Source organism: Lasioglossum baleicum, chromosome 13 (genome assembly GCF_051020765.1).
Source record: "Lasioglossum baleicum chromosome 13, iyLasBale1, whole genome shotgun sequence".
Lineage (NCBI taxonomy): Eukaryota > Metazoa > Arthropoda > Insecta > Hymenoptera > Halictidae > Lasioglossum > Lasioglossum baleicum.
The window spans coordinates 12,698,377-12,756,014 of record NC_134941.1 but is presented as its reverse complement, the minus strand read 5'-3'; the positions used below and the strand labels follow the sequence as shown (position 1 = coordinate 12,756,014).

Genomic DNA, 57,638 nt, shown 5'->3' with positions numbered 1-57,638 from the left:
ATCGAGAAGGCGGGAGAGGACGGCAAAGGGTGGCAGATGAGACAGAAAGAAAGAGATAGAGAGAGAGAGATAGCCGTGGAAACAGACGAAAAGTACTATATGGTCGCGAGCGGTGCGGTAATCGGTCTGCTAAAGTTAAGGGGATGGTCACGTGGTGTGTTGGTCGTCGTTGTGCGCACGTTCGGTTGAGTGAAAGAGGAAGGGGGTTCGGGGGGCAGCGGGAGGAGGACGAGGGGACAAGGGGGTGACGCGTTGCATCGGAAAGCCGGAGGTGCACCCGTCAGCAGTCTTACGATGCACTTTGCCCTGCGCGTCTCTGATGCGGTGGCGCACGTGCGACGCGACACGACACGACACGACACGATACAACGAAAACCGACTCGACACGACGAGACGACGCCGAACGACATCGAGTTTCGTCGCGACGCGCGATCCAGACCACGGGGAACCACGATACAATAGCTCGTCCACGATAGTGTTTCCAACACGAGAGGGAGAAAGAGAGAGAGAGGGAAATTCGCTTCCGGTTTCTGTGGTTTGCGCACACCGATCCGGAATCGGAACCGTTCGTCGCTCCGCCGTATCAGTCTTTCTTCCTGTACCTAGATAACGTTGCGCTTCTTTCCCCCATTCGAAACTCGTGTCTGGATTTTCACCGTTTCCTCTCGGTTCGTAAAACGTCGCATGTTCTCGCGTGTCGTTTCTTAGCTGGTTTCGAAACGTGCGGTGCATCGTTTGCGCGCTGTTACGTAACAGTCGCAGCATCGTGTGCCTGTTAGGATCCCGTTTAGACCGAGTCCCCTTCCGGTCGTGCGTTTCCCACTGACGTTCCGCATTGTTTCCCTGTTCCGTTTTCATTTGCTCCTTCGGCCACGTGTCGGAAACGGCGCTGACTACAAACGTCTCGAAAGATCGTTAGAACCGATGTTAGAGCGACCGCACGACCGCACGATGGCTTTAAATTTGCAAAATCCTGCTTCTCTCTCGGTAGAAAAGGATTTTTCTGTGCCACGATTTACTTCGTCGCGGTCGACCTTTCCACTCCGGCTATGTCCTCCCACCATTCCCACGTGCCAACGAACTTTCGACGAAACGTAATCGTCGACCTCCAGCTATAGTGTGCCGGAAGTCATAGGAACACGTCAATTTCTACGGCGTTATCTCTTGCAACGAACCTTTGCCAAATATACGGATAGAGCGTGGTGACAGGTGCACAGTTTCCCGTCGAATATCGCCGAACGATCCGCCACCACGCTCGCTAGAAAGTTTTTTCGAGGAAGACGTTCTTAGGATGGGAAACCAAGGATATCCAGCAGCACATCCTTCGCCGGAAGCCTCTGGGTGAGTATCATTATCTTCGTTACCTTCTAACTCTTCGCACTCGGCTGTCACTGTCGAGAGAACGCGAAAATACCGCAGTCAATTCTGGTGCTTCCAGTTCGATCCACGTAAAGTTCGATTTCGTACTAAAATACGACAAATGATAAATTTAAAATTGCTGATCCGAAGAGAGCCGAATGCGAAGAGAGCCGAATGCGAAGAGTTAGTCCCGTTGAGAATCGCGACGATCAGCCACTTGATTTCGTTATCGAAGAGGAAATAGCAATTGTCAGTGCTCCTTCTCGTACACGGACGTCCGGAAACGGATTTTGGAAATCCGTGTCTCGCAGATGATCTCCCACGGGTCTGTTCGAGACGGATTTCCACAGTTTCGAAATTGGGAAAGAGGTTCCGCTCGATCGCAACCGATCGGAGACTACGGTGGAGCTGTACGGCGAACGTTCGCGTTAAGTGGGTTAATGAATAATCGTTCCGTGCAACGACAAAGTCCCCCTCCACACAGGGGCCGGGGACATTTGGCAGTGGCATATAGGCGCGTTTCAGCTGTAGGTGTACGCCAACAAAAGCGTGTGGGTTTATATATAGAAATAGCAGCGACGGAACAGCACCGGAAGCGAAGGAGTTCCGCCCAAGCCTGAAGGGTCACCGCACTTTGAAAACCGAGATCCAAGACTGCACGTATTACGTTCGCTTGCCGGAATTCTATCGGGTCACCCCTCCCGTCGATTTCGCACTTCTCCCTTTAATCATTCTCTTTAAATCTCGTTTGGAGCTTTCGATGGATCACGTTATATCTTTACGGTTTGATAATTTACCGTCCAATCGTACTGTTCTTTCCTATTTGGAACACGCAGGATTCTCGCGATTCTTTCTTCCATTCGGTTGGGTACCGTTGTAATATTCTTCCCCGAAGTCAGCCACCGAATCGAGCGTGTCTCGAACGACGGGAAACGCCGCGAAGGAGGATGTCGAAGAGTATCCGAAGTAATCCACCGGCGGAAACAAGGCAGCCGTTCCGGGGGCAAGTTTTAAGGTCTCCACGGCGCGCGAAGCGTTTCCCTCGTTAACGCGGCCGAAGAACGTTTCCTCCGCTAAACGCGTGACTTTATGAATGAAACCACTACCCGTCGCAGGCAGTTTGTACACGATGCCAGTAGTACTCGCGTTTACTCGCTCGTTCCACGTAGGAAGGAAGTCGCGGGCGAGTTAGTATTGTCCGTTGCAGCAGTGGAGAGCGCCAACCGCGACTGGTCAATTACCTAGCCAATAGTTGCCCGGCAGGATGCCGCATTCAAGGAAGTAACTACGTCTGCAGGCCATCTACAGGGTGCTTTTAATCGCGTCGATGTCTAATGTATTATTCATCGTTTAATTAGATACCTTCGAATTCCCGTAACGAGCTCGCTGGCGTCGCGAAAATCATCGAACGTACGAACCGGGGCGTTCTTCTGCGCGTGCGAATTTTTTCTCCCTCGTTCGACAGAGTAATACGACAAAATGGCACCTTAAACTTCGAGGGCAGCTCACCCCTTCTATACGAACAATGGATAGCCAAAAATATATTTCAGCAACGACGTCACTCCGGGATGTTCTCCTGTCGGAGAAATATTTGATCGTGCGAGGGGGTGCGGCGCGGGGGTTCGTCGAGACGAGAAGCGTTCCAAGTGGCTCGAAACAGTGTCGCGATGGGCCGCGTCCGATCGAATTCTAGGCCGACGACTGGCGAATCTATTTCTAAACTCGTTTCTATTTTCTATTTGCATGCGCCAGCGTCGTCACGACAATTTTATACGTCTGCGATATTTCGAGGAGTCGGCGTTACCCTGTCGACTTCTCCCAGCCCTCGCTCTCGAAATCCATCGATTCGGTATAATTTCGGCTCCGATCGAACCCGCGCTTCGATCTCGTATCTGTCTCCGTTCCTTTTTATTCCTGGACAGCGAATGACGTCAATGAATACGAAAGGAAATACGTCATCGATGGAAAACAGCACTCTCGAAAAGACCTTTGATGACTTGAAGAATTTGTTCCTCGAATCGTTTCTCGCGGTTCTGCGAGGAGTCTGACGATTCCGCAGGGAGTTGACGACAACAAAGAATCGACCGGAAGATCCGGAGGCTCCCACTTCCGGTGGAAGCTGGCCCGTGATCGAGCAATTACCAGCGCAGCGCGCGGACCGGCGATTAAGCATGCGGTATTGCTATTCTCTGGGCTCGTGCGTTACTGGACCGATATATATAGGCGCACTCGCTTTTTATCTCGCGCACGTACCGATTCCGATCGATTCGTCACCGGAATCCTCGTTGCGTAATTCTCCAACGATTCTTTGACGCAGCTCCGGAAAAATGCGAGACGCTTCTTCTTTTTTTCTTTCGTTCGACGACGAAACGCGCGCTTCATCCTCGACGGTGACGCGCGTTTGCTCGCTAGGAAAACACACACGGCATCGCTTCGAAAACGCCTCGTTCATAATGCATGAGATCTTTATGGGCTGCGTATAAAACTAAATTCACCTCGACATTGACTTTACGCAAATCGCAGCCGCATTTCGTTGACCCAGCACGCCGTAACGTTGTTTCGCGACGACCGCTGGCCTAAAGCCGCGTTTTCAAGCGTACGCGTTGTACATCGTCCCTGGGAATCTTCCTCCCATTCGCTGGCTAACGAATCTTCAGCCTTGGATTCGTGGAAACTTTGAATAGATCGATTTCAGATACGAACTTGATAGGGGAACCACCTAGTGATGCAAACGATGTCAAACGTAAAAAGAAGTTTAGAACAGTGATATCTCTGGAAAAATCACGCGAGGAAAATGATTTTTCTCGCGGTAACAGGCGGTTTGGTTGCGTGGATCACGAGACAGCTGAGGCGGCTGTTGCTCGGCGTCGAGCAGGGCGTTCTATCGAATGGATTTTTACTGCATGCGCGCTAGGCGTGACGCTCGCCGGCTAGAGCAGCCAAATAGAGGCAAAGTCTAAGACAAGGAACAAGGGAGTCAGCCATTTCATGACACGGCTGAGCCGTCTCGTCTCGCTGCCATTAGAGCGCGCCACGTTCAGGAGTTTTGATGAAAAATCCTACGCCACGGTTTTATAGTCGCGGAGTCGCCGTGCTAGTCTCGTCGAAGTAGTCGCTACCGAGCGGTTGCGAACCGGAGGAACCGGAGCAGGGAACTCTACGATACCAGCACAACATGCGGCACGGTGGATCGAAATCTTATTTTCCTGAAAAATTTTCTTGGGTGTCGGAGGGTCGTCAATCCTGCAGCCGCTGGCGTCGTTGCCGCCATCGATCATCGGATCATCTTCATCCTCGAGAGTGAGTTTCCAGTCGCATGTTCGATCCACTTACGCTCGATAATGCCCCATCTTTTCAGCCCGTAATTTCCGTGTTTTCCGACCTCGTGGCTTCCCCTTCCATTCGGCCCGGTCGCGCACGCTTCACGATGTCGCGAAGGCGGTAGACAGATGAAAAGAGAAGCCGACGGTAGGAGAAGGGCGGGTCGAACAGAGACAGAGCCGGATTCGGCCACGGAGTAAAGAAAGAAAGAAAAAGGGGGAGGGAGAGGGAGATGACATGTTACGCGCGGGGTAGAGAAAGAAAGAAAAACGATCGAGCCGGTATTGGAGCGAGACAGACTAGAAAGAAGGGAGCCACGGGACGACGGAACGGGGGGTGGGAGGTCGGAGAGGACTGGGAAGGGGGAGAAAGAGAGAGATAGAACAGGGAATCCACGAGCGATCGGCTGCCCTACTCAGTCCTCCTCCGTCTGCCAGTCGGTCATCTACGGTTGTAAGTTTGACAGCTCGCGAGCCCTTACGTCATTCGATTCCGCGATACGACGGGCTCCTTCCGCGAGAGTCGACAGTGTGTCCCCTTACAGTGTGCCTCTCGTCGTAGTCAGTGGATCCTCGTAGTCGCTCAGCCATCGACCCGATTCGATTCGTTTCGTTTCGAAATTCGCTCGTCCATCGATCAACTCCTCGCCTGTTCAATTGAGTGTCGTTCGAATCTCGTGAGTCTGCTCGGGAACCGCTTGGGAACACCAAAGGAAAAAGGTACGTGCCAGTAAGCAGAACGTTTTAGAACACCTCCACCAGACAGACTGCTACGCGACGACATACTCGCGAATGTGCGACGTTACTGTCGCCGGAGCAAAGGTAACCGTCAGCGAGTAAGCGAGAATGCGTCGCACGATAAACCTAAACTCAGCTCGCTCGGTATGCCGTCGTTGCGACGAGCGCGGCTCGTTTCGCCGAGTCGTTGCTGCGTAAACAACATATTACGAAACGATGTGTGCTTCTCGATAACACCGGAATGCACACCGGACTCTCGCCGCGTTTTGGATTTCCCGCGCTCGCCCCGCATTGGCCGCGCGAAACCGTGACCCCGCGTCGCACGATTTTCGCGATCGAAATCGCGCTCCGGATCCACCGGATTCCTACGGAGACACGCGAGACCCCGAAACGATCGAGACCGACGCAAAATCTGTTCGATCTCTCGAATCGTGGGAACTATTTAACGCTGGTCTCATCTTTTTTACTTGACTGTTATCGAAGCCACGTAAAGACATTGTAAAGGCGTTTCCGTGGGAAATGACTCAGGACGTCTCTTTGTTCGAGCAGGAAATGTCGCGAGGACGGAAATCAAGAGCACAGAATCGAAGTCCCATTTTTGTGGAGCGATGTATGTATCAGTCAGTTTGATTACTTGGTATATTCGATGTGAAAAACATTTTCTCGCGAATTTCGTTCAAGTAGAAAGATGCGATTGCATCCGCGCGCGACGATCGTGGCATCGATTAGCGTTAATGAAGTTTGAGTGACGCATACGTGAGCGCATCATCGATGATTAAAGCGTTAATCTCGGACACGCTGCTGTTCGCGAGGAAAAGCCAGTGGAACGATTTAGAATGAAAGTACTCGTTTCACAGGTTGATCGACTTTATTTCGCACGTCGGTGAACGAACTATAATATCTTCATCCTGGGATCTACTTAGAATTTTCGTCGATGCCTGAATGAACGCGATTGTTGGATCGCGGAAAATGGAAACCGCGGAGTGATGCGAGCACAGTTGCATTCGCACGGTATAGTGCACGTGCGCGGCCGTGCACGCGCCTCGGTTCCGCGCGCGTGAGCGAGCGAGCAAGCTTACCCGTTTGATCTCGGCAAATGGCGCAAGTATGTCCGCGTATTATTAAATAGATAACGACCATAAATTCGGACAAGTTACATAAAGGCGCAAAAGTGCGCGTTAAGGTCCGACCGTGTTCTATTTATGTAGCCGGCGGCGACCGGCGATCTAGAGTTCTTCTCTTCCGTGGTTCTCAATCTCGATCCGCGGCCTCTGATCGCGCGGGATCGGCTCGCCTCGAATAGCACGGCGGAGAATGCGGATTCCCCGGCATCCGTGGGATTCTCTATGTCCTTTGTACTTTCCCGAAATAGTCTGCGGATGTTCGCTCGGTCCGTGATGGAAGTGAATTTTGAAACGACGCGTTCGAATATCGTCGAACGAACGAGAGCCAGCCAGCGCGATAAACCGTCGAGCATCGCTGGCCCGAGGAAGTCATCGAAACCGCTGTTTCCGTTTATCGTCGCCCGTATGTCTATTTGCCTTTTATCAATTCCAGAAGCGATAATTCCTCTTCCAAATTGCGAGACCGTATGGAATAGAGCCGACTGAACGCGCGAGCGTACACGATCGAAAACCGTTCTCTCTCGCCAGTAGGTTTTTTTCCATCCGATAGGGCAATAGTCGCGGGTTCACAAGGTGTCGAATTCTTTTTTTCGACTCGCACGGAGACCTTCAGAGTTGCGCAGTAGATAGGTCCGCTTATGATCAGACGTGCAGAGAACCTCGCGCGCGCGAGAAAATTGAGGATCGAGAACTTCGATGCGAGAGAGAACCTCTGCTTCGATTTTAACGAGCTTCTGCACGACGTCAGCACGCGAATCCGTAAAGATAACTGTAAAATATTAGACGTGGGTTGTTGGTAGTTTCAAAGATATGTGTGAACAATTAACCCTCGTCCGTCCCTCGTTCCACGAACTGAATCTGTCCCTCGATGTCAAATTGACACAGTGATTAAAAAATGTTTTTATTCAAATTGATGAGTTAACATTTACATCTTAGGTTTCTCGGTTATGTGTTTCGCATTAGAAAAATAAAAGTCGCGAATTTTCGGGCCAAATTTACCTACAAATGACGGAACAGTATAACTTATTTCGAGAAAACTGTGTCGAATTGACACGAGACGAGGAATGAGGGTTAAAGATACATACTTTCTCGTGTGAATCGATGCAGTAACAGTCCTGGGATCGATTTAGTAATGTTTCCCTTAGATATTTTATTGCTACGCATTCAATGCAAAATATAAATGAGTCATACTGCATCACGTATGTTATCACAGCATAACTGTCCAGAAGACGACCATTAAATGGGAATCGATCCTGGGACTTTAAATTAACAATCCACGAGTGCAATTCCTGAAGCAACATCGAGCAACATTTTATCGCCTGTTACTTCTTTTATTCGGTGAAAAGACACCCAGGGGTAGTTCCCTTGTCAATGACCATTCGGTCCGCGACGATTCCGCCGCGGCGTAGAAATTTTTCCGTGGCGCCGCGTCGCAACATTGGCGCGTTTCCAAACGAGCCAGAGCTCTCCTAGCTTCGTCTATTTTCGTTGATACCGATCTTTGTCGGAAGACAGCGGCTGCACTTGCCGTCGTCGTTTCTGTCGGCGGAAAATCGTTTCCAATTACTCGTTCCTTTTCGGAGCACGCCGCGTCGCGTCGCGGGGAAACGTTGCCCGTTGCGGGGGCGGCGGGAAACAGGCTCGAAAGAGGGCCAGCAGACACCGTCTGCCCGGTAACCCGACCGAATTCCTCTCTGTAATTTACACACACGTGACTCAAATGTCATCTGTAGACTGCCAGGCTGCGATATAGAGATTCTCTGAGTCGGCCCGCGGAAACTGAAATTGAAACTGCGGTATGTATCGTGCTTCGGTTATTCGTTTTTAATCGTAAGTGGATAAAATATCTAATGATGTACAAATGATGAATTCCTCGTTGGCTGCGCTTTCGACTGATCGCGATTCCCGTTCGATCGTCGCTCGTTGGTTCGTTTCTTCATCGGTTCTATCGCTCGGCGAACGCACCGACGTGACGCGTCTCGCTCTGTAACACGTCGCATGCAACAGGTATCTGGCCTGACGTCACGGCTGCAGGTCGAAGAAAGAAGGAGCGATGCGGCCGCAGTGGGAAAGAGAGGAAAGAGAAACGATGCAGCGGGGGTGGGAGCGCAATGATGGTAGTGGTGGCAGTGGTAGTGGCAGTATCTGTCGGAATCATGCATACACACAAATGCAAGGCGGTCGCGCATGACTTTGGTTGTGCAGCTAGTTCGTCCCTCTCTTTCTTTCTCTCTAGCTTTTTATCTTTCGGTTTTTCTGTCTTTCGCTAGCCCGTCCGTCTCTCGCATTGTCGCCAAAGAGAGACAGAACCGAGCAGCGTTGTGTCACCGCAACGCCCTATTATGCGACTGTCATTCAACGCGCTCGCGGAAATATGCGTCGGAACGACCGATGCAGTTGTTCTGCATAGCCCTTCCGACCAGCCCTTAAACGTCGCGCACCCACCATCGAGTGTGCACAGTTTCTCTCGAGGAGTCGACGCCGACACCAGTGCAGAGCGCCACGTTGAAACCATTCCGGGTATTCGTTGTGAATCATGGCTTGTGCACTGAAAATGTACTAGGCGAGTCTATTTTTATGAGCGAGCGAACGATCATCGTTAAAAGAGCATCCGGTGGGGGAATTCCAGTGACTCGGAAGTAATCAGGAAACTGATTGTGAGCGCTGTCGTCGAAATCGGCTTGCTAGCTGACGAATACATTTTCATCGGTGAAAGTAAACAACATTGAGAGGGCTTTAAATGCTGTTAAAGAACAACCTTTGTGCCTACTGATCGTAACGAGCATTTAAAACGGGAATAATAGCGTAGATTATGGGCGTTCTTCAAAGGGGTTCGGACAAAGCCCACGTGTCCTGCCATGTGATGCCGAGCCGTCAAAGTTTGACACTCCGAATAATTGCAGTGAGGAATATATTTCAAGTTCGCGTAAAAAGATCTGTGTCAATCTAGGACACCCAGTTCGGCCACTGTGCAATATGAACAATCTTGCACATCTCTACGATGCTCTATCTGCCGGTTGGTCGAGTTTGGTTTCCGGCTCGAATTCGGCGGGCGAAATAGCGAGAAACAGAGGGTTAAGGTAGAGGGGAAAGCGTACCTGCCTAGGTGTAACGGGGTGCCGGTAGAGGCGACCGCTGCCACTATGGGAATTCTAATTAGAGATAATGACGTCATTAAGGTCTGAGCCACGACGAGACGAGACGGTCTGCTGCGCTTACTGTACATGCTCTATTCCGAGTGCAGGTGTACTGGTGCGCCGTTTCTCGCACACACGGACAGAACGAGTTTTGTTCGCGTCTGCGTGCTCTATCGTTCTCGATGCACACGCTCCTCTCCCGTGCGGATGCACTCGCAAACTTTAGGCGAGAAGGAACTCGCAAACGCACGGAGCACAGAGAGAATCAGCGGCGTGTTGCGCAGGCTCCCTCTCTCTCTCTCTCTCTCGGGAGAGCGCTGCGCGGTGCAAGGCGTATCGCGCGCAGTAGAATAGACGAGTTTACGCGAAGGAAATTGCGAGAGTCGAGCGCGCGGGGCCCCGGGGCTCGTTTTATCGGCGAGAGAACGGCGTCCCGGCCTATCATCGAATGCGTGACATTAATTTCAATGTTATTGAAGCATACACGGCGTCGTATCGCCACGTCGTCTTCATTCATTCCCTCCCGGGCCTCCCACCGTCGTAAATTGTTCCTTATCCGCGACAACGCTCTGGCACCGGGTGCGTTCGCTCTAGGTTTCGTGAATAAGAGTATTAGCCGAGCGATACCGTCCAGATTTATGTAGGTTTCCTCGTTGCTTTTCTTTTTTTTTTCACTCGACGTTTAGCAACGAGCCGTTTCGGTACAGAGTCCAACGTGATAGCGCTCGCGAAGAAACTATATACCGATCTTTGGAATCCCTAAATCGGGCACAGACCACCGCTGCTCCCTCATAATCAGCATAGCCTTCTGTCCTCGTCAATACTGACCTCGTAAGATCGAGAGCCCCTCCTACTACGTACTGTTGCCCTCTGCAGCAATCTACACCACCCTCGACAATCAGCTTTCGACCAGAAGTGGCACGAAGTGGTACGGTGTCGACAAGAGAAGTATCCAATTCTCTTGTACTCGATGCGATAAATGAAAAACTTGTGGCAACGTTAACATGATCCAACGTGACGTCAACACGCAAGAAATAATTAGGACATTCCTCCATTATCCACTGAAAAACGATCAAGAAAACACTGCTCGGGAAAAACCATTCGACCTAAGAAACGAACGATGTTATTCCATCGCGTTCCTCTTAGCTACAATTAATATGCCATTAGAGCGATGTACACATCGTAATCGAGATCGATATAAATGGAAATCTCGTTTCCCCGTAACTGGAGATTGCATCTTTACGCAAAATAAACGTGTTATAATCCTTCCGATGTTTTCACTGTTTTAAATCGAATATTGTGTCTCGTTTCCGACAACTTTTGCCCTCCGGGGCAACCGAGAGCGCTCCCGGCCCGCGAGAGGACGATGGACTGTTCCGTGGCTCGCTTACGATTCTATTTACGATAACGGCGCCTGTGCAGCGATTTTCCGAATTCCCGGCGTTCCACGGCCGAGAAATTATGCGAGAAATCCGCCGCGGGCGCGAGAAGAAGAATCCATTCGCGTGGCGGCGTGGGTTTTCAGGAAAGCGGCGCATTCCAGCCGATGACCCATCCGTCTCTCCTCTTTATGCCGCGATCGTTCAGCTCTCCGCGGTTCTTCCCGTTTTGTCGCTGTCGCGTTGCTCCTTCGGCAGCGTCACGCGACAACTATGCGCGGTTCCGATTGCAAAATCTCCCAGGACAGTCTTCAGGGCGGATCAGGAACCAGCACAGTTCCTTTTGGATGTTTTTTGGTAACCCTGGAATTGTGACTTCATTCCAGCAAGCTCTGTACACTTGCAATTGTCAAGACCCTTCCAGGTTCAACTAAATGACAAGTGTCTTTGGAGAGATTGAGATTTCTCGAAAGAACAACTCGGCGAAGCTGTGCGGACGAACACCACGCCAGAGTTCGTATGGGATTCGTGGCGAGTCGCTGCTAAACAGGACCTTATATGGCGCAAATATCCCCGTGGCTCCTCGTCCCGTGGCATTCCTTAACCTCCTTCCCGAGCGAGATATTTCATCGGCGACTCGGGAGTTCTCTCGTTTCCTTCGTGCGTCCACCCTATCCGTTCTCCGTTCGTGGGAATCGTTCGGGACGCTGTCGCTCTGCTCGGGGAGCATCGGTTCAACCCTCTGTCCCACGAATTTTTCCAGAACCGCGATGATTAGAACCTCCCTCACAGTCCTCCGAAAATGCAACGAATGCAGAAAATTTTTATTTCGCATAAAGACCCGCAGTCTATTCGTCACTACTCGAACAACGGGAGATTCGAAGAATTCTAATGAAGATGAACAAGGAGGAAACAATTCTCGTGTTTTGCGGTTTTTCCTAGTTTCCTACGAGTTTCACAATGCTTCTATTCTGGCAATGTAGTGTCTAGCTTCGGGTCATGACTTTATTACCGACTTCAGTAAACGTACAAGCACAACTTTCGACAGACTATTGGATAAACTCGAGATGTTGAATGATATTGTTGAACAGTACGAGAGGTTAACACCGTAGCGGAAGAGCATGGTCCGTGTTCGACACGGTATGAGCACCGCTGGCATGCCTAGACGCCGCTGTTGCTCTGCTCGGCACCGCTGTCGCTGTTGGTTGGCTCTTTAAACTTTAAAAGCCAACGCGCTTGCCGCTGCCCGCGAAACTATTGACGATCGGACAGGGCCGTCGATCCAGAAGATCCCCACCATCGTCATCGAGCTCTGTAGCTCCTTTCGAATTTTCTCCCCTCCTGTGTTCCTCTCGGCGCTCTGAACTCTTTCGTTCTCTTGTGTCGGACAAGCGGCGTCTGCTCGATCCGATCCGATCCAATCCGCCGCTCTGGATCGCGATCCAACGACGACGACAACTTCCTTTCTCTGCAAGCTAATTCCCCTCCCCCGCGCGCATACTCTTTCTCTCTCTCTCTCTCTCTCTCTCTCTCTCTCTCTCTCTCTCTGTCTGTCTGTCTTTCTCTGTTCGATGAAAGAGAGGCCCACGAAAAATCGCTCGTCCTCGTGTGCACGGGAACCTACGCCTCGCAACCAACCGCACGGTTATGCAAAACAATTATCAAGGAATGCGGTCAGCTGTTCCGAGACGCGCGCGGGTTGACGTCATGCGGTTAACGCGTGCGCGAATTCTTGCAGGCTCCCACGCACGTGCGTCCCTGCCACACACGCGACCCGCGAAACCGTGCACCCTTTTTCTTTCTCTTTTTCTTTCTTTTTCTCTCCCGAGTCTCTCCCCTGTGTCGAATCTCTCGCGTCCATTTCCCTCACCCCGTTTCCCGAGCGGCCGTCGTCTAATTAGAGAAACGCGGCGACGTCTGCCGCGCGCGGCCACTTCCGTTTTCCGCTTGCGTAACCCGCTCAACGAGACACGCCTCGTCCTTGAAAGTTTTACACGTGCCGGGATCGCACCGACGACGTCGACGTCGACGACGACGACGACGGCTGTGAACTCGTTCGGCGTAAACAGACCCGCCGACGTCCCTCTACGGCTTATCTACCGCGATCGATGTGCTCTCCGTCCCGATCGACGATCGATACCATTATTGTTACAGAATTGATCCTCGGCCACGACAAACCCGGAAAGATCGGACGCTGCACTCCGCCCCAGCCACTCGAGAGAGGGCCGATCATTAATTGCTACACAAACACCCGTATCGCCAGCTCGCGCTGTATTGTACAAATATTTCCTCGTCACACAAAGCACTGGCAGCGCCCAGGCGCCTACTATCCTTATCGAGCCCACCTCCCACCGCATCCCGTCCCGCCTAAGCGGACTTTAATTACACCGATAATCGAACCTATTCCACCGCGCGGTCTTTGTTAATTAATGTTCCGTCCGGTGGACGCGTTAGTCGCGGTTTCCCATTGCTGCCGGTCAAGAAACCTCGCATTTTTTCTATCTACTGTAAAACTACAACGACTTATATTTTCGAGATAAATTCCTCGACTAATGAGCGAAGCTAACTAGGAAACACTGAAACCTTGGTTCCGAAAGTTCGCCAACCAAATAATACAGAGAACGCCCACTGGAGATCGTCCTGTGGGAACGAGAATTGTCGAATCTGTGTGAATCTCTGTCGCCAGTCTTTGTCCGAAGCGTCGGCCAGCGAGCGGGTCGGGTCTTTAAAAAATTAGCAAAGATAGGTCCGCGCGTGGGTTCGTTCAACTTTGGCTGTCTCGAGCGAGCACACGCGGGAATATTTCTCGGCTGCCCCTCTCCTTTCGTACATCCCTCTTCCTTTCCTCTAGTTCTCCTTCCGTCTCCTTCCATTCACATATATGTATGTATAGAGAGAACGTTCCGCCCAAGCGACTCGCTATTCCCACCTCCTTTTTTTCTCTTTCTCTCTCTATCCTATTTTTCCAGGCGCTCGTTATCCACGAGAGATGCCCGAGGCTAGCCTAACGATCGCGTTCGAGCGGTCGGTTCGAGGTACACACGGAAGTTCGTACAGATTTCGCGTAATTTCACCGAAAGGTTACCAGACCACGCGTGCGCCTTTTATTCCATCTCTCCGCGAAACCGGTGATTTCTCTTTCTTTCTTTCGGTTTCTAGAACTGCCAAGGGCCTGCGTGCGGTTATCGTCGCAGTCGTCGCCGCGACAATGGAAACTTCCTAGAAGATTGTTATTACCTTCTTCGTCGCGACGGTCGCTGCCGTATCGCCGCTGTTTAGATAGCACGAGGTTGAGGAACGCGGTGTTCCCACAGGTAGACGCCCATGCGTCGCCCCGTGCGAACGATCGCTTAATTGCGCCGGAGTGCGCCGGATTGCCTGATAAAGGAGTCAAAAATGCAGCCGCGCCCTCGGTGACCCTCCTAAACCTAGTTCCGACCCCTTATCGCCATTTAAAGCTTAACCCCTTGCTCTGCGATTTATTTACGAGCAATAAATTGTCTACGAAATCCAATTCTCGCCAGTTTCACAGTACAGCGATGAACACGGATGTTTACGAAAAAATTTCGTGAATTTTTTCTGATTTTTCAATGGAGAATCTCCGTGATCGGGAATCTCCGCATCGCGTAGATGGTCTCGACCGGCGCGATAAGGGATAATTCGAATACCGGTGGTCAATTAGCAATCAAGATTCACGAATAGATGGATTCGGCGATCGATGGGACGGCGGTTCAGTCTGAACGCGTGTAGCTCGATAGCCGTGTACGCGAGTAGCGTGTTTGTTCCCTCGTAATCGGTTCTCGGATCGGCCAATCAACGTGGTCCTATTGCTTGGACCAGCACCGAGCGTCGGGGACGTATCTAAACGCGATACAGCTATAGTGTGTGACGCGAGGCAGCGTGGGAACTCCTTCGAGGCTCAGGGGTTCTCAGCAGCGAGCCGCCGAACCGGAAACGCGACTCGTACTGTCGTTTTCCGGGTCGCGATCGTTGAAAACAGTGGGGCAAACTTCGGGGGAACGAGTCTGTTTCTGGTAGCATCGAGCGAAAAATCTTTTACAGAGAGAGAGAAAGAAAGGGAGTAGCTAGGGAAGGGTCTGTGAAGGGATGAGAGAAGGTTCCGGAGGCTTAGGGCCCGAAAGCGGAGAAAGAGGATAGGGCGGTAGCCGACCGGACGTGCTTGCGTCTTCGTCTCCTCCGGTTGGTGCTTTATTTGGCGAGTTTTTGCCGTGTTTTACGAGCGCTTTAGCGGCGCTTTTTATTGCTGGGTCACTTCACAATGCGCCATCACTGTGGGCTTTTTACAGACATCCTTTATCTAAGCGGCAGTATCGAGTGTGTGGGTACTTTGCATATGGGCCGTTATATAATGGCCGTGTACACGCGTACAGGCTCTTCCCAATCGCGCGTCCGATGCACCGGCGCGCTGCACTCGCCCGATGCACTCGCTCGCTCGCTCGTTCTATGCCAGTCCCGCTTCCGTCGTTCTTTTTTTCGTTTCTTTTGTCGGCCGGCATTGCGGACTGCGATGCGGCGAAACCAGCCCGCGGTCGCTCCGCATTAATCGATCTCCCGGAGTATTTTCGCTCCGTCCGCTTTTGCACCGGCCGGAAACGCAATGTGAACCGTTCGAGTGCCAAACGACGCGACCGCCGCCGCGTTCACACGTGGCGAAAACCAGCCGCGACGCCTTACCAAGTTCGCCGTTCAATTATAAAACATCACGCTCCTACATGATCGGAGCCTACCTTTTAAATCGAAGTACGATTCCCCTGCGGAACAGAAATTTTCCAGAAGCGAAAGAGAAGAATTTTCCCGAGGAACAAAGAGCCGAGTAACGAGAGAAGAGAGAGGTGAACGACCTGAAAATTTGCGCAGGTGACTCGGCGATGCACGGTGGCTTTTAGCGTTAAGCACAGTGGCCGCGTTGTTTAACATGGTATTCGCGCGATCGTTCGATGGTTCGAGACCGATGCTATTTATTTATGCGGTTGCAGAGCGCCAGCACGAGCGAATAAGCGAACGAGCAAGCGTGCGCGCGCGAGCGCGAACAGAGGCCCGTGTGCTTGTGACTCTGTCGGTGTGCGTATCTCTGCGTACCACGTCCTGTGCATAGATCGTTCCCTCTTTCTCTCGCCATTCAGAGACTCGCCATGAATGAACCGCAGACTCTTCGTTCTCTCCGTAGTAAATACTTTTTCCCACACGTTTACCGCAACAATGGCCACCGTTCAAGGTTCGAGGGTAAACGCGAGCGTCGACAACTTATCTGTCCACCTTTGTTCGATCTCTTTTCACGCGGTTTTTTCTCGGCCGGTGTTTTTCGGTTTCGCTTTTTCCCATAGATCCGGACGAAAAATCGCGACTACGTGTACGTAGCTGGTGTAACGTTAGCAGGTATATATCCTTTCTCTCACTGCGCACGCAGGCAGATCGAGCAGCGCGCGCGAGTGTACGAGCGTGTACACCGAGCTCGCTCGTTCACGGTTTAAGGAGGGTTAACGAACTCCGGTTTCCTCGATAGCGTAACATTCGTGGGTAAATGCTTGACGAGTGCTCGCTGAAACGTTAACTAGACGCCCAATCCTCCCGGTTATCGCCCACAAAGGATAACGGTGTGTCCCGTTGCCAGGAACGTGCGAAAATCGCGACCGATACGCTGTCGTATCGATTCCCTACTCTCTCCATCTCTCTCTCTAGCAAATTATCCACCGACAATCGACTCTCGCCTAATCGAGAGATTAGCCATCTCCCCCCCGGTCCTAGAGCCTCACTGAATTGGGACAACGAGCCGTCTCGTCGCAGTGGAGAATTCGAAAATAAAAAAGCAAAGAACCCACCGACCGACCGACCGGATGATCTCTGCCAGCGTCTTTTTTGGCTGTATTGTAACTGGGTCACGCACTCGTCTCGTCGAATCCTTCGGTGCGGCACATGCGTGCTCCGTTTCCGCTCCTGACGTCACTTCCCCTCTCCTGCTGCGAGCCAGACAGTTACATAGAGCCGCCACGTTGCTTACAAGATAGAGCCACACACCGCACCGGGGCCCACGCTTTTCATCCGATAATTGTCTTCCACGGTGTTTCCCGTGAATCGGAAACGCGGTTAGGGTAATTAACGGTGCGATGGGAAACAACAAGACCTGGGGAACAGTCTGGTTTAGGTCTGGGTTGTAAAAATTTTAACAAGCTGAAACGAATACATTGATACATCTGAAATTCTTCGATTCCGTGTGAAATCTGCATTTCCAGTCTGTTGTACGACCAGCGGTTAACAAAGTAAAAAAAACGTTCGGTGTACAGTTGTTGTGTCAACCGGACAACGTGAAAACAGCCTTATATTCACCGCCTTATTTCAACGTCCGTGTTTCCGATACCGGGCCGAGCGCAAATAACTGATAAAAGGTTTGCGTCATAGCGCCACCTGCGCCAGCAACCAATAGCGCGGTTGTTGCGTAAATCGCTGTACCGTGTACATACGTGCGTTCGCAGGAAATCGTAGTTGGCTCGCGTGTCCACGCGTCGTCGTGCGAAGAAAACCGCGGAACGCGGAATGCGCAACAGGTCTTTACAGATTCTGCGAGCCTCGGAGCCCACACCATAGATGTCCATGGGGCAGCCTCTTTCTTTCTCGAATGTCGTAAAACTCGCGCGGCTCATTCCGATTTCGTAATCCCGCGACTTCTGGTATCGGTATCCGATTCCGGCGGACAGCGTCCCCTGGCCCCTTCGCGCTACTCTTCCCCTCTCCCGTGTTCTCCTCGGCTGAATGGAGGCGTCAGAGTTCTTATCGGCAGTCGGAGGGCGCGTTTACGTCAGAGCTGACCGCACCGGGAATAGTTTAGTCCGCTGTTAACGACCCACGATATCGCGACGGGGCTGACCAATCGTTGTTCCGTCGAGGTTCCGTTTCCTCGTATCGCCGTTATCGCTCGCACGCTCGCATACTCGCATGTACTCGACGAGAGAGAGAGAGAGAGAGAGAGAGAGAGAGCACGAGTGATTGTCACGCGTCCTTTCGCGTCTCTTTAAACTTAAACCCATGCGCTGGCCTCGTGCTCCCATCGAGTTTTCCGGTGGCTCCCGGGGAACCACCGGACGCGTTACGAAACCCGAGAAACTCGATGCACGTTTCGAAAATCGAGCCGGAGCCGAACCATCTCTCTCTCTCTCTCTCTCTCTCTCTCTCTCTCTGTCGACGGAATTTCACGGACCGATTCGAGAGCGGATCGAGGCCCACTATCGCAATCGGGCACGGTGCGTGTCCGCCCACTCGTCTCCGACACACGCATCCTCCCTCTTCCTCTCCCGATCGCAACGAGATTCGCACGATCCGATCGAACGCGTCCAACCATCCGCTCGACGGATTCTAATTCGCTGGATCCGGGAGATCGGCTCCACTGATTGCAGATCGTTCTTGTAATAGCAAATTAGTGCGAATTTTACAATTTTCCTATCATGATTTTCGTCGTAGATGAGATCAGCATGCTTGCAGATCGCTGCGAATTCCCGTTCAGGTTCAGCCACCTCGGGAAGGAGGTGGACGGGTCACCATTAGATGCAGCGATTTAATCGCGCCGGTTTCGAGCTTCCGGTCGGCTCGGCTCCGCTCCGTTTTGCTCCGCTTTGCTCCGAAGCTCGCGCTGGACCCGCGCGTTTCGGCTTTCGCGTGCTCCGGCCCGCGTGGGAGACAGAAAGAGAGAGAGAAAGAGAGCCGGTTCAGTAATGAATGGATTAAACAACATGACGTCACAGGATGGATTATATAAACGGTGTGGTGAGCGTGACATCGGACGTAGGAAGGAAGTTCGCTTCCTTTCGTACCTAGAAGGTATTCGTCCGGCCGTGCGTTCGTACGGCGCGTGCATGCGTATGCATAGTCGGCCGCGCGTATACGCAAACGATTTCGTAGCCGAGAGGGGTCGTTCATTTAAAAGCGGACAAGCTCGGTTAGAATCCCAATGACGACGAGAGACACGGACAGTGTGCCGCCCCTTTTAAAGCTTCCCTACCGTCGACTCGCCCGTCGAGCACTCTCTTTCTCTCTATCCTCTCCTCTCGGTTCTCTTCTCTTCACACTCCTCTCCTCTCACCGGGCCACATCGTCGAATCAATTTTTACCTGAGAACGCTTTGATCGCTTGTGCACGCGCGCTACAGCGGTGCTCTTCTACTCTTTTTGTTGCAGATCGGCTCGAGCAGCGTCGCGCAGCTTCATCGACCGGAGACACGGCGTCTCTAGCCGCCAGGACTAGACGGCAGTTTCGATTTTTCCGCGCGAATACGTGTCACACTGCCTAGAGAAGAGGTATGCCTTGCTGTGGCCAGCAAGCCGTCGGAACTCGCTTTTCGAAAAAGAACAGCTCGATCTTGTAACGTAACTGAAACACCTTAATAGCGTTTTACCTGGTGGTCCTCTGTTTTCTTTCTCTTCTGAGAAAAATTACAATCTCCACCGACATCAGGTCCATGCATTCAATCCCCGAAGTTGCGAGCAGATAATTCAATTATTGCAGCAGCGAAAAATTTTCGATTTCATCCTTAGAACCGAAGATTTCGAAACGAAACTTCCCGACATGCTTCGAGCTCGTGTTTCTCGGAGACGAAGGCCAGCCAGGCGAGACGCGGTTAGGATGTCCGAGTGTGTACAGCAACACGCAAACGCTGTTTTCCGAAAAGCGATGTCCAATACCGCGCGGTCTGCCCGTAAGCTCCCGGCGCGGTATATTTTCGAATCACTCAGCATCTGTTTGACCGATGCAGTGGAAACAGAGTGTCGTGGTCAGACGCGACACGCACTGGACGACCCAGTTCTCGCGGAGCTTGTACGTAAAGATCCGAGAGAGCACGTGTGTTTACGGCTCGAGACAAACGCGCGTGTCCCTCTCCGGGTCTCGATCCCACCCTGATCCTCCGGCCGAGGTCCTCTCGCGCGGTTATTAGCGTGTAGTCTGGGAGCCGTCTGCGGGTCGACGTCCGAGGATCAGAAATAGAAGCGCCGCGACGCTTGTTACATTCCGTCACCTACGATCCGCTGACCATCCCCGTGCGGATCCCCAGCTACCTAGCCAAGCTAGCTTGCCTAAGCTCTACCAGCTTGCTCGCTCTTTCGCTCGCCTAGCTAGGCTTGCACCAGCTCTCTCGCTCTTTCTTATTCTCGGTGACCGATCCGTCGTTTCCGAGACGCTCGTGCACGCGTGCTGGATTTAAAACGGTCACGCGCGTGCAGTTTTAGCCCGCCGAGAGACGGGTTACCGCACCGATCTTCTTCCGGCCTAGACGATCGTCGATTGGAACGCGCGCGCGCATGAGTCTTTCTCACCGGGACCAGTTTTCCTAGGATCTTGTCTGAAATTCCGGGCCCGTTTCTCGCGCAACGGGGCGAGTACACCTACCGGTAGTCGTGGATCAGTGACCCTCCAGGAGAGATCGGTTTTTCCGAAACGTCGACGGGGATTACCGCGAGGCTGGTTAACGGTCACCCTCTTAACTCGAAGGGCAGGTGCGGTAGTCCGGTTCACAAGGGAAAAGGGCGGCGGGCAGCTGCTCGTCTTAGAGACGGTTCTGTCCCGAAGCCCAGAGAGGGGAACGAAGACGTGGAGAGAGACCGTGGAAGGAAGGGATGCGGTTCGCTGGCAAGGTAAACGATATAATGGGGACGTAACAGTGGGTCCTTTTCAGAGGCAGATGTCCTGGCCGAGACACGTGCCCATCCCGAGCCCCCTTTTTCGGGCTCCCGGTCCTCCTTTCTTCGACGCGATTAGACCGAGCACACTGCTGTTGGAACGCGAGCTGAAAATTCCTGCGAAAGGGGCTTCTGTAGACCTCGCGTTCTACTCGCTCTCACTCTCTCCCTCCCTCTCACTCTCTCCTCTCTCTCTCTCTCTCTCTGTCTATCGCGAGAGCTTCCGTCTTTTCTTCCTTCCTTCCTCTCTCGCTCTCTTTTTTCTTCTCCGCTCCCGTTCCTTCCTTTTTTCTCTCACCTGGAGGGGGGGACACACCAGCTGCTGCTCTCGTTGTAGCAAGGATCGCACCGGTGCAACCACGACTGTGAAACCGTCTATTGTGCCACCGCGGAAACTTGTCTAACCTTAGGACATATCCAAGTTCCCTCGGATCCGTTCAAGACACCGTTCTCCTCGTCCGGAGGAACGACGAGCCACTCTGTCGGCAACGGAATCGAAAGTTTGCGGAGCCGGTTTTCTGCTCTCTCGGTCGCCGCGAGTTCGATGGATCGAAGATAGAAGACGCGCGAAGCCAGCCCAGGCAAATTCCTTCAAACGGTCGACGCGCTCGCGCGGTTGAAAGGTGCATTCAGGATTTCGTGGAAGCAGCCGGCTCGCCGACTCGCCGCTCCCCAGAGCTCGCTTGTTCGCAAGTCCGAGCGATCTCGTTGTCCGAGAGTCGTCGTGTGACTTTTCGGAGCGGTTTGCTCTCACGCCGAGTGACTACGCCTCGTCAAGAACGGATATAAGCGCGTACTGGCTCCGGAAAGTATCTGTACTATAATTACCCATCATTTTTCAGCTGCGAACCATCAGAGTAGTCTTGTTTTACCTCAGGTAAGAGAAGGATTTTTTACAAAATTGATCGAATGAATGTCTGGAAGAAATATGTGTGTTGGAAACTTTGTTAAATGGACTCTTCGGAAAAGCTCGAAGGTATTCACGATTAAATATTGAACACTGTATTATTGATCTCCGCCAGGACGACGAGTGCAAGCTTTATTATTGCTCGGTGTACGTCTGTCGATCGACGGCCGCCTCGTAAAAACAGAACGGTAGCTGCTGCTGCTATTATTGCTCGGCAAATCCGTGCCAAGGTCTCGCTTTCCGTTTTATTCTCGGATCTAGACACACCGCCACGTGGTTCTATCCCCATGATTTTGCCGGATTTTCGAGAATCTCCCGGCGAGCCTAATCCAGGATCGATCTGGAGAGAAGAGAGACAGTCTGTCTGTCTCTTGAGCAAACGAGCGACGTCCCTCGACGTTTGAGAACCGCTGCGACCGCTTCGATTCTTCTGCAACTTCGTTCGACCCGGACGCAGTGACCCGTGCCAACGATGATCGATCTTCGCGATCGAAGTACCGTCCGACAGTCGAACAGTCTGCAATCCTTTTCATGCAAGTCTGTTGCACCCGAAGACGTGTCTCGTTTTTCTGGTTCGCTTCTATCGGTCGACGGAGAGAAACTATTTGCCTTTCAACGAAGAAGAAACCCAGCGCGAGAAAATGCCCGTTCGATATCGAGCTGTTCTGATCATCATTGACTCGCAAAACCGCGCGGAGACTCTCTAGACCACGGAGAACAGATTCTCTCCTTGCGAGATCAACGGGAGAATCGATCGCGTTTCTTGCTCGATTTCTCTCGCCGATTATCTTGGTCGCTCGGTGAAAGAAAAAAAACAATTCGCGATTTACGATTCAAGGCGAAAACGGGTGCCACGCGCCTCGTCTAAACCTATGAATCGAGCCTAATCCATTATGAAGCGGTTCCTCTGTCTCTCTCTCTCTGCTAGATCGTAACACGTTAGGATTGACAATGACATAACGCACACCACCGCCGAACGCGCTCCATTATTCATCGGGATTATCGATGAATTATCATATTATAATGGCGGAACCGTAGCCTTGAAACGATGACAACGCGTCTACGCGCTACCTTGAACGCCGGAAACGTGTCCCTTAACCCCTTCGCCGTAGACAAGAAATCTCTCTCTTCGTTTCAAATTTCGAGAAAATTTCGGGACAGTCAGATTGAGGAAACTATTTTTGTCACTTTCTTGTAGAAAATGTTTTTGAGGCCGTGTTAGAGCGTGTTGTTCGCGGAGGCTGCAGAGGCTCGCGAAAATAATTGAGATCCGCGTGTCGGTCACCGTGAAGAGACAACAACGATCCGACAGAGGGACTCCGCGGAGGATATCCTACCAACCGCAGCGAGCCCTCCGCTTCTCGGCATTCCTCTGGAACGCACGCGTTTGGTATTCCGCTCGTCGTTCGCACGATGATACTCGTGGCGTACTTCCACGACACTCGAGGAGACCGATTGACGGCGAGTAGTCGCTCGTCGCAGGCCTTCTTCGAGCGATCGTGCCGGAATGCGTTCCCGCGGGTAAAGCCGCGGTCATGTTGGATGCGATTTTCGATCGCATGCGACAAACTGGTCGTCTCGCTTCCCCCATCGCGCCTGCAATGCGTCCGCGCCATCCTCGCCACGATAACTTCCGCGATCGATTAAACATTCCCCCGAGATTTTCTCCCAAATATCAGATAAAAATTTGAATGTGAAGATATTTAAAGATTTGTATTGTTTAAAAATTCAAATTTCTGGAAAATGCGAGAGGTTCCGAAATCTTCTCTGCAATGGCAATGTCGAAAGATATTATTTGGCGATGTTGTTCGGGGCGATTTGTAAATTGCCGATTGAAATTTCTCTCGCTACCGAAAAATTGAGCGGAGCAATGACTCATAGGTTCCGAAGCGGCATTCAATGATCGTCGGTAAGTAATGTGCTAGTAGTAGTCTGGTCGCTGGGCTGTCTCCCACGGCAGGGCCGCGCGTCGACCGCATTCCACTCGCAGACCCTTTCCACCGCCACCGGTGCTGGGTGATCGACCCTAATCGCCAAATTCGATCTCGATTTATCGTCGCGTCGCTTTCACGCTCGAGCTTCGCGCGTTCTACAAAAAGAAACTGTGTCCACCGCTCCGCCCAATGCCGAAAATCCAAAAAATTTCCACGGTCTTCGAAACAATTACACCGAAAATACACAACTCGATCTAGCAGCGCGTAGAACTTGCGAAAATAGTTCGACATTGTGTCCGAAATACACGCGGGAGCAGAGCTTCCATATATTTTGTAGTTGGCGGTTTCCCTCGCGGACGAGAAACGGTGTCGGTAGCGGTGGCAGTCAGCGTGGTGTAAGAGCCGAAGATCGGTTGGAAGACGGCGACAATAGCGGCGGTGATAGTATTATTAGTAGTAGCAGTATAGTGGTAGAAGAGGCACGAGAAGAGAGCCGGGCAAGGTGGTAGTAGGTAGTAGGTGGTGAAGCCGGTAGGTGGAACACGACGGTGATTCGGTGAGCAGCGGATCGACTCCCTAGAGATACCGGAGGGAAAAGAAGAGGAGGAAGAAGAAAAGAACGAGAAGGCGGAGGAGGAGGCTGGTCAGGAGGTGAGGAGGCAAGAGTAAAGTCGGAGACTGGACTCGTACCTGCATTCCATTCCCACTGGCCGCGTAGGTCCTTGTATAGGTGGTCGTCCTCCTCCTCCTCCTCCTTCTCTTCCTCCTCTTTAGCTGCTTCTCCTTCTCCAGGGGAGTTCTCGCCGGTCGTTCCCTCTTCTTCTTCTTCTTCTACTTCTCCTTGTTCCACGGGTCTGTTCAGGCTGTTCGTCTTCGTCTGGCCGTATCGGGTCCCGGTTACGCGATGAAGACGTCCCTGCGCGTGTTCCGCGAAACTTTACCAAATCTACCACGAAATCGCGCGCGCCCCTTCTCTCCACCCTCTCTTACCCTTGATTCGTGTGGTCCTGCGTCTGCATCGGGTTCCTCTTCTCGTTGGCGCGTTGGCGAATTTTCAATTTATCTTTATTCCATCCGGTGCAAGAGAGAGAGAGAGAGAGAGAGAGAGAACGAGCGTGTTCGACTCCCGTCGATCGGATCGCCCCTTTTACTTAATTCGACAAAAATTATAGCGTCCCACGGACTGGGCCCGGCCCGGTCCTACTTTTTCGCAAACCCGCTCTCTTCTCCGATTGGCTAGCACTCCTCGAACGCGGCAGTTCGACGGTAGACCAGAGCCGTTTTGACTTCGTCTTCTCTAATGCCCTACCCTTTCTCTCTCTCTCTCTCTCCTCGCGGTCCTCTCCTCGGTCGTCAAGCGGATCGCAACTTCCCGAGGAGCGAAGATCGAGGATTCTTCCACGGTCGAAGGAGGTCGCGTCGAATAGAAACCGCGAGGAACCGATCTAGCGCCTGTTATTTTCGCGAAGCCTGGACCGGACCCGATCGTGGTTGCCAGCCGGACAACCGTTCGAACCGTCCATACCGTTCCGCCATCGTCGCGCCGGACAAATATAAACCTCGTCGAGTTATTCCAGAGTCGCGATCCTCTTAATTAGAGCAATTAGCCGGTCCAAGAATAGAAGGATGACGCGCTGGCGAACGCGGGATCGCGCCAGCTACACTCGCGCGAGCACGGCAAGCCTCGGGTGATTCATTTTGCTCGAGTGCACGCGCGATTTCGCGTTTATCAGAGCATTAGCCGTAAGCTTTGGCCGAACTTTCTACGGGAAAATTCGGCGACCGGGACCATCGCTAGTTTCACCAACGGGCCCATTTTTCCCGACGTTTTCGCCACAGCGTTGCCGGAATCCAGAATATTCGGGTTCTCGAACACCTCCAGTTTCCACTCGTTCGGACGCGAACGGGGACGCGGCTCTCGGCAAGCTTTTGACAAGGTTTGACGAACTTGAAAGAGGTTGCGCGACGATATGCCCCTGTTGCTTCTAAACGCGGCTCCGAACCGGCGATGCGAGCGAAGCCGCTCGAGCTAGTCGTTCGTAGAAAGTTCACCAACCTCTGGCAGCGTTTCGTTTCTTTGGTTCGGTGGCCCTCTTTCCCTGTCGCGGCTTTCGATAGTCGCACAGCAAGCATTCGGTCTCGCGTACGGTCGCGCCGCTTTTTCGATATCGATTACAAGTCTTTAATCCAGCCACCGTGGGAAGTCGCGCTGGCTTCTTGTTACGAGTCGTTGCATCAGCTCCTAGGAGCGCCAATAGCGGCCGGGACACGCGGACGTTATGAAAGATTCTTTTTTTTTTCCTTACCGAGCAAGCCGGAAAGCGCGTGGCTCGATTCGGTAGCTAGGAACGCTCGAACGGCTTCTCGCTGGAGACGTGTCGCGAATTCTGTCTTCGAATTCGAATGCGTTCCTTCGTCCCTTCGAGACACATGAGATTCCTTGTAGACACGTATTCGTTCAGAAAACTTCTGATTCTTCGATCGTTTAGTTCCTACTTAAAGCCGACCTTGTATATTGGCGCTTGGACTCTGTTGCAAGAGATCAATCTTAATAGTTATTAACACGCTTATCTTAACTTGTGTTGTTGTTGGATGCGTCGAATCTTGTAATCGTATTTTAAACCTCTTCCCATAGTCCAATCTTGCTGAAATTTCGTATGCACACTTGCTTCCGATGACAATAAAAGTAGAAAATAAAATATATAAAAAATCTTTAGAAACCACGCTTATATTAAAATGCACTAAAAAAGGAGAAAATAATTCTTTTGCTGGTTCTCCATAAAATACCGATCTAGTGAAATGATTAATAATATTTTTCCATAAAATTTTAAGCAATCAGTTCCATACTTCTTCTGTTATAAAATTGGTGTCGGAATAGATAGAAAAATGTAATATAAATTTGAATAAAATCATGACATTATAGTGACTATAAAAATGAAAGCTAAACTATATTTAGTGGAGCGTCCACGAAGATTACGGCAATATAGTTTAGCGCTCCTCGCTATTATTTGCAGTCACGAATGTCATGATTTTATTTAAATTTATATTAAATTTTGAACTAATTGCTTAAAATTTTTGTAAAAAATATTATGGAGAACCAGGAAAAATGATATTTTCTCCTTCTTAGTGCATATTAATATAAACGTGGTTTTTAAAAAGTTCTTTTTATGTTCAATTAACTCGTTCCACTGAAACAAGCAGTACCATTCAACCTTTAGAGAATACACAGGCGTACAGCGGTTATAAATCTTCCTTCTCTTCTAGGAAATTGCGAACAAAGAAGTTCTGATCATTGTGATCGTAAAATAAATCGTAGTACAAGGAACTGATATAAGACTGCTGGCGGATCGTGCATTCTTGAATAGATTTACCGGGAGCCTATTAATAAGCTTCGCAATCATCATGCTGTACCAAACGAAAGCTTCTTCGGGTCCTCAGCGACGGGCCATAGATTTCCAAAAATTATGGAATAATCACCTACCCCGTTTCCAGAAGATCACTTTGTCGCGACTTTTTCCAAACAGAAATGAGGAGAATCGAGCGATTCGGTGAGCGGTAGCTTGGTGGTCGTAGGTCCGGTTGGGTGGCCTATTTTCGCATAGTTCGCGGCGGGTCACGAACCAGGAAAAAAGAAAAGAAGTGTCGTCGGCTGGCCGCGCCGCGTCTCGTGACACTTTTCGAAGTTACGGTTCTTTCGGTTGGTGTGCGTAGTTATTCACAGCGCAACTTCTTCCTCCTGTGTCTCTCTCTCTCTCTTTTTGCCACAGCTTTGCTCCGTCTCACTCTCTCCTTCCCGGTAATATTTTTCTCCTCGATCTCCTCTCTCCGTTCAGCGGTGTCTCGCTCGCTCACGGGCTCGCTCAATTACTCACTCTGTCGGTATGCCGAGAGAGAAGCGAATTCCAAGAGTGGCAGCCTTGTCAAGGTGTTCCTCGCGATCGGTCTTGCATGGAAAAGATCCGTCTTTGCTGCGCGCGGCCCGATTGCTCGTAATCGGCTGCGCTCGATCGTCGTCGGCCAGACGAAGAGGATCGAGAACCGCGATCGGTCGGACGAAGAGAGTGGCAGCTTGAATCGCGATGCAGTGGTCGTCGTCGTCGTCGGCGGCGGCGCCAACCGTGACACGAGCTCCTCCAGCAAATTATATAATCGATCCTGTTAATATTTTTTCGACTGTGACGCGATTGCGTCATCGTCTCTCTCTCCCTCCCCCTTATTCTCTTGTGTGCTCTACGTCATCGTTATTGTCGCGTTCCGAAGACACGGTTCCCGGTCACGAAGGCGGGATGGAATTTAAAAAGTTCGTGACGAGACACGGACGAGCGCGCACGCGTTTCGAAACAGTTCCTCCCGCGCGAGGGCCGATCCGATCCGTGCCGCGAAACGATCCGAGCAGCACCGGGCCGGGGCGACAAGACGAAAATAATATCGTGAATCACGAGCAAGCTCGCTCTCCTCCCGACGAGACCCAGATAATCCCCGAAACTCTCTTTTTGCCCCCGAGGCTTCCCGTATCGAGAGCCTCTAAAAACGGTTTTGTACACGCATTCCCGATGGAACGCGCTCACCATAGACGCGTGTTCGCCTTCTACATCTACACATTTACGCGTCCGCGCACGCGAGATTCTCTGGAGGGGTCTGTCACGCGTACAAATAGCTGACCTCGCTTCGTCGCCTCTATCAATGGCTCGACGCTGGTCTGAATGACTTTTACGCCTCTTCCTCTTACTACGCCGAGGAGGGCTGTGCCCGGAGAGCAGCCCGGCTCCCTTCGATCCAATTTTCCTTTCCCTCGAGCCGGGGAACCGTGGGACGACCGTCTTTTATCCGAGGATGAAATTCTCGAAAGGAATCTCTTTCTATCTCGCCGCGATCTAAACTCTGCCTCTTAACCACGCGCAACAGGTCCCTCGAGTCCAGAGCAAAACGTTTCTACAGCTAATTGACATTGATTTATCATTCCAATGACTGTTTGCAGGTCCCTGCAATGATGCAGATCCCTGCCGTACCGGCCAAATAATTCCCTAGATCTTCTCTTAGCGTGCGTCGGCAACGTAGAGCTGGTGTTACCGTCCGTCGACGGCGTACCGACCATCGCTGTACTACCTATCACTGGTAAAAGCAACTGTAAGCGGTCGGTATGTCAGCGAGCAAGCGCTAGCGTCGATCTTTCGACTCGTGTTCGATCGTTCGATAGCGTTTGAATAATTGCGCACGATTAATTCGAAACCCCTCGACTTCCGAGATAAGAGATACCGAATGAATCCGTCTTCGTTTCCACGGAACAAGCACTGACGACGCTCTAACGATCTCCGCTCATTAATATTTACGATCGGGTCGGCCGGGGAGCGACCGCGTTAATTAGATAAAACTAGCGGTCTAATTCTCGGAAGGATTCACGATACGCGTAATCGGCGCACGGATCCGTTCGGCATGTTTCGTGTCGTTACGATATCGTCGAGCTCGGTCGCGTGGTATCTCTCTTAATTTCTGCTTGGTCCCGGGTTGACATCGTCGACGGGAGGAGGACAGTGGTCGCGATTGAAGCGAGATCCATGGATCACTCGGAGCCGATCCGGCGGCTGTGAGTCTCCGCGAAGGCTCGTTGAAAGTCGAGAAGTTCCACGGAATCGCAACGGGGTCGTCGCGGGGTCGCGTGGTATCTTTATCGGTGGTTCGTGTAACCGTCAGCGCGTTATCGCAGCCGGTTGATAGCGCACGTGCAAAATAGTGTAGGTCGATCGACGCTCACGTTCCGACGCTGGCCGACGCCGACGCTCTTACCCGCGAAAGGATCGGGTACGCGATCGAGAACTTGAGCACAGGTCCCCCCTGGATCCTCGGCGTCGATCTCGGCCTCGTTCTTAATGATCCGCGGTATCGCGCGGCTCGTATCGCCGTCGCGGAAAAATCTACGAGCGTTCTTTAATTAGCGAGAGCCCGAGCAATCCTGAAAATATGTGTTGCCGCGGATCTTCGACGGTCGGGCTCGACCGTGAGCCGGTTCCAGCCTTCGTGAGACTCCTCGGAGCGGACGATGAAAACCTCCCAAGTCGATCTGCCGCTGGAGGATCGATGATGGTTTAAATATCACCGATCATCGTTCCTCGCATTCCTACGGGTCACGGTGATCCGACACGCGGATCAACGTGGCGCTCTGCAGAGACGTAAAACGGGACCGGAATTTCAGGCGAGATTCGAGGATTCTGCGATGAACGCGATGTTCTAGGTGGACGATGCATTCATTAACCTAATCAGCACCGTCTGATTGCAGCCCGCGTCTGCACGCGCCGGCGATCCGACGTCCGGGTTAGCCCGGCCAAGACGAAACTGGTTTTCACAATGATTTGACAGATGGATTTGATTCTGAGATCATTGTGAAAGCTGATTTTGTTTGCGAATCATCGGGAGGATTGGCAACGTGTTGGGCAGACATCAGAGGAAGAAGTGATAGAACAATTTGCACAGAAAACTCTTATCTTCTTCCTATGCGGAATGGGCATGGTCTGCACCGAGCAGGCGTGGCATCGCAGCTCCAGACTTCGACGGAGTTGGAACAGTGCCCCACGGGGCCATCTGTGTCCAACTCTGCTGCTGCAATTGTAAGTATCATCGCCTAATGAGAAAATGAGAAAGATGATCCTGCAACATCCTCTCCCGCAATTTCCGCCTCACCGTTCCCATATAATTGTCGGCTAGTAAAATAAATACTCTTACAAAGGGGGCTCTGTATCTTAATCGTGGCTAGCCGCCGCGCCGCACGCGCCACGAAATTTATGGCTCGACGCGGGGAAAAAAACGACGAAAGCCGTTGAAAAGAGTCTCGAGGATGTTCCGCGGAGGAAAGAAGGAATCGACGATCGTTTCGAGCGATAGCCGCGGTGTTCGCGGAAACGCCGCGATCGCACGTAGTTACGCAAGGAGCGAGGCACACAATCGCGAGCGTTGTCGGGGAAAATCGGGGAAAAATGGAACGCGGCCGAGCTTTCTCCGCGGATTCCGGGGGCCGGTGTCGATTCGGTATCTGGAGCGCGAACGAGCGATGCGGTTTTTTGCCGGAATTTCCGGTAGTGATTTATCAAACAGGAAAGATCGTATCGTCGACGGACGAGGCAGCGAGCGGCAAGAAACTGCCTTCGCGGAGGAGCCTCCGGGGAGAGAAAGACGAGGAGGAAGAGGAGAGAGGATCGTGCTGGTGTAGATGAAGAGAAAAGAAGAGGAGAGGAAGATGGCTCGCGCGCAAAGAAGCCAAGATGCGTCGCTGTACGCGCAGCTATCCACGCTCGAGCGCTATCAAGTGTCAAACGAACCGAACGTAAGAAAAACCAAACGGTCTGCTGCGAGCCGTGCAGCCACGAAACTTTGAGGGAACGCAGCCGGACAACCGAGAAACTCTAGATGCTATCCGTGACCGTCTGCAAGAGCGGACTCGATCGCCTACTCGAGCATGGATACCAACCACCAGCGCCACTTTCGAGTCCTCTTCGGACGCGTCACGCGACTGACAGCTCGGGGAAACGCCGACAAGTGTCCTCGAAAAGAATCTTCGTCCTTACCTACCCCCCTTCGCCCCTGATACTCCAAACTTGATCCGGGCTAGGATACTAATACTTTTAGGAGACCGAAATTCTCGTAAATCTGTTGTCGTTACACTTGTACGACATTTCCCATAGTCACAGAAACTTTAGCGTTTCCAGTTAAGCTGTATGCGATGCTGCCAAGATTAATGGGATCTAGATCTGGCGAGTACTTCGGATCCGAAAGCGGTAAGTGAAAAGCGAAGGTGCTTTGAAGGTTTCGTGTGATTAATTTGCTTCGTTTTGCAGATCGGTGTCGAATCGCAGCTCGAACTGGAGTACTCCGGTGGCAAAAGCGTGTCTAGCGACGGTGCGGAAAGAAGGAGGAACTCGAGCGAACTTGGCCTAGTTTATTTCATTTATTTGTTTCCGTTTCGGAGGCGGGAGCTCGTAAAAGTGCGCAGCAAATTTCGACTCGAATTTCGAGCCGATAGAGATCGTTGGCCAGCGTTAACGCGAACGTTGCTCGTTGAGAACGTTCCACGTGGAAGATTTATTCCTTTCCCGGCGTTATTTTGACAGGGTCGCGAGGAAATTTATCGAGTAGGGCCCAGGGGCGGTGGGAACGGGGTGCAACCATGTTTTGAGCTATTAGACGAAACAAGTCGTTCGTCTTTTACGAGCGGGCCGCGTTGACCCGAACCGCGTGCCACTGGACCACGGCGTATGCTCGATCGTAAATCCGATCGATGTTCCTCTCGAGGCTCGAGAAACTGTGAAACATTAAATCTCTCTCTCTCTCTCTCGGAAACTGGACGGAAAATTGCCTTTGGAAAAGCGACGGCGGCCCAACGGCCGTGCGAGTCGCTCGTAAAGTGTTGAGATTTCACGCTGAAAAATATACATATAATCAACGGGCGCCAGGAACTATGAAAATAGGTCGCGTAACCGACATCCCTCGAATCGAGTTTCCATCGTTATCGGGGTCCGTACGCGCCCTCCGTGTATCGTCACGAGCGAAAGTGGGACCTTTACGAGCGAGAATGTTAAGCGACCTCGTAAAACCGTCCGAGGGCCGCGATTTTCTGGGAAACTCGTAAATTCTCCCGGACCACTTGTACTCCCCCGTTCGCCTGCCATGGCAACTCTCCTCGATTACAACGACAGCCGCTCCACGGAAATTAGACCCTCCACTTTCACGCTCCCCTTTCTCATTGTCACTCCGCAACCACTTGTGGAGCGAGCCGATATACCGGTAAATTATTACCTCGGCGCCGTCGCTCTTCACACGCTACGATACACGTCTTTATTTTGAAAATGGGCTCCTCCACTTTTCGTTTGCGCTCGGAGACTTTGCTCGGATCACTTGGTAGCGACTTGAATCAATTTAGGTGCTTATTACTTACGGTAGCGAGTGATGAACGCTCGACTCCTTGTACTTTAATGCGAGATCTTTAAATATTAGTCACGAAGACGGCAATGCATGTTGATATAAGCGTTCGCAGCGTGATACGATCATCTTGAAATTGAGTATACCGACACACGTGCGAACAGCCTCGAGGAATTAACGAATTGGAGCGGAGCGGGCCGGGTTTCGCGGAATAAAGGGGGTTGGAGTGTTCGAAGGGATGATTAGGCTTGTCGAGGCTCGATCGGCGGCCGGTGCAGCGAAAGAATGATTTCTTTGGTGGCGACTGGTGCACGTGCACGACGCGCTCTGGGCACACGCTGCCCGATCCTCCTCTCGGTCTCGTTCTTTCGTGGCGCGCGGATGTGCGCACCATCGCACACGCGATTCGCTCAACTTGTCGGAGAGCCGCGAGGTCCGGCCGTGTTTTCTCTTTCTCTCGCTCTTGTTTCTCCTGCGTGGCGATCTCCGGCCCTTTTCCTGCTCTCGCGAACCGAGGGCAGCGTGGTCGAGCTTTTATCGGGACCGAATCGCCGCTGGCCACATGTGTACCGAGCAAAAAGTCCCCGCCTCGAGCCTTCTCTCTTTTCCCTCTCGGTCCCCGGTCCTCTCTCCCAGCCCTCCTCTCGTTCTCTCCTTCTCGTTCGTCGATCTCTCGGTCGAGGCGAGCGCGGGTGGCCAGCCGGCCAGGAGATTTACGAGGATTCGGTCGTCACTGCGGTATTCGCGATCCAAACGCGGAAGAGGGGACCGATTCGACTCGCTACCGAGATCCCGAACCCTGCGCGACACTCGGGCCCTTCCTGCTAAAACACAGTCCACCACCGAGTGGAAAGAAGTTTCAAGTCGGGAACAAAATTCCTCCTGCTCCTAATCAACTTTCAAATTGTAAATCCTACTTGCCTCGTTCAGATCCAGATCGACGTCCTGTCACTTCGAGGTCCCGAAAGTTTCCTCTCGGTATCGGGTTGCAAGAAGAATCTCGTTCGATATCGCCGCGAGATGACGTTCGGCAACGCCGCTGTCAGGCGTCGTGCTCTTGCATCATGACCCCGAAAGACCTCTCGGCTCGTCGGCAAGACAATACGACCGGCCGATAACTCGAAAGAAACAGGAAAAAACCGACCATCAAACGATAAACGAAAGGTCCTACTCCCGGCGGCGGGAGGAGCTCGATGATATTTCGCGTGGCCCAATTTTGCCGATTATTTTCGCCGATTCGTCGAACCACGCTCGATCGCAGTACCGCGTTCGCCGGCTCGCAGACGCTATCCAGTTGCAAATTACAATAATAGCCGAGGACATTGCAATCGGAGCCGCAATTAGTCTCAGTCGGCGGTGCAGAGCAGAGAGCAGAGTGAGGGACCGGTTTATTGTGGTCCAGAGTTTATCGTGGCGATTTTTCAACGCGACTTCCGATAGAGACGCGCCGCGAGAAGCCCTTTCCGTTCGTCGGTCTCGCGAAAATTGTACTGGATAACCGACCATCAAGGGCTGCCTCGTTTTCCACAATGAATCAGTTGTATTCTGGATCTTAATACTATTTTACAGAGAACAAGAAACTTCATCGACCGATGCATAAACAAACATACGTTTCCATTTAAAAAAATCACCGGCCGTTTCTCGGTCCTCCGCATCGAATGGTATTTTAATCGGTAGGTAACGGGCGAGGGTGCTCCTGCTTGACAGCAACGGCACCGATCGCTTGAAGTGCGCTTGAGAAGTCGCAGAAGGCCTCTGGCATCCTGCTCCCTCGACCTCTCCACCCTCTTTCCACGATCCTCCGGCTCGTTTTCCCCTTTTGTGGCCGTGTGTCGATCCTTCGTCACCGTAACGGATCCCTCTCGACCACGGGAAAAAATGTTGGCACGTGGAATTCTACCCCGACCTCCTGCCGCGACGGCCCTGACACTCTTATCCTTGTAATTGACGTTTTTTCGGGCCTGTTTCGTGTCCTGCGACCCTCCCCTCTACAAATTACCCGTTGAACCCCGGGCGATCCAGGGAAACGCAGGAAATCCTTTGTGTCCAGTCGCAATCCTAGCAGAGACACGTTCCAGAGGGAAACACACTGCGCGTGTCGAATTTTCCTCGGTGGTAATACTTTTTTGGAAAGAGATTCATACTTGGCTCCAGTGCAATACAGTTCAATAAAGATTGTAATAAGAATGGCCCGCAGTCCGGAGGAATAATAGCCGTTCAGCCACAGCGTGTTCTACGGTAATAATAACGGGGGGTTCGCGTCCCGTGCTTATCGCGCGAAGGGTTTACTACGCCGATGCAGATACGTCGAGGAAATCGAAAGATAGAGGAATATCGTTCGCGAAAGTCGGACAGAGAGGCTCTTCCCTGAACGAAGAAAAGAACGACGACGCACGGGGTCGTCTTTCAGACGGCGGCGTCTCCCGTCGTATCTACGATCGGCGTTGGACGACGTCGGCGCAAATTCAAGACGAAAAACGTACAAACAGAAGGATTCTTTCCGAGAAGAAGCTACCGGCGGGCCTCGTATCGCGGATCACTCTCTGCCAAATGCCAATTATCTTTACCCGCCGCTGGCAATTAAGTCCCGAGGTCGAGGGAAAAGTATCGGCGAGCGCGCAGGCCGACTCAATTTCGCCGAAAGGGGAAACAGCCCTGAGAGCCCTGACACTCGGAACGATTCTATCGGATTTTTATGCGAATCGTCTCTCGAGAACACCGCGCGCCATCATTCTCTACGAGCTTTGTACACTTTGTTTGAAAAAAAAGCAGTTAACAGGCTCGCACGAACATTTGCATATGGAAAGCCATCCTTGTATGGTGATCGTTGTTTTCAGAGTATCGTGCGATTCTCGCGGCGAAAACGAGAGTTGCCGACCGTCGCAATTTGTTGAAAAATCCGTCGTCCTGTCTGATCAGTCCCGGGCCCGCTCTACTTGAGAAATTATCGAGCAGCGCTTCGATCGATCGACTTTCTACAGCTGGTGTAACTCTTTGTTGAATGACGTTTTTATTGGACATTTTCGAGTGGGAATGATTTAAATAAAGTTTGAAGAAGCGTAGACCTACCTCGGCCAATTCCTTCGGATCTACCTATCCCGATCGGCGATAGTTTATCGATACGCGGCTCACGCTAGGCGCACGGCACGTTTATCGATATCAGTCGCATAATTACCATGGTAACGCGACCGATAAACCGCTACTCGTGTTTGACTTGTTATTCAACGTCGGGCATGGGGTTCCTCGACGGGTCCTGCTTGTCTATGGGTATGCAGACTCGGTGAAATTCACACGTGGCCATCTCCGTCATGTGTACTGTTCGATTAGATTTCTCGACGCCTCTTTCCCCTTGCGCCCCATCGATTTTCCTCGTGGAGCAATTCGCCTGTCATCGAATGTGATCGATCACGCGTGACTCGAACTGTTTATAACTCTTACAAAAATCGAGTTGTTTGAGAAATGAAAATACAGAAATAATCCTCGCACCATCCTCTTTCATTCGCTGTTTTTATTTTCTCCAAGTCTCTTCCCTTTATCGCGCTTCCAAATACAATATTGCAAAAACAGTGGCGCAGGAAGATCTTCATTGGATTCAATTTAACAATTTTATTTGACGCAGGTCAATATTAAATGTGTGTGCTATCTTGTCGACTGATATTTTTGAAGATTAGCAAAGATAATACATAAGGCCTACGGTCGTGTTTAGGCTTGGGAAATATTCTACGGATAGTTCACTCGCGTACCAGTTTTCCAACCGAATTAATAAACCGCCGAGCAGATAATCGGCAACGAGTTATAGAGAACTTTTAAATGTGCTAATTGCTCCGCTAATTAGGGTTACGATTACGTGAACGCGATAAGCGACCCGATCGCTCGGTTATCTGTCGCGCGTTTAGGGTTCGATCCTTTCTGAGCGACGGGACCGGGCTCGCGATGAAGACTTCATACGAAATCTACTAAATTATGTACGCCACTCCTGTCACTGATATGTAAAATTCTCTGAAAGAATTTTGTCATCGCCAAAGGCGATGATAAATAATAATGAACAATATACCAGACGTGGAATCGTACTCGAGCAACCATCGCACAGTGGAACGAATTCTTGGAGGAAGAAAATCCTAAAAAAATCCTATATGTTGTCGTTGTGAAGAGGAGATCTCAATCTTTAAGTTTATGGTAATTTTAATCACGAACAAAAATTTTTGAAAGAAATATAGGAATTTCATGTAATTTCTTATAGACAAAGCATCTTTCAATTTAGCACTCGATTGTTAACGTTAATGATTGTAAAAAATATTTTGAAAAAATGCATTTGGTCGGAATTGCGAAAAAAAATAGTAAAAATTGATTTTTACTATTGTTTCTCACAATTCCGACCAAATGCATTTTTTCAGGATATTTTTTAGACGTCATTTACTAAACTAATTCTTCTAGCCTTACAGAGAAATTGAAGTCGTTCGGTCCATTCATAAAAATGTCATTCTGATTTAAAGAATGTGCGACCAGTTTTGCTCCTAACTGTATTTTCTGAGATGACTTTTCTCCACCTAAAATGTCCATTCGTTGCACTGTGCATCGAGCGGGTTCGATCGGCTCGAGGCGAGATAAATGAAAATACAAGGGACTCTCGGTGAACGAACTCGGATAATTTTATTCCCGCGATCTCGGCCGCGATCGAAGGGTTCCTCGGCGATTAGGGTGATGTATCTCGGGCGAAGCCCACGTGGCTCGAGATTCCGATGAATGGATAGCAAGGAAAATATAACGCCGTCCGATAATATTACAATCGGGACAGCTGTAAGGGAGTTTACAACTCTTTGTGCGCGCGAGGCATCTATGCGCTGAATGCCCGAACTGTCGAAATTTATCGATCCTATCTGCCGTCCCCCTTTCGACCAAATATTGACTGGGCACACAAAAATCTAGGAGAACGACAACACGGTTCGACCCCGATCTCCGAGCGTTTTCCCGAAAGTGGAGAGCAAAGAAGAAAAAAACCGAGGAGGGAAACCGATCGGTGACACACGATCGTTTCCTCCTGTCGCGTGGATCTTCGTTCGAGGATTATTTATGGATTCAGAGATTAATCTCGAGCGAAGGACTGGCGATTAGGGGGACGGGCGGCGGCGAGGGAATTAATTATATCGCGAGCCTCGCGATAATTTATTACTGAATATGCCTCTTTGTCCCGTGAATTCGTATCCGGTCCCGACTCTGATTTCGAAATTTTCGTCGACGGTTCGCGGAAGGATCTCGGAAATCGGCCGCCGATAAAAGGTGCGCGTCGGTACACGCCGACAGATAAAGATGATAGAGCCTCCTCCTTCTCAATGGTATCTATTGTGGGAGAATGATTGTCTCTCCGGGAGCGTGCCGTTTCACGGAACTCGTCGAACCTTCGGGGTCGAAAGGGCTCGCCGCCGGAGTTCGTCGGGTCCGTACAGAAACACTTTATTCTAATTGTGCTCTACCACTATCGCACCAATTTCTTTCTTTTCGATATTCATTTTTCCCATTAATGGAAGGTTCTCCGTTTCATTCGGCTCGACACGTTTCCCGGTGAGCGACTCGTCGCCAACTCTTTCCGGAGATCGTTCCCCGACGGTCTTTATCGAAATCTTGACTGACAACGAGCCGCGAGTCGCAAGAAAAAAGTCGAGACAGCTGGAACGATACGTCCGCGCGACGGAAAGCCTGCCTCTCGTCAACCTTTTCCGTTTCTTCTCGGTGTGCTCGACGAGACCGGGGCAGAAAAAATTCACTGTCGTTCGACGATGAAAATATGGCTCGTCGATGACGGCACCGTGTTATTTCTGTCCGGAACTCGCTCGCGTAATTTTCATCCCGCCGGTTCGGCCACTCGGCGCGCACTACTCGCCCGCGAAATCTTCGAGCTGGAAGTAAACACGGAGACGTCGACGATCCGCACGCGAAATCCACCGCGTTTACACGTCGAACGATCGATACGGACCCCCGGCTAACTATCCAAATTGTTTATCGAAGATCGGCCGGTGCATTTCTGGCGAGCGAGCCGTGACGTTGAACAAATCCGCGAGTCGGAATAACAATCCACGCACACGTGGACAACGAGAGGACTGCGACTACGATTTTAACGAGCTTCTGTGCGATGTAAATACATATCTCTGATGATAAATATGAAAAATTTATCTTTGCAAAATGTTCTCCGAACTGTAGCCGAACACTCGGCGTTTTGTTGTTTGTACCTCCGGAACTGTCGAGTAACCGCGGCTAGGGATGGGATCAAGTACCTCGCAAACAGGTTCGAACCTTGATTGATGGAATTCGAACTCTCTATAAGTACTTCGAAAAAAAAAATAGTACTCCCAAGTATACTTGAACCTTTGCCAGACAGTTTCGAACTCTTTACAAGTACTGTGGTAAACGTAAATAGTACTTGCAAGTATCACTCGAATCTTGGTCGAACAGTTTCGAAACTTTCGAAATTTTTATGAAAATTTTACTATCGTCACGAATTTCCGTATTCTTGCACGCTTCGTGGCAACGTGAGGAAGCCGAAACCGACGAAGTCTGTGTCAAAATCAAAGAACTTTTGATAGAAATGAGACAGAGCGATGAAGTTTTTTTTAAATGAAAGCTGAAACTCTGCGGAATATGAGATAATTATGGAGATTGTGTACGAACGTTTTTTAACCTTGAAAGAATTCGTTAAACTTGCACAATTTCAAGAAAATTGTGGTTTTTCCAATACCACGAGCGGAAAAATAATTTTTTTAACGTGCGACACATCATTTCCCGTAGATTTTTTCACGCAGATGTCTTTCACAATGAAACAGCAATTACAAATAATACGATACCTATCTGATCGTCTGCTGTGTTAGAAGTGGACAATTATCTAAAATCACAATATTTAGAACGCAAAGAAGACCCGTTATTATTTCGGCGTGAAAATTCCATCAAGTACCCCATTTTATAAAAAATTTCACGTGACTATCTTTGTATAATGGCCACTTCTGTACCTTCAGGAAGAGTTTTTTCAAAAGCAGGAAATATCATGGATAAAAAAAGAAATAGGATAAAACCAAGTATTGTAAATGAAATATTATTCTTAAATAGTTACGAATTTAATAAAGAAACTGCTTAAAACCTACTATGCAGTTCTGATTTCCAAGATTCGAGTACTACTTGTGAAAGTTTCGATTACTTTCAACATCGAAGTACTTACAAGTATCTTTTCGAAACTTGTAAGTACTCATTCCGAGGTTCGATAACTGCTTGTGTACAATGAATACTTTCCAAGTACATATAATCACTGAAACTTTTATTGCTTTTAAGTAGTAATCGAAACCCATGAAATGGATCTTGGTTATTGAATTTGACTCGGATTTGTGAGTACATATTCAACTTGATCCAATCCCTAATGCTTCATACAGATGATTATGGACCTGCACGGTATCGTGGTGCAAGAGCTCGTTAAAATCAAAGTGGGACAGTCGGGGGGTCTTTGCGAGAGAGCCCCGGACCCTCTCTTCGGCTTTTTAATCTCGAGACGCGGATAAGTGGCATAAAAGTCGCGACGTATTCCCACGTCCCTCGTCGGACGGATTTCGATAAGCCTGTTTGCTCTTGGAAACCTAGAACAGTCCACTCGCGCGCGGTCCTCCTATTTTACGTCGTTCCGTGGATCGCTCAAATATTTAACGCGACTCCTTCCTCCCCTTCCTCGCTCCGTTTCTTTTTTTATTATGCTAACCGGAAACGCGCGAATTTCTCGCTCGGGAAGAGCGCGCGAGGTCTGGATCAGGGTAAGGAGAATTGTAAGGAAGAATTGTACACGTTCGATGTTTCTGAAAATGCTCTCTTTATTCCTAGAAATTAGAATACATCGCCGTGCTTACATAAATCAGCCATCTCGCGGGAACAAACGTCCCGCGGCGATCCTCTAACGTTTAGGGCTCTTTATAGGCGGTACAATAAATATTCTAAGTACAAAAGCACGGCTGTCAGCGTAGTAACGAAATAGAGTGTTAATATCTGTGAGAGTTACTGACCTATGTGCTTCGATGGCTGGCTGGCCGTCGTTCGACCGTTCGATACTGAAGAACAGTTTCCCTCTTTGCTCGATTGTAAACGGCGATCCATCGATCGTTTCCCGGACGCTGGATCCGCGTAAACTGTCGGGCACGCGAGTTTCGTGACCGGGTCCGATCGAGTTTCGCAGGTTTATTTGAAGAACGTGCCCCATTACACTTCGGGTACATGCCGGCGCGCGCAACAAACCGCCGCGCCGGGTTTATAGTTCGTGCGTTATGTATTTATTATATTTGGATCGCGGCGAGGGCACCGTATCGAGCGGTCTGTTTGTTTAGCCTGAAATTCTGCGCTTTGGAATGGCCGGCTGTCATGGAATGATGTCATGGAGCAAGATCGTGCCTCCGGCTTGCCGTCCACACGCGCGAACCACCGCTGCGCCGACTTCTTTCGACTCCGTGTCGAGACCTCGAGAACCGCACGCTCTTTTCGATTTTTTTAATGAACCAACAGTGGAAAAAAAAGTAGAACTTAATAATAATCTCGCGCGTTTTCGAAAGAGCGCGAGTTTCTACGATCGCTGGCTCGCGCGTCTCGGTTAACCTTCGCTCCGATCTCGCGAGTGCTTAAACGTAAACTCCTAAACGCTGTAAATTAACCGCTAGACTGTCTCGCATATTTGGCTATTGTGTCGACGACGCGTCGAATATTGTCGAACCGCCGAAACGATTCGAGAAGACACTAATCTAGAAAGATTGATTAACCAAATCGATCTGTCCCCGAACGAACGGTGGAGAGAGAGAGAGAGAGAGTTCGATCTCGATGTTTCAACGATGCGATGCTCGCGTGAGCTTCGTCACCTCTACATGTAGTGCGGCCAGGTCTCAATGCCAGGTACGTAGTGTTTGTACTGCGCGTAGGACGTCGACACGTGCGGATGGTTCATCTGGCCGGCCGCGTGCGAATAATGCGCATTGTGCGAGGAGGAGATATACTGCATCGGGGGCAAAGGCGGCTGCAGCTCGTGGTACCTGACGATTTCCTGGGACCTGTCCTCCCAGGAGGTCTCGGGGATCGTCTGCTCCGAGCAGTGACGCTTGTTGGACCTCTCCACCTCGTCGTCGTATCTGCAATCAGACAGAGAACCTCTTGCTACCTGTGTCCGCGAGATATCGACCTCCAGAAACTCAAAACACCGACGCGATCTTGCTAATCGTTCGTACTCTGAGAAGCTGACCGCGTCTCCACTGAATTTGGGTCACGTGCATCATAAAAAGGCGATCATATTCGATATAACAAATATATTTCATTAACTGTGCCGATTGCTGCACGACACTAGGGCTGTTACTTTTCCGAAGCTTCGACTCTTCGAAGATTCGAAGGATTCGAAGGAACGAAGGGAACTTCGAGGTGCACGAAATTTTAAAGTCTTCGAAACGTATGAAGTTGTAACTTGTGAGTCTCATACCATGTCACGATTTTTGATAAATAAAAATATTAACACGTTAAGCGCCGTGTCAGTCACCGGCGACTGACACTGAACGTTTGGACTTTTCGTAATTATATTAAATTTAGAAAATTGCATTCTATTAATAAATTTCTGGATCATATTATTACGAATGTACTTAAAAAATAATACTTTGTCCGTAAAATTGAATAGAATTTGAACAGAATATAAATACAACCACGCAGTTATAAAAAATATATATTCTCATCGCCTTCGAAGCTTCGAAACTTCGATTCTGATCACCTTCGAAGTTTCTGAAATCGAAGCTTCGAAATCTTCGACCTTCGAAGGAAAGTAACAGCCCTACACGAGACTACATCTTTGGGTACTTTTTGAAGAGTTTAAAACTACTGGTTCACTATTTTCGAGTCACTAAAGTTGTAAAGAGAAACTCTGTGTCTTACAATTAATGCAGACAATTTTTATTTTGCACGAAGACCCGCAGTCTAGTAATGGCGCAAGTTATGAGAGGGACAGTCATCCAACAATGGCTTACCTATTGAACACCCATTGCGACGAGGTAGTGGTAGTCGGTGGCGGGGGTAGGTGCACAGGAGGCGCCTGCGGCTTCAGGTATTGGTCCAGCTCGTTGCTTTCGACCTCGTACTCCTGAAGATTTAGAGGTAGGTTCAAGCCGACACCCCCCAGGGATGCCAGCCCGTTTAATTCTCCATCCACAACCTCGATATATCGATAATCCACGTTCGTAGACTGTTGCTGATGCGGAGACTCGCTCGTCGAGCTGATCACGAGATCCTGATGGTACATGCCGTTCTGCTGTGGCTGATTACCCTGCTTGAAAAAATATACAGTTTGCTTGAAAATCAGTATCCTAATCTTTTCCATCGAAGTAGACAAGAATCGCGCACTGGTTCGTTTCCGTTCATTTACCTGATTGATGTAATGTTGACCTCGAGGGGTGGTTGGCGGGGTGGGTGGAGACAATCCTTGGTTGGGACTGGTCGGTGGGGATGAACTAACTCTACTTTGAGGGGAAATTGGGCCTTGAGCACCTCTGGGACTCATATCCTCCTGCTTCAAGGACCTGGACACGTGGAAGGCGACGGTGTTCTGGTTCCTCGAGGGGGATCCATCCCTACCTGCTGGGCCATTCTGCTTCCTCCGACGGGGTTGGTATTTGTAATCGGGATGTTCGCGTTTGTGGATCACGCGGAGGCGGTCTGCCTCCTCGATGAATGGTTTCTTATCGTTTTCGGAGAGCCGTCTGCAACCCGACCAATATATTCTCGTTAATTACGTTCTTCGACATGCAGTTTGACTTCTTTTCAAAATAAATAAGCGAGAAGCGACAGACTCGCGACGAAGATTTCGAGTAGATTCTACTTAACATTGTATTTTAAGGGTGCCGGCCCGTGCAAATGTGTCGTGGCACACGCGCACATCGCTCGATCCGCATATACGTATATAAACTTACAAGGTTTACAAGAACACAAAGTGACGCTTCAACATTGCAATGAGGAGTTCAGAAGCGGTCAATTGTGATTCCTAAAAGTCAAATCTGTCTGTCCGGTGCCCAAAATGCATATTTTTACGTTATCGAGGAATATCGTATGTAAAAATATGCATTTTGAACCGGGCAGACATAGATTTGACTTTTAGGAATCACAGTTGACCGCTTCTGAACTTCATTTTGTGTTCTTGTAAACCTTGTGATTTCATATACGTATACGCGGATCTAGCGATGTGTGCGTGTGCCACGACACTCTTGCACCCTTAAATCGTCGACTGTGTACAGAATAAAAGTGTCATGGCGTCTGCACGAAGGCCAGGGTGTCGCAGCGTGGTTAATTACCCCGATATAATGCGCAACAACGGTTCACACGCGGGATCCTCTCGGTTCGCGTATCCGGCATCAGAAGAGGCTGGAACGAGAGCGTTTCTATCATCCGCGCGATACACTCGACGAGTCGAAATGGGAGGTCTGGTTAGTGTTTCTGGCTACGAGGAGTCTTAAGGACGCAGCCCCACACCACCACATTCGTTCCCTTCTCGATCATGGCCTCCGAGCTTCATCGCGACTCGAAACCGCACTTGTGTTAGTCTTTAATTCCTCGTGTTTATGTTCCCACTGGGCTCGTAAAGCCTCCGGGGCCCGATAAGCTTTTCCGGTGCCGGAGATCCCGGCGATTCCAACAAATAATTCCACGCGGGTCCCCGGCGTTTCGCTCAACGTTATCATCTCGCGTCGTTTCCGGCGTAAACGAAACGACGATGTGCGGTTCCCGATGATCGCCACCTGTTCTCCCAAGCCAGCCGTCGATCACGCTTTGCTTCACCGAAAGGGTCCACGAGGTCAAGAGACGACAGATCGAATCGGTGCCGCGCAGGCAAAGAAGTTTAAATCCCACGGGGAGGAGAACGTTGTTGGAGAGGTGCTCTCGAGCCCCGACATGTAACGCGCGAGAGATGTTTTGTCACTGGGAACGGGGGAGAGAGCGACAGAGAGACCATCTGGTCAATGGACTTTGCCTTCGAGGTTTTTTCGAACGGCGAGGCGGGATCCGACACGATAGCGGGTCGTGTCGCTGCCTTTTTCCTCGCCAGATCCAACACAGGGTCGGCCAATTTAGATCCCGTGTCCTGGATTCGATAGCGTGCTCTGTATGTCTTGGCGGACTTCGAGGAACGTTTCGAGTTGATAGATGAGTCAGATGCCAAGGTACATCACCTGGCATGTGCGAATGATGGCGCCCCGATGGCAGGTGAGCAAATGGGTGAAATGACGCGAAGGTCTTGGAAGATTATCTAAGAGAGCGAGGATTGCGATTTTTACCGTCGGAAAGAAGGAATGTGTCTGTGACGATTCTCATTTTGCAGTGCAGAGGCTCGCGTTGGGCGATTTTTTATGGCAGGGACGTCGCTTATTGTGCAGTGGGTCCGGTACGTGACTTTTTGTAATTTGGCGACGGCGTTGGGACTGTCACCGCCACTCACTTTAAGAGTTTTACGGTACCTTGTCATAAAACGGCGAAAACTGTATGATTAGTGTCTCCTCGGCTCAAGATGTGAGTCCAGATGTGAGGAAAAACCCAAGGCTGAACCTAACCAGACCTCCACCCATTTTGTAGCCTTTCTAATAGCAAAGGGTCTAGCAGAGTAATTGTAAGAATGGTCCAGCGGGTTGTGTGGAAAACAATGGTTTTATTCGACGCCACTCGGCGGCTGCATGCTGTCTCCCGTCGGTCGATGCGCGTAAGCTAACGATTTATCTTTAATCGACTCAGAATAATATTATATATTTTTGGATTTGTCTCAGCACCTGCTATTATTTTCTGAAGCAAAAGATTAGTATTCCATTTAAAAAAGAAATTATTATTATTATGTTCTACCAATCCGATCATCTTGAAACTTCTGTATATATTAAATAGGTAACAGAACTTTGTTCTTGAATTTTTCGGAAGTGACCGCAATCCCCACCTCCAAAAAATTAAATGATTTTTTTCTACCCTTAATAACACTGTCCAACAAATTTCAACATTTTTTATGTTTCCAATATACTGTTGGGTGTATCTAAAAGAGCCTTTTGCGCTGATTCCGAATCCGTCCTTAATTTTTCTCATCACTGGATTCGGGAAAGTCTGAAGAATCTTCTGCTGTAGATAACAATTCAATATCTTTTATAATAACATCACAATATTTGTTTAAAGTTGAAAAATACGTTTTTTCGTCAAAGTCATGTTTAGCCAACAGTATATTGGAAACATTTTTGGTGTTGGACAGCGTAATTTCATCACAATTGTAAAAAAATATATGATATGAAGGAGGTAAGTTCGAGTATTTTCGTTTTTTCTGATCTGAATATCTTAATTAACAACCGTGAAAGAAAATTGTACAGTTAATGATATTTACCCTCATATCATCCTTATATGAAGGGTTAGTGACTTCAAATTGTAGGTGATTAACTTTCAACCTAAGACCATTGTTTTCCACACAATATCAATAAAAATCGTGGGTGGACCATTCTCATTGTTAGTCTGCTAGACCCAAATTAATAAAATTAATTAACCAAATCAATTTTGCGATGTTCCAGAGTGCCCTACAAGGAATCCAGATCGGGGAAGACGGAGAACACCGTGCTGCAAAATGGCGGAGGACGAGTACGGCGAAGGTAGCCCGTAGGTGTCTCGAGGATCGCTTGAAGCGGCCGGGGTAGATCGGGACACGTTGCTTCCGTCAGATAAGATGCATTTACCTGTTCGTCACGGGCGTTATTTGCGCGTGGTCTCCGAGGCACGGGCTTGGCGGCGGGCTCGGGGAGAGGGGCAGGTTCGGAAAAATTCACCTGACGGGGACAAGGCGTTTATTGTGATCCTTGGGGGCTCTTTATCTGTGGCAGGAACCGGCAGGCAGCTGCCAGCACGCGCCAAGGATGAACCGGGGGATACCTATCTGTTTTCATTTTGTCGACAAACATCGAGTCTAATATCCGAACCGCGATACCTTCCGAGCCGGAAGAAAAAGGAGAAGACGTATTTCCGACGCCTACACCTGGCTCTCCTTGGCTCCTCGCTTGTTATCGATACCGATAGCACGAGCCCTTCCCCGCTCGCAAATAATCCACGGCGAACCTAATCGAACCCTCTAACGAAGTAATCTCTGCGACTTTGCCATTGAATAAATCAGAGTCACCGAGTTTTCCTCCAGCTTGGAGTATTGCAAATAATGGCGAGAGGCTTACGGTTTTATGATCTTCCGTCGATTTACTTAGAAAGTTCTCTGAATCGAAGTAGAAGGGTCACAGGGTCGAACAGCGTGAACTCCTCGCGGAATTCAACATTGTTCTCGTTAGCGAAGATGACTGGTAACAACGCCACTGAATCGAGACCGTAGAAATTCAGTGGAAGCTGCGACGGCGGGTCCTCGAGGACACGATTCCCGACAGTGGGGAAAGACCGACGAGTTATCCGAGAAGAAAGGTTGCCTTCGGTAGCCAGTGTTAATTGGTGCTGGGGTCTATTTCGGAAGGCGCTAAATAATTACTTTTTAGAGGCCGAAATTTAGGGACTGCGCCGGGACCTTCCACCAGCGTGTCTCGAGCAAACGTGTTCCCAGCGTGAAATCACCGGCTACAAAGATTCTATACGCTGATGGTGGCCCTATCAAATCTTTGTTAACCCGTTCGCGTCATCAGTGCACACACAAATTTAATAAACCTATGATCGGAACGCAGATTAATAAATTCGCAGTCGGCGTCGGCCAGCATCGGAAACGATTTTGTTCAAAGCGGGGAACCGCGACGTTAAGCGGGGGGCAGGAGGAGTCGGCGGGACGTTCGATCGTCGATCGGGATCGCGATCCAGGTATTGTAAAATGATTCACCGTGGGGGTCCTTGTCGGCATGTCCTGTGATCCTCGCGGACCCACTGGGGCAGCTCGTTAGCCTCGACCAGGAAACAGAGTATCCTGCTCGAGAGCGGTACCAGACTTGCGACTTTCACGGGCGGGAATCGATCGTTGCGTCGATTTCCCTTCGATCGATCGATCCGTCGATCGGAACAGTCACGCGTCGCTGGGTCAACGTGGCGCCGAGACTTCCGGTTTCTCGTACAAAAAGATTCGGAGACCGAGAGAAAAAGTATCGGTGTCGACGACCAGCATGCGGGCTCGGATAGATGTCACGCGGAGGATCTACCACGTGCAGACTCGGCGCCACGTGGCAGCAATCCTCGAAAACAGCTAGAATGTTTTGTAGTTTCGTATTTAAAACGTTCTGCATTCGTCGGCGATGCTCGTTCTTCGACGTTAAGAATTTGCAGCGAAGCTGTTCGAGACTTTTTCAGGTTTCGGGCGCATTAATTAATTGTGGGATTTGTTCGGCGCTTACCGTGTTAATGCTTAATGAACGGAGTCCGCTGGCGGAAAAAATCTCGGCCGCGAATTCGCGAGCAAAAATAAAGTACATACAATGTTTTGTAGTTCCGTATTTAAAACATAAAACGTTCTTCGACGTTAAGAATTTGCATCGAAGCTGTTCGAGACTTTCCCTAGTTTCGGGCGCATTAATTAGATCGCTTTGATTTTGTGGGATTTATTCGGCGCTTACCGAGTTAATGGTTGTTTCCAGGATGTTTACCCTCGACTAACGGAGTCCGCTCGGGGAAAAAATCTTGGCCGCGAATTCGCGAGCAAAATTGGTGCGACGCGCAACAAGTGGTCGCGTGGATCGCGCTCCGCGTTGGTTATGGTTGGCCATGGCGGGTTTCTTGGTCGTGTGCATCGCGCCGCGAAGAAAGAAGACGAGATTGAATGCGTTCATGGCTCGCTGCCAGCCGGCAGGCCAGCGCCTGTGAGAATCGGATTTATCTGATCGCAGGGACCGCGACACGTGGTGTCGATTAATTTTATCAGGACGCTGCTTCGAGACACGCAAAATCCTCCGATCGGTGCTGTTTTTCTCTGCGCAGATCGCCGCAATTACCACGCCGATAAATGAACGCGTCCGCGAGAAACACTCACCGCCATAGTTTGCCAAGTGACTTGGAGAGTTCTGCGTTATGGAGGTGAGGATACCGGTCGGCGAGGATCCGCCTGGCAGCCTGGGCCCACACCATGAAAGCGTTCATGGGCCTCTTCACGTGGGCCGCCCTTTTGTCGCCGGAACCCCTGCAATTCGAGGACATTATCTTCATTGGAAACGGTTACCTTCTTTACATATATGTGCCAGAAATATATTCGCGAGGCGTACGTTTACACGTGGACAATTTCGAGAGAGTTCAGCATAAGTTTTTCAGGCTTCGTTCATGTAAGCTTAAATAATCCGATGTCATTCTTTGATCATGATTACTCCACAATGTTAACCACAATGGAGAAGTATCCGACCAGAGCTCTGTTTTTAATTTAATTAATAATCATATTGATTGTCCCTCTCTACTTACGCAAATCAATTTCTATGTACCTGAACGTGTATTGAGAACTAGAGCAGAATTTCAAACACTTAAAGCCAGATCTACTTATGGATTAATTAATCCACTGAATCGCATTATTGCAGACTGTAGCACTATCTATAATCGTATTGAATTTTTTTATCGAGTCTTTACACACTTGTAAAAAACAATTGCGCAGGATTATAGGATAATATATACATTAACGAGCATATAACTGATTCAACACACTTTAAATCAGAATAACTTTTTTATGAATGGACCAAACGACTTCACTTTCTCTGTAAGGCTACAAGAATTAGTTCAGTAAATGATGTTTAAAAAATATTTTGATAAAATGCATTTGGTTAGCATTGCGAAAAAAATAGTAAAAATTGATCTTTACTACTTTTTTAGCTGGGCCAATAACGAAAATTTAAAAGATGTGTTTCGTCAACTCGTATAAATGATATATGCTCTGAAAATTACATTGAAATTGGTTAATTGGTTTACGAGTTATAAACGATCACAAGTAAATCTCGAAAATCTGGAAAAATTGCAATTTTTACCACTTTCATTTATACGATCTTTTAAATTTAAAGATGTAGTAAAGATCAATTCTGACTATTTTTTTCGCAATTCCGACCAAATGCATTTTTTCAGAATATTTTTTAGACGTCATTAACTAAACTAATTCTTCTAGCCTTACAGAGAAATTGAAGTCGTTCGGTCCATTTATAAAAAAGTTATTCTGATTGAAAGTGTGTTGAATCAGTTATGCTCGTTAGTGTAGTTTTCGTGCATGTCCCTTCTATGTTGTTACACGAGTAGTCTTTTATTTTTTATTGTTCTCTATTGTACAGATTTATTTAAAAGGACTTTGGTCCGTCTATAATAAATAACAATAATAATAACTTATGCTACCGTTCAGTAGACTGTGGTTTTCTATAAAAAATAGAAATTGTCCCCATCAATTGCAAGAAAGGGGACTTATACAATAATTCATTTCTTCTCTCAATAATTTGAATTAATCATACTCATTTTTACCGCAGATGCATAAAGTCATCAGCCCGTTCGAGTCAAATTGAAGCTGTGCTAGCGCGCACGCGAGAGTACAGTACCGATTTTCGGAGGAATTCGCTTGGCGAGGATCGCAGACGCGTCGGTGACCGGGTACATATTTCTCGAAAACCGAGTGCTGACCGTCGGGTGACTTGCAGAAGAAAATAACCGGAGGCTGCTGTCTTCTGACAGACGTAGCAGCATCGCATCGTTCAGTTGCATCGTTCCGCGGCGAGTTTTGTAACCGGCGCAGCTACCCCCGGGTCATCCGGGCGAGCCGCCACGGCACGCTTAAAACCGGCCTTAAAATAACACTGCCGCTGCCAACCGGTGACGAGCAGGAATGGACGTATCCCTTTCTTTCCTAGAAGATGACTTCATAAAACGGTTGCCCTCTGTCTCGGACAGAATCGACGTGACTGACGTGATTGCGAGTACCTACTTCTTCCTCGCGCTGTTTTCTTTCTGGAGCCGGAGGCCTCGAGGACTCCGCGGCCGAGAGACTAGGAACTGTCGAATTATCCTCGCACGAGAAAATTCAGGAGAACCATATGGTCAATGAGAATCACAATCCTACTTCAAATTAAAGTACAAACAACGGGAGTTGTTGTTGCAAAGTACGAACAAACCGAAGACTAATCTCGGCGGAGGTTGCACAATCGAATCGTTCGAGTATCGGCGATAATTTCTACCGAAGAGTTGCTCCCAAGGGCGATTCCCAGCGTTCCCAGGACAACTGGCAGTTTGTTGTCCAGGACGCCGAGACGAGATTTCCCGGATATGCAGTTTCGAAAGCGCGCGAGAGACGCGCGAGCGCCGCGGATAAAAAGCCAGCAGAGCCAAGGATTCGAAAACAGGCTCGTATATATTTCGGCCTCTTTGAAATAAGAGGGGCGTTAAATCCGTGTGTAAACCCCGAGGAGCCGTTGGGTAATTAGCGCGGGCCCACTAACAAGGGTTTTCACGGCAGTCGCGAGACGAGAACTGTACGAGAGCGGTTTACCTGGATACGCAAAAAAAAAGTCGTCGATGCTTTACACCTCGTTTACGCCGCGCGGAGTACTACCGGAGAGAGAGACGTGTAGGCGTGGCACTGTCAAATGATGCACCAGCTGCACGCAGCCTCTCTCCCTCTCGCTTTCTCTCTTGTTCCCTTGGCTTGCGAAAGAGGATGTTGCAAGAGCCGCGTGAACGCGTCAGAAAAGTCCGCGAGAGACGAGGATGCGCGCCGCGAGATTGATTCGACGCGAGACGGCTTCTGCCGGAAAATTATTTATGGAATTATTCAACGGAGATGGTATTTTCTAATTGGATTCTATCGATTGCAATTGACGAAGGAAAAATGTATTGGCGCGTGAATCGACAAGTGTATGATCATCTTCCACGAAGAGCACTTGCTTTCGATCGCCGTTTGGATCGGCGATAAATCGGGGGCGAAAGTCGAGGAATTACCCTGCGTAAACACAGGAAACGCCCGCCGGGGGTAAGTTCTCATAGGTTCCATGGGAATTAAAACTAGTCGATTTTATCGGGTCCCTATCGCCGGGAATAAACATCGTACCCTTTAGCTACCCCGAGATAACCCCGTGTAATTGAGGGTTAGCGCGATAAGCCGGCATAGCGATACACTCGACGGTGTTACCGAGTCACGGGGGCTAGGGAAATTTTCCGTGGAACCCCGGCGAACACCTTGTCCACGGCTGTCCCCTGTGGTCTCCGTTAGAAAAATTCCGAAACCGATAGAGAGCGAGAGAGAAACGATTTCGTTTGTGCGCCATCGAGCCGGTTGCGTCATTTTCCACGGAGCCGTTTCGATTTTATCGAATCGGAACGATCGTCGGTATGGCGCAACGAGACGGCTATTAATTCGTCCCCTTCTTCGATACGCGAGCAGAAAAGAGAAATAGAATCGCGTTCCACGTATCGCTCTCGTCCTTTTCGATCTTCTCCGCTTCCCACGAGCCGCGGAACAGAGACGAGGAGAACCGAGAAAGAGAGAAGCGACGAGATCGAGCATTAATTAGCTAATTTGCGTTAATTGGCAGCCGAGGACATTTTTCCAGCAGACGTTTCCCAAGCCGAGGAAACGAGTGCGTCATAATTAAGTTAGCGTTACGTATTTTTCAAGCCGCGACGCGCCGCACCTCTCCCCGACGGTTTCTTTACTTCGACTTTTTCCTCGTTTTTCCCCTTCTTTTCCGAGAGACGAGAACCTCCGCCGTGCCTAAAACGCTTAGCGGTAACCCCGTCGCGTTAATTCCTGCTAATATGCGACTCGCGGTGATTAAAATGTGTCTTGGGGCTGCAACCTGTTTGCACAAACACGCACGAGACGATCGCCGTTCTAACCGGAAGTCGGCTGGCTCGGACGCCGCTGGTCTGCTCGCGCGAATTTGCATGATGATTATAATTCCTTATAATTAGAAATTTTCCACCTGAATTGCAACGAACTAGAGTGGAATAGAAATTCACTTTCCTTCTTGAAATGATGAATACAATACTTTTAAATTCTCCTAGTGTTTTCACCGTTTCAAATTGCACGAACCAATACTTGAAATTTTCTATGCAACTCAATCGAATTGTAGGCTTCACAGTTTCAGCACATATGTTTTGTCTCACGTGTAAACCTACGGTGTCTGTCGTTCGAATTCATTCTAGACGACACTTTGACAGGAGAGGTGACATTAACCCTTACGCCAATACCCAGCACAAACAACGTGCAACACCATCAAGATTCCGTTTCAAGAGTTTCACGTTGTCTCAGTAGCCACGTGTTTTTCCGTTCCGAGGTATTTAAAGTACTTTCGCAAAGCAAGTGAGCAACAGATTTCATAATTATATATTCAATGTTTACTCGACTGGTGTCAGTAGTCAGTACAATATTATCTTCAATAATTTACAGACGCCATTATTAACACATTACCGACCGGTGATTATTGCGTAATTTTGAAAAATGTATGGTACATGGCTAAACACTTTTTAATGGAACCTTCAATAGCAACAGCAATTTTCATTGTGAGCTAACAACTCACCCTTAATAACGTCATTTAATAGTTTCATTTAAGATTACAATGTAAAAGAAAATTTCTATGCTTTCTTTTGGTACAGCACAGTTATTGAAAATCCTATTACACAGGCTACCGGTGGGTATAGTGTTAATTTCTTGAAAATGATTTAAACATGGATCGAAACGTCGAAATTTGATAAATTGCAAAATTGCTTTCAAGTAAAAATTGATCGAACCAGCGCGCCGAGGGCATCGATACATCTTGCATCAACAAATATATGATCGATAGAAAGGAAGTTTTACCATCGAGATTGTCCAACAAATTCTCGGGACAAATAGCTGGGTATTGTCGCAAGGATCAAAGAGACGACGATATTAAACGGGGAAACTCACTTGGGTGCAACGGGGACCATGTTCCAGTCGTATCCCTGAAGAGCCTTGGTGACAGCGGCGTTGATTTTCTCGCCGCCATTGGCGCCGACCGCGGTGACCACGACCGCTTTCCCATTGTTGTTCACATTAGCATTGTTGTTGTTGTTGTTGTTGTTGCCATTAGTGGCAACGGCGACGGTACTGGTGGAGATCGCTGCGGACGCTTCTCCCATGACGTCGTTCATCTTTCAACGATCGGGTTCGACGATCAGGAAACTCGACGGCGAATGAAATTATGGATTGTTCAACGATTCCACCCGGTTTATCTCGCACTGGGAATGTTCATCGTTCGGTGCAACGCGACGGGTTCGACTAATCGTAATTACCGTTTTATCATGGCAAACGTCACTTCCGTTTCTCGCGCGAAACACGCGTGTCCCGGGACGACGATTATTGTTTCCCCCGTATTCTTTTCGCGCGTATCAGCTCGCACGTTGGTCACGTTTAATTAATTTCGCACTCCGATTGCTCAGAGCGAGCTACGCGAACGGGAGCGCATGTCGGGTCCGTCGGAGAACGCGGCTCGCCCGTCTATCTTCCTCGAGCTCCGGCTTTTTCTCGGGCAAACGCGATGCCACGGCAATTCTAATCTGCTCTTCTTTGTGCACCGCGCAACCTTATTGCTCTCTTTCCAACCGCTATCTGCCCGTTCTCTTCAGCACGGCCGTCGGTCCAGGCCGGCCCGATCGAGACCGAACGGATTCCTCGGCGAGCTTTGGAATATTTCGATCCAACTCGATTCGCGAGACGTTCAACTGCGAATCCGTCGGCCACGGATCTTCATTCTCTGCGAAGGAACACCGTCGACGAACACACAGACCGTTCACGGAACTCACTGGATCACCGACACGCGGATTTCAAATGTCAATGACGTCGACGGACTGATCGAACCCCGTAGAATTGATCCCGAATAACGACAACAGCGTGTCGGGGTGACTCTGCTCGGCGCAATGGATCACTTCCGATTGAAAGAACGTCGCAGGCTCGCGAGTGACATTGTTTTCTCAGGCGATGCAGAGCGACGGAGAGAAACCGGTGCCGGACGAGGATGATTTCTAGTTGCTGGCGCGATCGGCGCTCGAGTGAGGTGGTTGCATCGCCTCGGGGCAGTTTCCACCGATTCCCTCCGACGGCGGCTGCTGGCTGGGGGCGGGGCAACGCTCAAGAGCGGTAACACTTGTTGCTTCGCGATCGTGCCCACCGATGATGCCACCAACTGCCTCGCCACGAGGGGAAAGGGACAACGGAGGAGAGAACCTACTGCGCTGCCTCCACCGGCGACTTTCGACTGCCTCTCCGTATCAGAAACTCACGAAAAGATGCCTGAAACTACGCAGAATTATGCAGGACCCTCGATGAGCTTGACATTTTTCGAAGTACTCAGAATATTATCCTGGGAGAACTAAATCGTGTCGCTAGACTGCGATCTTTATGCATTTATAGCAAAATTGAGTAGATGAAACTCATAATTGTTAGAAAATATTAAAAATTGAAGATGTCAATGTATGATTTCTCTTCGTTTAAAATCATTAAGGAAAGAGATAACGTTCAATTTAGTTTCTATTCTTGCAATCTATGTAGACAATTTTTATTTTGCATGAAGATCCGCAGTCCACATGTCACTAACTCATACATTTGCATCTTAAGGAATGAGATGCACAGTCTCGATGCAACCAGTATGTCTACATTGGTCCTCGAGGGGTTAAAAACCATTTTAGGACCTGTCGCCATTTTTCGCACGGCTAGTCTTACGTAGCATTAGTTTATCAACCGACCAGCAATTTTTGTTTCGAACAAAGACGCGGTTCAAGGATGTACGAAAATATATCTCTGATTCTCAGAAAGAACGCCGAATGTCACATAATTCCACTTTCGAGATATTGCCATTTAAAGTTTTCATCACTAATGCTTTTATATAGGAGATCGGTTAAATTGCATTATTTTTTGCAGCCTTTCGAATTTATTTGCATGACTTTTTTCTGGTAGAGCTCAATTAATGTGTAAACTCAAATTTTTTGAAATTGTGACTGCGGCGTTTTTCCTTGCAACCACATATATGTATATTATAAATAACAAATCATTATACCTCCGACTTTGCGCGCAGATGTTCGTCGCGGTTTGTTTTCGGAAACGCCTGGAGTGCTCAGATTTAGTTTAGACCTGCTATAAATCATACGTACCATTTACTCGATGAGAGTCTCACTGTAATGCGTTCCATCTCTAAAATTCGCATCCTTCTCGGAGTACGTTCTTTTGCGAATGGCAAAAGGCCAAGAAATCGAGTAAATTTTCGATTCCGACCGCCTCTCCTCCCTCAATCCCTCCTGCGGCTATCAGAGCCCCTCCAGGAGTCCCTCCCCCGTATCATTTATTTCGAAGTCGTTTCTCCTCGCCGCGACAAGAGAGTTTCCATGGCTACGATATCCTCCGGGAGTAGGACCAATCGGGTTTCTCCTCGCTCCACCTATCTCTCCTCTCCTTTCTCTGCCACAGGCCTGTCTCCGTTTCTCCTGGCCGTTCCCTCTTCGTCGTTCCAACGTAGGGACGCCGATTGGCCGGTCGGTCGTTGGCAATTACGACGTCATCAAGGAGGAGCGTGCAATTTTCCTGGCGATGCACCAAACCGCCGAGCTGTCGATGGTTGCATTCGTCCACGGGATAGCGAGTCGCTCGGTCCTCTTCAAGGTGGACGATCATTTTCGGACCAGTTCAATGGAGTTTTAGCTGGAACAATTAGGAGACAGACAAAACCATGTACTGTCCTTCGATTGTTTATTATTCGATAATTAAAAGGATATCATTTTGGCACCTTCTCGATCCAGTGCAACAAATAGAGTCATTGCAGCTTAATAAAAGCGTCCATAGCTAAATGATCACTTTATTGAAAATTTGTACACAGTACAATCTCAAAAAATCAATTGCAAAACTTGTACCGAACAAACAGACAAACAAACAGACAGACAAGACAGCGAGTTAATAAAAACGAGGTAAAAAAAATGATTGAGGGTGAAGGGCCCCTCAAGCAAGACAATCTTAGCCGAATTCAAGTCTAGAGTAGCCGTAGCTGGAATCTTATGGCGTCGTATGTGGAGATGATCGGGCTTACGCGGTACGCGATGACATTATGCCGGCTCGATGACAGTGCAGAATGTTTCGTAGCTCGTGTCACCGTTGGGGGTCCGTCGAGTTGCGGCGCTCGCCACCCGGGGGGCTACATGTGTCGGGCACCCAGTCGACTGGCTCCCTTGGTCCTCTCCTCGACGATCCTTTCAAGTGTCCGACAGAGCCGTGGTCCCCGGACCCCCAGGAATTACTTGAAATCATTATTCGATGATCCGATCTGTCCAGGACGTTTCCACACATTGTCGCTCCTTCTTGATCAAACTTTGCCTCCACCTCCAGTTGCACTCTTAGCGGAGTCAGTCCCATCCCGAGGAATTATAGTGGAACTCCATGTAAATCGAGTTTCGATCTGTCCAGGACATTTCCACGTATTATTGCTCCTCCCCGATCAAAATTTGCCTGCACCTCCAGTTACACACTTCGTCGAGTCAGACCAACCCCCAGGAATTATAGTGAAACTCCATATAAATCGAGCGCCGATGCGTTTACAATGTCTCCAGGCGTTATCGATAGCGATCGTTCTCGACGGAACTTTATTTTCCCGTTAGGTGTCTCCGTGACGTGTCCGCAGCTGCACACTTGGTCAGGGGGTGGAGTAAGGAACGCTCGAAACGTTTTCGGACGTCGGTTAACCCTGAACGAGCGCAACAAGAAGAATCCTTGTTCCGCGTTTGTTTGGTTTCGCTCGAAACGGACACGAGATACGGCAGTGTCCTTTTTCAGGGAAAACGCTCGCCACGCGTTTCCCGAACGTCCCTGAAACGCGTTCTCCTTCGCGCGGTGTATACCGGGAACGAGCCGGAGCCCACATATTGGCGCCACGTGCGCGGTCCGGGATGTTTATCCCAGGAAGAGCAAAATTCCGGCTTGGTGAAATCAATATTATTGTTCGCGGTCGGCTAAATTTGTGATCGCTGCCTGGGTAATGGCGTTGCAGCGGGGGAAAAACGAGATCGGCGAGCGTAAGCGACCCGAGGTACGATCGATGCAACAGTGTTCGCTGATGGGACAAGCACCACGAGAAGCCGAATATCACAGAGACGTCGGAATACGCGCCCACGCGCTCGCTGTTTTATTTTCGCACACCGCGCAGCAAACGATTCGCGCACGAGACAGAATCGGTTAAAC

At 49.7% G+C, this 57,638-nt stretch overlaps 1 protein-coding gene and 1 long non-coding RNA gene across 4 annotated transcripts; one reads left to right on the top strand and one right to left on the bottom strand.

The window, feature by feature from the left end:
* Window positions 1-229: 229 nt before the first annotated feature.
* LOC143215360 (uncharacterized) lies at window positions 230-36,757 on the top strand. Its single transcript, XR_013010360.1, has 2 exons — window positions 230-4,659; window positions 19,244-36,757. It is a non-coding gene; the product is annotated as an uncharacterized LOC143215360 (long non-coding RNA).
* Window positions 36,758-39,957: 3,200 nt separating this feature from the next.
* Window positions 39,958-54,579, bottom strand: LOC143214933 (transcription factor Sox-9-B). 3 transcript variants are annotated; one of them, XM_076436524.1, is made up of 5 exons: window positions 53,349-54,579; window positions 48,483-48,611; window positions 42,897-43,230; window positions 42,502-42,800; window positions 39,958-41,625 (listed from the first exon to the last, which is right to left on the bottom strand). In XM_076436524.1, exons 1-5 carry the CDS (start codon window positions 53,570-53,572, stop codon window positions 41,361-41,363), a joined length of 1,251 nt encoding a protein of 416 aa, XP_076292639.1. In that variant the 5' UTR covers window positions 53,573-54,579; the 3' UTR covers window positions 39,958-41,360. The 3 variants fall into 3 exon arrangements, with proteins under 3 accessions (XP_076292639.1, XP_076292637.1, XP_076292638.1); XM_076436522.1 differs by having other exon boundaries at window positions 39,967-41,625; window positions 48,483-48,629; window positions 53,349-54,568; XM_076436523.1 differs by having other exon boundaries at window positions 39,969-41,625; window positions 42,502-42,797; window positions 48,483-48,629; window positions 53,349-54,564.
* Window positions 54,580-57,638: the final 3,059 nt, after the last annotated feature.

Excerpts from the sequence above, each read along its gene's own strand:
- LOC143214933 (XM_076436522.1), bottom strand. The coding sequence starts at position 53,572 with ATGAACGACGTCATGGGAGAAGCGTCCGCAGCGATCTCCACCAGTACC. Across the intron at positions 48,630-53,348 it reads ATGGTCCCCGTTGCACCCAA|GGGTTCCGGCGACAAAAGGG; the intron begins GTGAGTTTCCCC and ends CTCGAATTGCAG. Across the intron at positions 42,801-42,896 it reads GTCAACATTACATCAATCAG|CAGGGTAATCAGCCACAGCA; the intron begins GTAAATGAACGG and ends TATTTTTTCAAG.